Genomic DNA, 71,463 nt, shown 5'->3' on the forward strand with positions numbered 1-71,463 from the left:
TGGTGTCAGCACTACCTTTCACCTGGCTGGGTCACCGCACCTCTGTGGGCCTATGCCCCCCTTTTCTGGGAGCTGAGTGTGAGTCCTGGATTTACGGCTGCCAAGCCACGTGACCTCGTGAGCTTGCTGACCTGCCAGGGCCTCCCTCTGTCCACCTGTAAGACCAAGGTCGTGGTCGTCCCCATCTCACCTGGTGGTTGTTATGGTAAACAAAGTAATATGCAATTCCGGAAACATGAACTAAATGGGAGTCATTTGTCATTGGTGAGGTTAAGGCATTGGAGGAGACCGTCGTTAGGACCCCTCTCCAGGCCAGAGGCAGTGGCTTCCTTCTCGGCCCGGGACAGCCTGCTCATGAGAAACCAGAGCTCTTCAGGCCAGCCATGGCTCCCCAAGGTGGGGCAGGTGGGGGAGGTGGGGGAGGGAGAGGAGGCACCCGACCTCTCCCCGGGGGGACAGGGTGGATGGGAAATCCACGCAGGGAGGGTCTCCCATGAAAGGCTCTTTACAGGAATCAGACCCACCACGGGAAGAAGGAGAGACTTGAGAACCCAGTGTTTCTGGGACGATTTTGTAACCGATTAGGAAACTTGGGACCCAAGAGCGCTGAGCGTCTTCACGTGGAGCCCTGGAGCAGGTGAGGGCTGCGCTGGGGCTCCTCGGCCCTCCACGTGGCCCACGGTGACCTCACTTTGCGTATAATGGTCCCAAACGCATTATCCACAGTGCCTCCCCTTTCATGAAAACCTTTTATTGTGAAATGTAAGACATGCAGAGGTGCACAGTCATTAACGGACAGGGTAGCAAATAATTGTAAATAATAGTATGATCCCCAGTAAACACAAGAAGCAGAACACAGCTATCTCCCCAGAGGCTCCCTTCCTTCCTGCTCACCTGGCTCGGCACCTTCAACAGTGTACACCTTCTTATTGCCACAGAACATTCTGGCAGCGAGAATGAACACACTAGAACTACATACAACAACACAGATTATTCTTGAAAACATTCCGTTGAGCAAATGAAACAACATTCGGAAGAGCCAACGCTGGCATCCCGCTGGTATCACGTTCAAAACGGGCAGCCTTTGGGCCCCATGGAGGGCAGAGGAGCCCCAGCGCAGCCCTCACCTGCTCCAGGGCTCCAGGTGAAGACGCTCAGTGCTCTTGGGTCCCAAGTTTCCTAATTCGTAACAAAATTGTCCCAGGAAAACTGGGTTTAAAGTCTCTCCCCTCTTCTTATGGTGGAGCAACACGGTGTAGCAAACATGCCGCTTGTTCGGAGAGGGCTCTAAGTGACCTTAAAGAACCTTCCACTTAGAGAATCGACCCTCACACGGAGACGTCCTGACGTAGTGACACTTCATGGTGCCGAGCGCTCACGGCTGGAGTGAGTTGAGGCCGCCGGGCTGAGTGGCGGCCGCGGGTGGGAGGGCAGCGGGCCGTTCAGAGGGCCCCGGGGTGCGGTCCTGGCAGCAGGCAGAATTCTCTTGGGATGGATTCAGTCCTGCACTAACTACCTGGGCTTAAGAAGCTGGGTCAGACCCTGGCTCTTGGGGGGGCAAACGTCACGGTGCAGGAGCCTGGCTGGACGTTGCAGTGTCCTGCGGTGGCGTAGATGCAGGGCTGGCACCAGTGCCCACCCACCATCCGGGAGGCAGGATGGGCATCTGCCCTCCCTGAGCTTGTGGGGGAGCAGCTGTCAGAGGCTGCACCCCTCTACGAGTCCTGAGAGATCCCAGAGACAGGGGGCACCAACCTAGCGAGATGCCCGGCAGTTCTGGGGGCAGCGCCCGAGGCTCTGGGAGAGAAAGGGGAGCCGGGATGGACGCGGAGCCCAGGCTCCGCTGGAGTCTTGACCACAGGATTGAGGGGGAGCCTGGCGTCGGGTCCTCTCCCACCTGGCCCACCGCTCAGCGCCCGCCCTCCCCGGTGCAGGGCTGTCCTCCTCATTTGCGCCCCGTCTGCTGCGCCTCGCACTTGCCTTTTGGGAGACCTTAGATGAGTCTGCACTTCCGGGTGGTGCCGGCCCACGCTTCGTGGGTTTTCTTTCTTTCCTGAGTGTTCCCTCCCCAGCTCTGCCCTCTGTTTGGTACTGCTCCACAGAATCTCTTTGTTCTGCATGGAGCCCATTCTCTGTCCCACCACTGTGGACGGGGGACAAAGAGGCCTGAGTCACTGCTGACCGCACGGCCCTGCCCTCCCCTTCCGGAAGCTCTGAGCTCATTCCCCCCGCCTCGCCCTGGGTCCGTCTTCGGGGACTCTGGGTTGTGAGTTTCCCTTTTGACTTCCCCCCCTCCCCTCCCCTCCCCTCCCCTCCCCTCCCCTATTCCCCCTTCTTTTTTTCTCTTCCCCACTTTTCCTTCTCTTTGGTGTTGGGGGAGGTGACTAAGCAGGTGAGGAGGGAGACTTGTCTTATGAACACCCCTGAAAAAGTACCCTGAGCCCAAAGAGAAAAAGTGGGGCCGGCGAGGGCACACAGGGTGGGAGAGGTGGAAACTAGGAAGATGGGTGCTCAGGTCAGCGACCAGACCCTGCTCCCTGCTGGGCAGGGCCCCAAGAGGAAGTGGGGTGGGTGCGCCACTGGTTAGGGTGGGAACTGGATGACTGGTGAGGGGCTTTCGATCATGGGGAGGAGGCTAGATTGAGGGGCCGCTAAACTTCCTTCCCCTGCTTAGGTGCCAAGAATCTTGTTTCGCAGCGAAGACTCTCTGAGGAGGAGTAACATCGAATTCTCTTTTATTTTATTTTATTTTATTGGAGTACAGTTGACTTACAATGTTGTGTTAGTTTCAGGTGTATAGCACAGCGATTCAGTTATACAGACACATATATTCATTCTTCTTTTAGATTCTTTTCTCATATAATTATCACAGAATGTTGAGTAGAGTTCTGGTTCCCTGTGCTGTACAGTAGGTCCTTGATGATGATCTAGTTTATACATAGTAGCGTGCATGGAGTCACATCGCATTCTCTTTTTTAAAAAATTAAATTAAATTATTATTTATACAGCATGTTCTTATTAGTTATCTATTTTATACATATTAGTGTATATATATCAATACCAGACATCGAATTCTTGAAGGAAGGAAGGAAGGAGTCAGGAATTCTATATAAATTCTGGCTACTAGACCCTTATTAGATATGTGGTTGGTGAATATTTTCTTTCATTCTCCCACTTCCACCTGAAGGAAGGTGGGCTCTCTTTCTCTGCCAGCACTGTCAGCTCACTCTCTTCTGTCCCTCTGTGTCCCCAAGTTCTAGCTCATGGGCCACCACCTCTGTGCAGCCTTCCTCAGCTGTCATGAGCCTGTGCCCCTCCTCGTCCCCAGAAATCCGTGTGCATCACTGATATACCGAGTGATGGGGGTCTGGTCTCCCTCTGCTGACGATGAATAGCGCTCACTGTGCCTAATGTGTGTCGCCCTTTGTCTGCAAGTCTAATAATAATACAGTTGTCGAATGTTTGTGCAGCATGAAAACCACCAGTTCCCACTGTTCAGGGCTGTCACGAGGAGCTGGAAGGGCAGAGGGGGCCGGGATAGGAGACTGGGCTGAGGGTCTGCAGACTCTGGGCAGATTGAGTGACCTTCTTAAGGTCCCGTAGCTAGCAAATAGCATGTCTAGACGCTGTGACCACACGTGAGGCCAGGCTGGGCTCATCACACCCAGGCGGGTTCAGCTTAGAGAAGACCCTCTCACCACGAAGGTTTCTGGACTCTGCCGGCCACTGAGGGGTTTAGCGGGGGGATGGGGCAGAGTCTGATGACTGATGGATCCAGCAGCAGCGAGAAGGAAGGGTGTAGAAGAAGACTGAGGGGCCCCGTGGTAGCGGGGGTCAGGGGGGCTACAGCTGAGAGGTGGCGGGGCTGAGCCAGGCGCTGGCCTGGGAAAGCCAGGAGGGGAGGCAGGTGCGACAGGCACAGCGCCCAGGTGGACCTGCCTCGCCTGTTAGATGCAAGCACCTGGGGGAAGGTGGGCGTCCGCCTTCTCCGCAGGGCCCTGAGTCTGGGTCTGCCTGTGAGTCCTGGAGATGCGCTGGAGTTTGTGACCCATGCCCAGGAGATGTCAGCCCTGGGCGTGTCTCCCACACCCTGACGGTGTTCGGGGTGCAGACCGGTGGCCGTGCACCCCACTTCGGGTCTTGCTCACCTCGGTTGGGCCCCATCGGTCAGATCTGTGTCCCAACCTTAGGAGTGCGGAGTTTTGCTTTAAAGTCAGCTCTGCTGTTCACTTAACTGAGTGAAGCTGGCGGTGTAAGAACTCTCCTTTTGCCGGAGTTCGTCATGAGGCTCGCTCGTTTTGCTTCTCCTGGGGGACAGCTTTTAAAATATGTGAAACTGTTTCCATGTACGTCGTATAAGCAATGTTGCATTTTTGGTGATTGGTTCTTATTTGTTACCACCCACAAGCTCATATCCTGTCACTCTTCTATTTGGGGCCCCCACAGTGCCAGCATGGGGGTGACTTTTCCTAGCAGATCATGGAGGAATGAAGTTCACATAAAAGTGATGGTGGGGCCCTGCTTGCCCCAGGGCCTCATAGCGGAAGGCCCTGGCAGCCAGCGGGCCTCATTCTCTGGAGGCCCCATTTACCACACAGGAGAAGGGCAACATGCCTCTTCATCAGGGAAGCTCTTGGTGGACAAGAAAGAGGCTTGATGCTCTGAACCAGGTGGCATCACCTCCACGCTACAGGGATGAAATGGACGCTGGGAAGTTAATTGGGGTGACAAACTAGTCCCAGTTTACCCAATGTTCCCAGTTTTAGCACTGAAAGTCCTGTATCTAGGGAAACCCTTCCATCCAGGGATGACCAGACACAGACCATTAAAGGACAGGTTGGGGCTTGAACTTGAATTCCTGAGCTTGAAGCCTATTCATGACACAGCCTCTGTCCTTGAGGCCGCTCTGTGCTGACCGCTTTTTGTAAACTGTCATCACGTTTTTCATCCTACGAGAGGTAGGCAGTGCCCTTTCCATTTAACAGAAGAGGACTCCAGGTGCAGAATCAATGGTCTGACTAAGTCCAGGTGGGACCCTGAGCCCGCCTTAAATGCATGCTAGCGAGTCCTGGCCACACCGTGTGTGTGTGCCCTGTGCTCCCCGTGTGAGGGCAGAGGCAGGTGATAGCACCCAGAGACTCACTCTTGCCCTGAGCCCAGCAAGGGTGACGGGGAGGAGGGTGGAAGGAAAGTGCCCGCCACCTTCACCAGACATCCCGTGTCACTCGGCCTGGTTAGCCCCTTTCCCAGGAGCGGGTCTGAATGGACCCGATGCCTTCACGAATTCCAACACTCATCTGGACCCTGGGGGCATAAGGTGGGGCTGGCCCAGGGCCGGCCTCTCCCTCGGGGGACGGGAGGGACCGCAGCATCCCCCTTGGCCACACGGTATCAGCACCTATCGCCCAGCGTCGGGCAGCTGAACCAGCAGAGGGTAGACAGACGCTTCCTGGCCTAACGTTCTCTGCTCTTGGTTTTCGTCCTGCAGGCCTGAGGGGCACAGCGCCTGTCTGCCTGCACACACCCGCGCCCTCCCCTCCCTCTTTGGACAAAAGAGAGAAATAAATCTATGCCCTAAAAAATTTCTGCAGCCTGGCCGCTCACTACTGGCTGATTTTGGGGGCCGAGGAGCATTTTCCCAGCTTTCCTACAGCACTGCCCCGCAATAACGTGGCCGTGTGGAGCCCCTGAGACAGAGGGACCTGCGCAGCAGGAAACACGGGCATCCCAGTTGGGACCTCAGTCACCTCGACCCCCCTTCTCATGAGGTCCCTCCTCAGGGCATCTCTACCCGAGAGTCTGCTCATCTAGCTGCGTTTGGGTGGAGAAACCCTCGCGTTATTTGCTCCGGGAGCTGTTTAATGTGGAAGTGCTGCTTTACCAACATTTGCGTCTCTGTAAACGGACGTTTCCCTTTTACCTTCCGCCTGTTTTCTGTGACAACCGCGGGAGGGGCGGAGGGAGCGGGCAGGCTGGTGGGAAGTTGACCTCATAAGGACCCTTCAGACAAAGCTGACGGGGGAGGGAGAGAGGCCTCGAGGAGACGCAAACACAGAGCACAAGTACAAGAATCTGAGGGAGCTCAGAGGCTGGTACAGGAGCCGATGGTCCCCCGAGCGCCCCTGGAAAAGGGTGGCTCTCCAGATAGGGCTTTTTGGTGTGTTCTGATACCAGCTTCTTGGGATAGAGTTGCCCAGGGCCCGCAAGGCCTGAGTGGCGTCGCGTGGCCAGGCACATCACTGGGTTCTTCTAGAAGGTTCCTTCAAAAGAGCTGATCCAGACCCTTCCCTGAGGAGGCATCTACAGGCAAAGAGGCCACCTGTGCCGCCAAGGGGAACGTTAGGGGTTGTTTATCCTCCCCCAGCCCTGCAGCTTTCTCCCGAGAGGCCCCCAGAACAGATGTGTTTAGCAGCGCCCTCTGCCCTCCATGCCGGGAACAGTTGAAAATCTCAGTTCCTGAGAGGATCTCAGTTTGGGCACCGGCATTTTCTCAAGATGCCAGAAAGCGCGCAGGGTCCGTGACGACAGCTGCGTTTCTCCTTTTCTCCTTAACAGCACTTGTAGAGATTTTGCTTCTACCAGACCTGAGAGGAAGAGCAGGTTCCTGCCACCCAGGGACTGTCGTGATTCTCGGCGGGTGGCAGTTGAGTTGAGTTTCCGTTGGGACAGCTACCACATTTCCCTCCAGAAAGGAAGGAAGTTCAACCATACTTGGGGTTGGCAGAGAGAATCAACCTCAAACTCATTGGCAAACAGCACAGATATTGCCCATATGGGACGGGTCTAGGGTTTCGTGACTTCCGACGCCTCTCTGAGTGGACTCTCCAGGTGATGTTGACCGCCCACGGTGCACAGAACTCTGCTGAAATGCTGGGCACCTTGGTCTGTCCTAAGAACCGTGTGCAGCTGGTAAAACATGCCTTTGGCCAATTTCTTTCTTCCCTGCTGAACCCAGTCTCCTTCCCGACACCCAGCACCACTGCCGAGTCCCTTGCCTCCTGGGGTCTTGCCCTTGTCTCGTTTTCGCTGTTGCCTGCAAAGGTGTTAACGGACCGTGAAGATAAAGTAGCAGGTAACGCACTTGGCTTCCAGCGTTTTCCTTCTTTAGGCAGCCGGTGGAAGATCTCCCCCAACTCCCCGCCCCGGTGTAGGGCACTGACCAGGTCTCCACCTTCTGAGAGCTAGAGGGGGAGCCGGTGTGCCTGAGGACCCACCGGCTGCTCTAACTTTTGGCCTCTCTCTCCTCCACTTCGTCCCCCCAAAGTAGGAGGCTACAATGAATATATATATAATGAGAATTAGGGAGAAAAGGAATATAAGGATAGAAGGAAAGGGATGAGGCCAGAGTTGAGACTTTCTTGTGGAACCAGGTGACAGGGTCCTGGCAGTTGGCAGGAGGTGGATCGCAGAGGTCACGCTGAGACGTCAATAGGTCACAGAAAGAGGATGACACCACCAAGGATATGCACCTTGAAACATTTACAAGAAAAACAATACTGTTTCGCCAGTGAGGCCCCCCTCCAGGGAGCTGTCTTCCTGGGCTTGCTCTGGTCCGGTCGCCACTGGGGTGCCAGCGCTGCAGCCCCGAGCAGAGCCGGGGACGGGCAGCAGGGCAGCCTGCTCTCAGGCGGTGGCTGTCGGCGGACAGGACCGTCCCAAGACATGTTAGGGCAGGAGAGGCTGCCTGTAAGCTTTGCCTTCTTGCTGAGCGGTGGCGAGTTGGGGTGACTGGCCCTGAGAACCGAGGTTCAGGTTGAGCAAAGGTTTTTACATGATCGACGCTTGCCATCCATGTCTGGTGTTTGCAGCTCGCCTACTCGCAACATTTCTGCGTCACTGCAAGTCAGCATTCCTGAGCTTCCACCGTCCTGTCAGGGTGCCTGACATGCGCGTTCACGGCTGGGGTGACGTTGGTTGGTGCTTCCCTTGTTTCTGCCTGTTCTGCAAACACGTGTCCTTCTCGTGGTCTGTCCAGTGCCCTTTCTCCACGTCTTTGCATGTTTTGCTGGTGTTTCCTTGTTTGCAACGGCTGCTAGACCTAGTGAAGTGCGGGTCAGAGCTCCCGGGCGCAGGACGCAGCACTGACCACGGGGAGGGCACCTTGCTGAGTCAAGTTCACGCAGGCGCGAGTTACAGGGCTGTTGGCTGGAGCTCACTGTGCATGAACCAACAGTATGTACTCAGCGTGGTGTCTGAAACAGAAGCACACGGAACAAGGGCACGTGCTGATCAGTTGACGAAAACGTGTAGCCTGAGGCTCTCAGGAGCCCAGCCCTGTGTTTCCTCGGGAGCCATGGTCCAGTTCCCGACAATTCAGTGTTTGTGGTGACTGTCTAGGACACAGCTGCCACGATAAGAGAGCTGGCTAGGTTGTGCCCTGTGCAGGTGCCAGGTGGCCTTGCGGGCTCCCCTGAAGCCCCTCGCCTGGCACCCGCCTGCGGCCACCTCTCCTCCCAGGCCCAGCCAAGTCGGTGGCCTTTCAAACAAGCACCTCTTTATTGCCACCGTTCCCGGGCCACGGTGGCATTTGCTTGTGATGGGATAATGGGCCTTTGCGCCGCGTGGCGATGCTGACTCCTGCCCCCCGAGGCTGTCACCTTTACGGGGGAGGACTTCCTGCTGCTGAGGCGATCTCAAAGGGCAACATGTGACCTTCCAGGCCGGACAACAAAAGGATTTTCATTTTGCCGAGAATTGCTCACCCCATGGCTGCCCGGCGTGGTCACGTTGTCGGTGACCTTCAGGAGAGGACCACTTGGAAGTCCAGGCACGGGAGCCCACTTTCTCCCGGGACAATGGAACCCCGAATGCCAGCTATTCTCAGTTCCCGGCTTTGCCATCTGTCCCATTCAAAACCTGTAGGCGTCTGAAATAGACGGCATCGCAACAAGCAGGCCTTCAAACCACGGCTCACGGTGGGGCCTGGGCTGGAGGCCGAGCTCCGGCTCTGCTGACGCTGTAGGGCCGCCCTCCGGCTCCCCCTGGACGCGTCGGAGAGTGTGGAGGACAGCAAGGCCCCTCCCCCAGTGGCTCTCCCCCCAGTTTCTGGAAGCCCCAGTGGGTCTTAGATCTGGCCTGTCTGACCTCTCCTGGCTGCAGTGGATAAACGGCAAGGCAGTGCGTAAAGTCTCACCCCCATGCGACATGACACGCAGAGGGACAGCTGGAATGTCACGCGGTGGAGAAGAATGCGGCAGGTCTCGGCTCCCAGACACACACAGACGGGGCCTTGTGGGGCCGAGGCGGAGCAGCTGGCCTCCTAGAGGACGGCGGCGGCCGGGGCGTGGGGAGCAGGGCGACAGCAAGGGCTCTCTTCCCTCCAGAAGAAAGAATGGCCGTCTCTCCTTCCCAGGTATCTTCCCAGCTGCATCTCCCGCTGCCTCCTGAGCGAGCCCAGGAAGGGCGGGCTTCACTCATAAGTTGCCTCGGTGGCCGCTCTGTGGCAATGAGGTGCTGGTAGGACAGGTCAGCCAACTGGAGTGGCGGTGACCTCGCCTGCTCCCTCAGCATCGCCCTGCTGGCCACCCAGAGGGGAACCCAGAGGATGGAACCTTCTAGACAGCTCGTTAGTGGCAGGGCTGGGCGAAGCCCCAGCGGCCCCAAGGCTCAGTCCAGGGCTCCTGTGGGGGGCTCTGTGCTGAGGGCGCCTGCTCACAGGCCCTGGAGGAAGCACTGAGCGCTCTGGGAGGTGGGCACCGGGCAGGCTGGGGGGCACCTGAAGGCTGATGTGGCCAGACTGATGCTCGTGACCGACCGGCAGTGGCTGGGGACAGGACCAGCTGGGAGACCCATAACTGGCTGCACCCTCTTCAGAGCAGACCAGAGTCTGGCTGGGCCGGGGTGAGCCGGCAGGTAGCAGGTGAGGAAGGAAGGTGACTGCTTCAGCCGGGCCCCCGGGGTCGCTCCAAAAGCCTCGTGCTCCAAACAGAGTGAGGCGGAAGGGGCTGTGAAGGGTCTTTGATTGGTCGATTGGCTCGTTCATTCATGCCTGAAATATTTATGGGCATCTGTGTTCCAGGCATGGCGGGAGGTAACGGAGGTGCAGGAAGTGAACAGAGTAGATAAAAATCCTTTCCCATGTAAATGAGAACGCGTGGCCTATTCATGGTGGTGCCTGCTGTGGAGGAAAAGCAAGCAGGCGGCAGGACGTGGGACGGGGGAGTGGGGTAGGCGTCGCCAAAGCAGCCAGAATCCCAGGGCACCCCCGGGGCTGGCGGGGGGCAGGGGCCGTGAAGGAGCCTCCGCGGCTCTGAGTGGAGGGGGCCACGAGCGCGCCATCACTCAGGCAGGCAGCCGGGCCACGGACCAGAGGCCCCCAAAACCACCTTGCTGCTCATGATGGATTGGTGGGTCACACAGTGGTGGGGTGCTGTTTGAGGGAGGGCACCTGTGTGGCTGGGCCCTCGGCGACGTGGGGCTCATGGGGCCAGCCCTCCTCCCGCCTGGACTCGACGGGCGGTGACAATGACCTGGCAGTAAGAACTCGAACCCGCCGGACCCTCAGCGCAGCAGAACGCGGCTCAGCACCGCCCGCCCACCGCGGCTCCCCTGATGCCGGGAGTGGGCTTGCTTATGTCGGCCCTGCAGACGGGGTGACAGAGCCTCAGGGCAGCAGGAATGACCAAGTCACACAAGCAATGACTGCTAGGCTGGGGAGAGAGGCGGGTCCACCTGTCGGTGGAGTCCAGGCTCTTCGGCTCCAGCCGCCGGCCACCTCGGTCCCTTGCAGCCAGGGTCTTGGGGGCCCAGTCCTCTCCCCGTCTGAGCCTCGAGGGGGCATCCCGATGTGCGTGCGCCCTACTCTGTGGACAGGGGCCCCGTCCTAGAGAGTCTGTCCGGGGAGGGAGGGCACAGCCCCTCCGCCCAGGATTCGGTCAGCTATAAAAGCACCCAGCATCGGCGTGGGGCATCAGGCACAGAGGCTTCTTCTCGTCCTGTCCTTGCAGTGCTGGATTGCACGATTATCGCGCTTCAGACGTTCCTGATGGGCCACAAGATGCCAAGCAGCGACAGCAAGATTAATACTTTCTTTAATGACCATTCGGGCTTTGACCTTGCAGTGGAGCAAGTTTTCTGAGAGCACATTTTCCCCTGTTGGTTTTTTTGCTCAGCCAGAAGTTTGAAAAAAATTAACACTTATTCTCATCCAGATAGTTTGCCAGCGGCATTTTACTTGTCGTTTTTACCTTGAGCCAAAGTGCTTTGAAGAGGGGGAAGGAGGGAGTGAGGGAGGGGTTCCCTGCTCTGTTCCCAGATCTCCAGCCAACTCTGGGGGACAAGTGACACCCCGTCTTGGAGCACAAACTCGGTGTGCCCTGCAGGGTCCCCTCTGAAGCTGCTCTCCCTTCTGTGGATTCTGAAGCTTAGTTTTCTTCCTCTCCTCAGTCCTGCGTGTCTCTTTATTTTGACTGCATTGGGTCTCTGTTGCTGCATTCGGGCTTTCTCTAGTTGTGGCGAGCGGGGGCTACTCTTCGTTGCGGTGCGCGGGCTTCTCACTGTAGTGGCTTCTCTTGTTGTGGAGCATGGGCTCTAGGCGCACGGGCTTCAGTAGTTGCAGCACGCAGGCTCAGTAGTTGTGGCGCACGGGCTTAGTTGCTCGGCGGCATGTGGGATCTTCCCGGACCAGGGATTGAACCCGAGTCCCCTGCATTGGCAGACGGATTCTTAACCACTGCACCACCAGGGGAGTCCAGTCCTGCACGTCTTGAGTGTTTCTTCCTGTTCTCGCATCTGCTCTTCCTCTCCCTCCCCTTCCCTCCCCTCTCCGACCTTCTTTTCCTTTTCCTCCCTCTGGTTTCCGTTGTTTCCCCCAGGCCCCGGGGGGTTCAGCCTGCTCTGTCGAGGTGCCCAGACATCCCGCGGTAGTTCCAGCCGCGTGGAGAGGACAATTTATGGGAAGGGCCTGAGGGGGGAAGGGGCCCAGGGGCAGGGCGAGCAGTGGGACCGCACTTGGAGGGCATTTTGCTATCAGTGCCAGTCGGTGGCTGCCCTTCCAGCAGCCTCTATCTGCCCACGGTGTTGGTATCCGGGCTCCAGGGACGACAGCTGGAGGGTGCGGGGGCTCTGGGGGGGGCAGGATGCTGGCTGGAGGCTGTGCTGTCCCCTCGGGCTGCCGCAGAGGCCTTGTGGTTGACGAAGAGCCGGTGGGTGTTGGGGGGCAGCTCCTTGGTGAGGGTCCCGCTATCTAGCTTGTTCCAGACTCTGCCTCTCGCAGAAGGCATGTGTCGGAGAGCTGAGTATTGGGCTTTAGGGAACATGGGGTCCCATCCCTTTTGGACTCAGGTGACACCTGGAGTGGCCATCCTGCATCCCAGCAGCTAGCAGAGCTGCTCCCCACTGGCCACCCCCCTGCAGAGGAGAGGGAATGGGAACCCAGGGACGCCGCAGGCAGGGGTCAACCTCGGGGCCCAGGGCAGGACAGAGAAGGCCAGAGAGGGGTGGTGTAGGGCACAGGAGGCGGTCCCAGTCCCTGCCCCACCCCGCGTTTAAAAAATCATGGCGACTCCCAGGCACGAGCTCGCCAGCACGGGAAAGCCGGTGGGGGTGAGGGGTGCTTCGGGGTTCAACGCAGTGCTGTTGGAAAAGGCCCCACTGGCCCGAGGAAAGTGTTCCCCAAGCCCCCTGCCCTCCCGTGCGATCACGGGCACTGGGGTTTGTGTCATTTTCTGCTTGGTGGTGGCTTTCCAGGGAGGACTTGCGATAAAATGAACCAGAAGGTGGCAAGGACCACAGAGCCAGCCGAAGGTAAGCGGCAGAGGCCCCCAGCCTGAACCTCACGCGTGTACTTCCATCCGAGGCTCATTCCTCCTGGGCTGTGGGTCAGAACACACTTACTTTCTCTCGAAAATCGCTCTCTGTCCTGTGGAGGACGTACTGTGGCCTTTCAGTGATTCTCCTGAGAGAAGGCAAATGCCCAGACAGACACTTTGTTTGTCCTGGGCTGCAGGGCCAGACCGAAGTCCAGCCCCTGGCGTTAACAGGGGGGTGGGTGCCGTTGGTGGGACCCCGTATGCCCACCTGGCCTGCTGGTCCTGCTTCGGGGGTGCGGGGAAACTTCCCGGCCCTCAGGCGGAAGGTGGGTGCCTCAGGGGCTTGATTTCTATGGGTGTCCTCGTTGTCAAAAGGTATCTTGGGTCAAACCATTCCCGGGGTCCCCTCAGCCTTGAAAATTCCAGAAGATTTTCTACTTTCATGAGGGAAGCCAAGCACCTAAATTGATCATCATTTTATTTTTAATTTTTGTTTGGTTGTTTGTTTGTTTGCGGTACGAGAGCCTCTCACTGCTGTGACCTCTCCCGTTGCGGAGCACAGGCTCCGGACGCGCAGGCTCAGCGGCCATGGCTCACGGGCCCAGCCGCTCCACGGCATGTGGGATCTTCCCGGACTGGGGCACGAACCCGCGTCCCCTGCATTGGCAGGTGGACTCTCAACCACTGCGCCACCAGGGAAGCCCCTATTTTTAATTTTTTTAAGTGAAGTAGAGTTGATTTACAATTTTGTGCCGATCTCTGTATAGTAAGGTGACTCAGTTCTATACATATATACATTCTTTTCTTATATTTTTTTCCATTATGGTTTATCCCAGGATATTGAATCTAGCTCCCTGTGCTCTGCAGTAGGACCTTGCTGTTTATCCATATTCTATATATAACAGTTTGCATCTATAATTCCCTCGACTGGATGCAATGGACTGCCCTACAGCTTGTGTATCCGTCCCATGTCGACCACTGGCCCCGCGCACAATAGGTCCTTAGCGATTGGGCTAGAAGCCAAGACGAGCTGAGATGTGAGGGAAGCGGGGAGATGAGGGAAAGCTGGGAAAGAGGGAGAAAAGGTCAGGTTTCACTTCCTGCCATTTCTGCGTCTGGGGCACAACGCAGGTCACAGCAAGTCAAAGGGGACCAGTCCTCTAGGGAACAGGTACTTCCTTCTGAAATGTGAAGCCACGGCATCCCCGGCCCAGGTTGGACCTGTGGCTCCCGAGGCACCTTGTGTAAACCTTGGTGTGAACAGAGTAGATAACGTGTCTTACAAACTGGGAGGAAGAAGCTGGAAGACAGCCCTGGGTGATGGGAGGCGTGGTGTTTCAGGGTCCAGGGACCGGCGAGCCGCCAACGGAAGCACCGGTGGGAGCCTGCCTCCCTTCCCGCCACGGAGCTCCACGTTCAATTCTGCACCTGTCAAGGCGACTAGAACTCAGGCTGCAGAGCAGGAGGGGCCTCTGGAGACTTGTGCGCAGGGTCTCCGAACTGGCTGACCGCATCCATTTCGGGAAACACCATCTCCGATTCCAGGCCCCGCCACCCGCATCAGCATTTGAAACAAGAGTCTCAGATGATGCTGACACACCTGGTTCATGGACCAGGATGGGGCCACTGAACTAGTCCAGTAATCTCACCCTGTGGCTTGCGGGACTGAGGCTGGGGGCATTTCGGTGATGTCGCCACAGTTTCCCACAGACCCTTGCCCCGTTTGCGTCTCACGCTCGTTCTTGACTCCCATGACAGCTTGTTTATGGCGAGCTCCAGGTGCCTGTGGGCACTGTGGGGGTCAGAGCGGAGGTGAGGCAGGTGCTCGTGCTTCCATCTGACTCCCGAGGTCCACGGTGGGCAGGGCCAGATGCACGGTGACGTGCCAGGTCCTCAGGCACCATCACCTGTCGGATTCGCCAGCTGTCCGCGGGAGGCTGTGCCTGAGGCCGATGGAAACCCTCAGAAACCCCACGGCCTGTTTGCCTACGCCGGGCACGTTCTGCACTGGATCTGCCCCTGGACCGTCTCTTTTGTGGGGACTCGCGGCCCGCCGCCGCCGCATCTGGGAGCACCGACACCCCACAGGGCTCCATGTGGAAGCCTTTGTGTGTCCTGGCCTGTGACCTTGCATCTGTGTGTGTCGGCCTTCCGGAGCCAGGGAAGCAGCAGATATGGTAATACCAGGTTTCCAGGAAGTTTTGGTCTTTCTTGAGTCTGAAATTTGGAACCAAAGAACTTTCAGAGGAGGGACAGCTAAGACCCATCAGACCCTAAGGCCCCCATGATCAGCCTCCATCAGCCTTCACGTCCCCCGGCCGGTGTCTGAAGCGTCACAGTATTACTCCAAGACGTACCCCACTGAGGTGCTTTGGGCCTGCTGGCCGGATGTGCTGTCAACTCCCACCCTCCTCAGGGCCTGGCTCCAGCCCCTTCTCCATGAGACATTTTCGGGTTTATCTGGGCCTCATTCATTCATTCACTAGCTTATTCATTCAGGAATGTTCACAGGACCCTTACTACGCCCTGGCACCTTGGAGGTTCCGGGTGACAGGAGCAGAGCTTAAGTCTCTGACCTCCTCAAGCCACTTCCAAAGATCCTCTGGTCCCAACTCGGAAGGCTTCAGCTCTGCTACTTTGCAGTTAACTGTGCTCTGTCCCTTGTCGTTTGCCATCTTTCACACGAGCTCGTTTGCCATCTTTCACACGAGCTCGTTTGTCATCTTTCACACGAGCTAGCCGCGTCTGCCCCTGAAGACAGAGATGTCCCGACAGGTGGGCGTAGGGGATGGGTGGAGAGAGGTGAGTAAGCCTCGTATAAAAACTCTCTCTCTTTAAATAAATCGATATGACTTCATACCTTACCACAGGCAACATATTAGTAATTATTGGGAAAGAGTAAAAACAGAAATCTTTATTTTTTAATGGGACATGATTAAACTTTAATGACCAGTGACCTCATGGAACGAATGCCATACAATGCAATTTACTCATCTCTGCCTGTGTATACCTTCTGGGTATTAGAAAATTACATAATTAAGTATAGATTACCACAGGCATGTCATTACACATTTTATTATTCCTTAGAGACTTAGTAGTAATGCTCTATTTATATGTGCTTTTCATCAGATTATCTCCAATCACTTTACAAATATTATCTCATTAATCCTTTGCAACAGTTCCATGAATTTCTCTATTTAATGGATTACAAAACCACAGCCTGCAGCAATTAGGTGACAAGTTGAACATCGCACACCCCACTCTTCTACCAGGGAAAAAGCAGCTTCATCTGCCACTTCCACCTGGCAAGGGTGTGTTATTATGTGAGAACTGAAGTTAGAAGAATTATTTCCAAGTGCTCCGGAAAATAAGTAGAAATAAAAGTGTGCATCGTAGAACAATCATGGTTGCTGATTCTTCAACGTCCTCAGTTGGACTTCTAGAAGAAAACTGGATGGTGCTTTAAAAGAGGAGGCTTAAAAATGTATATATATACACACACACACATACATCTGAATCAGGGGACGGGAGCGGGAGCCCATTTGTTTTAGAGCCACTTACCAATACTTCTGTTACTTGTAGTTGTGGATAATAGCTGTAGAAAGTGGAGTCATGGAGCAAGATGTTACCCAAGGGCATCAGGTGGTACCCAAGGGCATCAGGTGGTACCCAGGGACATCAGGTGGTACCCAAGGGCATCAGGTGGTACCCAAGGACATCAGATGGTACCCAAGGGCATCAGGTGGTACCCAAGGGCGTCAGGTGGTACCCAAGGGCATCAGGTGGTACCCAGGGACATCAGGTGGTACCCAAGGGCATCAGGTGGTACCCAAGGACATCAGATGGTACCCAAGGGCATCAGGTGGTACCCAAGGGCGTCAGGTGGTACCCAAGGGCATCAGGTGGTACCCAGGGACATCAGGTGGTACCCAAGGGCATCAGGTGGTACCCAAGGACATCAGATGGTACCCAAGGGCATCAGGTGGTACCCAAGGGCGTCAGGTGGTACCCAAGGGCATCAGGTGGTACCCAGGGACATCAGGTGGTACCCAAGGGCATCAGGTGGTACCCAAGGACATCAGATGGTACCCAAGGGCATCAGGTGGTACCCAAGGGCGTCAGGTGGTACCCAAGGGCATCAGGTGGTACCCAGGGACATCAGGTGGTACCCAAGGGCATCAGGTGGTACCCAAGGGCATCAGGTGGTACCCAAGGGCGTCAGGTGGTACCCAAGGGCATCAGGTGGTACCCAGGGACATCAGGTGGTACCCAAGGGCATCAGGTGGTACCCAAGGACATCAGATGGTACCCAAGGGCATCAGGTGGTACCCAAGGGCGTCAGGTGGTACCCAAGGGCATCAGGTGGTACCCAGGGACATCAGGTGGTACCCAAGGGCATCAGGTGGTACCCAAGGACATCAGATGGTACCCAAGGGCATCAGGTGGTACCCAAGGGCGTCAGGTGGTACCCAAGGGCATCAGGTGGTACCCAGGGACATCAGGTGGTACCCAAGGGCATCAGGTGGTACCCAAGGACATCAGATGGTACCCAAGGGCATCAGGTGGTACCCAAGGGCGTCAGGTGGTACCCAAGGGCATCAGGTGGTACCCAGGGACATCAGGTGGTACCCAAGGGCATCAGGTGGTACCCAAGGACATCAGATGGTACCCAAGGGCATCAGGTGGTACCCAAGGGCGTCAGGTGGTACCCAAGGGCATCAGGTGGTACCCAGGGACATCAGGTGGTACCCAAGGGCATCAGGTGGTACCCAAGGACATCAGATGGTACCCAAGGGCATCAGGTGGTACCCAAGGGCGTCAGGTGGTACCCAAGGGCATCAGGTGGTACCCAGGGACATCAGGTGGTACCCAAGGGCATCAGGTGGTACCCAAGGACATCAGATGGTACCCAAGGGCATCAGGTGGTACCCAAGGGCGTCAGGTGGTACCCAAGGGCATCAGGTGGTACCCAAGGGCGTCAGGTGGTACCCAAGGGCATCAGGTGGTACCCAGGGACATCAGGTGGTACCCAAGGGCATCAGGTGGTACCCAAGGACGTCAGATGGTACCCAAGGGCATCAGGTGGTACCCAAGGGCGTCAGGTGGTACCCAAGGGCATCAGGTGGTACCCAGGGACATCAGGTGGTACCCAAGGGCATCAGGTGGTACCCAAGGACATCAGATGGTACCCAAGGGCATCAGGTGGTACCCAAGGGCGTCAGGTGGTACCCAAGGGCATCAGGTGGTACCCAGGGACATCAGGTGGTACCCAAGGGCATCAGGTGGTACCCAAGGGAATCAGGTGGTACCCAAGGACATCCGAGCCAATTTCTGGAGGTGAGTTGGAGATGAATTTAATCGGACAGGTTTGAGCATCATTTCCTGGGGTTTACGTGCATTCTGTTCATCACCTCTATCCCTTATGACACGCCCGTAGTGTGCCTGCTCGTGTACCCACTTCACAGGTTAAATAACAGTCTGGAAGTATTAGGTAATTTGCGGGAAATCACATCAGCCGTGGGACGGTGAGTGTCAAGGCACATCTGGCTGACTCCAAATCCAAGGTAGGCTCGGAGAGGAGAATGATCCTAAAAATCTACATTAATTAGAAAAAAGCACATGGAACCGCTATTGAATATAGTTTTTCTGAAAGAATAAAACATTTTCTGACAGCTTAAATAGATGGGATAAGATGCAGAATAAAGATTTTTTTCTTGAAATATCCCAGCTTGCTTTAAAAAATGATTCCATATGCTCCGATAAAGCTGTTAAAAAAAATGAATCCAGTCGTTGTTCTCTGTAATACTCCTGAATTTCTCGCCACATCTGAAAATGGCTCTTGGTGAAGGCTCGTCATGGAAGTTGAGAGAGGCCATTGGTATCCAAGCAAGACGTTCCCCCAAGGTATTTCAATCTGAATAGCCTCCTCTTCTAGTAACCAAATAAACAAGGATGGATGAAATGAAAGCCCTGGGCTTTGAAGGACAAACACCGTGCCTACCTCTCTGGTCACTGTCACTTTAGCACTTAGTACGCCCGCATCAAGGAGATCTCTATACATAAACAAAATATTGGGGGATTATTCGTGGTCCAAAAGGACTGTTTCTCACTCAGATAATTCTTGTTTGTTTTTCTCGGCTTTACTATCAGGAAAATGGGTGGTAGTCTGTGTGACTGAGCTCATCTCAGTGGAGTTTGTAAACTGTCAGACCCTGGGAATAAGCGTACTGTGGAACTGTAGTGTGTTTATGTATAATTACCACTAAGCTACCAGTTCAGCTTGATGGTGCAGGAGAACATTGAATGCATCAGATCTTTACTTCATAGGTAATTCATGGTGAGGGCTCTTGAAGAAACAAATTACCTAATTAATTTGTGGAAACTTGACCTCTTGTATTTTCAAAATTATTATAGTCACCTTTGATAACATTGACAAGGCAATCACCTATAATTTGACCTTCCTCTTGAGTAGGTTGAAAGAAGGCCTACGTAGTCAGGAAGAGCGGCTGCCCTGCACCCAGATGACCTCCGTGTGGAATTTGGGGTCTGTTCTCTTCTGACCGAGGCCCAGAGCATGTGGTGGCCAGAGGAGGGCCCTGCGTTTGTGAGTTTCAGGTCAAGGATGGACCATAGGGTGACAGCAAGCAGGTGGAGGGAGTCACACTGGGGAAAAGAATCGGGCGCCTGTGTGGGGAGCTTGTGTGATCTTGGGGGCAACTCTTAGCCTCTCTGGGCTTTGATTCCCTCATCTGTACAATAAGTAATTGGATTATATTAGTGCCACCCAGACTTGGATGCTTTATACTGGAAAATTCAAAGCCAATGAACACATAACCTCAGGGACTGGCTTCTCTCTCTGCATTTCTGTTCCTGTCGCTGTCTCTGTGTGTGTGTATGTGTGTGTGTGTGTGTGTGTGTGTGTGTGTGTGTGTGTGTGTGTGTGTCTCTCTCTCTCTCTCTTTTTACGCATTTATTTATTGTCAGGGACTTTAAAAAGCCCTACTATTATTAGTACCATCCTTTTATGAATGACAGAACATTTTCATACCGAAAAGACCAACTTCATAATGAAGGCAGGTCCTTTAAACTGAGTAAATTCACATTTTTATGGAAAACTTCACTGCTATTGTCCTTATCGTCCTTGTTTCATCAGTGGGCCCTTCTCATGACCAAGGACCAGTACTTGGGAAGCCCTGGTCCCAGTGCTCAGCAACCCCACTGATCAACTTTCTGTTCCATGAGCCAACTCAAATCCTTCCCCAGGGCCTTTGCACATGCTCTTCCCTCTGTCTAGAACACTCTTCCTCAGCTCTTTTCTGAACAGACCTCATTTTATCATCCAAGTCTTGCCTCAAGTGTCACCCCCCAGCTCAGCTGTCACCAGGCCATCTTATTTAAAATACCCAGAGCAGTGCCTGACTTCAACAAACACCTGGTAAACGCAGACTAAAGGGAGGAAGAGATGAAGGCCTGACGTCCAAGGCCACCTCCTGAGGGCTCGGATTTGCTGGGGTTCTGTCTGTTCACTACTCTGGCACTGTGACCTTCTCTGACTGGCTCAAGTGACCCTCAGCTGGATGCGACCTTCCTAAGAGCAGAGACACGTTGGCCCTTACCTGTGTCCTCCATCTGCAAGACTCAGTGGCTTGAAGTAGATGCTCGGTGAGCTTTTGTTCCATGAATGAGTGAATGGACACAATGAGATTCATGCTTTACCTTCGAGAAGCTAACACTAATTGGTGTAAAAGTTTTCATCTGTAAAGTGAAGAATAAATGGGGCAACACTCGTGAATGCACCAAGCTCAGTGGTTGGCTCGCCCGGGCGCAGATTTACTTTCTGCAAAATGATTTGGAACTCATATTTTCATAGTTTTTATCTTTCGTGATGTTGGGTACTATAAGAAATGCAGACATGGCAGGAGCAGGGTCTGCTGGAAGAGGCAATGGTGTGGGCTGAGAGCAGGACCGCCCAACCTCAGGGTTCCAAGACGGAACTGCAGTGCAGCATGGAGGGCCTGATTGAAATGTTTTAGTTTTTAATTAAATTTAAATCAGAAAATTCAGAGTCACAAAAAGAAGAAATCAGAGAACACCCATAACTGGACCTGCCTAAGGAGTCATCACTAACATTTGATTTAATCATCACTATGAAAATATTTCTAGGACCAACCTTTTGCAAAACCTCTGCACGTGGACTTCCCTGGTGGCACAGTGGTTAAGAATCCTCCTTCCAATGCAAGAGACGCAGGTTCGAGCCCTGGTCCGGGAAGATCCCACATGTCGCGGAGCAACTAAGCCTGTGCGCCACAACTACTGAGCCTGAGCTCTAGAGCCCGCGAGCCACAACTACTGAAGCCCACATGCCTAGAACCCATGCTCTGCAACAAGAGAAGCCACCACAATGAGAAGCCCACGCACTGCAACAAAGAGTAGCCCCCGATCGCCACAACTAGAGAAAGCCTGCACGCAACAACGAAGACCCAACGCAGCCAAAAAAAAAAAAAAAAAAAATCTCTGCATGTGTTTACAATGACTTCCCGAGTTTCCATCCCTGTGTACTGAGTCAGCAGATGCCTGGGTTTCACACCCAGGGAGCATGGTATCTACGTCACGCTTTCCAACTTTTGAGGATCGGAGCAAATCTTGGTCACAATCTCCACAATCTCTGAAAGTCCCTTTGCTGAGAGCTGGTTTCCTCCGGGCCCTGCTTTGTGTGGTACACGTCCGTCGCTGACCATATGAGTCAATTTCCACCACAGGTAAAATTGCTATTTTTGGCAAATAAAAATACTGGATGCTCAGTTAAATTCAAGTTTCAGATACACAATGATTTTTTTTTTTTTTTTTTTTTTGCCGTACACGGGCCTCTCACTGTTGTGGCCTCTCCCGTTGTGGAGCACAGGCTCCGGACGCGCAGGCTCAGCGGCCATGGCTCACGGGCCCAGCCGCTCTGCGGCATGTGGGATCCTCCCGGACCGGGGCACGAACCCGCGTCCCCTGCATCGGCAGGCGGACTCTCAACCACTGCGCCACCAGGGAAGCCCCACAATGATTTTTTAGAAGTATAAGTACGTCCCCAATATTGTGTGGGACATACTTATACCCCACGTATTTGTTTGTTTCAATGAAATTACTCGGCATCCTGGATTTTATATGGCCGCCCTAATCACAGGGAAGATTTAGTTCAAAACAGACGTGCAAAGCGTTTTTGAGTAACGAGAAGAACAGGTACACGGGGCACGCGCACTCCTACCCCACCCCCCACCTTCTGAGATGCTCCGTCCTCTCCGCATGCTTCTCAGCCCTTCATGCAGCCTAGCCCCTTTGCTCCCCACAGAGGAGGGAGCTGCTGCCCTGCTCCCCTGCTGAGAGTGGCTAAGCAAGACTGGCCTCCACAGGCCAGCTGCCCTCAGAGCTCTGGATGCCCTGACTGCCTGCCACTCCCTGTTCCCACCCACCCGCCTCTGCACGGACCCCCATGCCCGGCATCACTCCAGCTCACACCTGATTTCTTGCCGTCCTTCTGTTAGAACATAACTATGTTCATCTCTGGAAGGAAAACTCAAAATTCCTCCGTCCGTACTATGCACCCATTCCTAGACCAGAAGCCATGAGATGGGAAGATGGGCAGGTTTAAGGCTGATCATTATTGAAATACTCACAGTAGCCGGCATAGAGGGGGCATCTTCCCTTTGCCGACGGCCGTGTGGCACATGTACACACCTTATTCCATTTAATCTTTATAAAAACCCTGGGCTGTGGGGACTAATAACAGCCCCATTTTGCGTATGAGCAAACTGAGGCCGTGAACCACTAAGTGTCACGCCCTAACTGTGGCCGAAGCTACCGGCAGGTGCCGGTCGCCTGCCTCCACAGCCGGGTTTTCCTCTCTCACAGGCCACTTGCTCTGCCCCTCCTTCCACATTCTGACCCAGCAACTTGCTGGTCCCTGGGAGAATCTGCTGGACACATGGCAGCCTGGACACCGTGCAGACAGGTCTTGTTAGTCTGACCCGTCTGTCAGCTTGGAGGATGGCCACGTGTCCCGTGCCAGCCAGGCGGGGCGTCTGCGCTCACCTCTCCCACACAGCTCTGCCGGGGACAGCCGTGTAGGAGGCTCACCTGACCTGGGCTCCAGCGGCCACTGGCTGAGCATGGGGGACTGGCCTCACCCCAAAGAGCAGCAAGGAGGGAGAGAAGGAAGGAGGGTTATGCTGTCAGCTGCCTTTGTCTGGAGCAGTTTCTTAAATTCTGCTCTAGTGAAAATGGGCGCTGGAAAGGAAACTCAGCTTGGTCCATCTGCCTGCCGGCTTTGCAAAGCCTGGGTCTTTTATTAGCAGGGCGAGCACTTGGTCCGTCTGTGAAGGCATAAGGGTTGAGTGGAGTTCCTGGACCCCTTTTCTGTGCCCCTGCCTGAGGGGCCCCTCCTGTCTGCAATGTGCTCTTCCCACTCTCAAGCTGCTCCTGGGGGGCCTGGGGCTTCAGGTGCAGAATATTCAAGAAGAATGTGCGTGTGTGTGCACGTGTGTGTGTGCATGTGTGCGTGTGTGTGTGTGTGTGTGTGTGTGTGTGTGTGTGTGTGTGTGCATGGGGGCTTCTGGAGTTTGTATTTGAGCGGCTCCTCCTCGGGGTTGGTACAAGGCTTTGTCCTTCCTCAGGCACTTCAGGCACTGGGAAGTCCTCCAGCCAAGCACCCGTTTGACCTTCCTGACACCATGGCAGTGACTTGTTAAGGGAAGAGAGAAAAAAGAAGCAAGATTTCCATGCAGAGGACTTTTTCTTTCTGTGGATTTCGAGATCATTTGGATTTAGGGACAGCTTGCTTTGCCCTTTCAGATCAATTGGTTGGAGCCAAGGCTATGAAATCCAGTGTCTATTTCAGGACATGAAACCAAGTGAATGACCGGTGATGGAATCTGTCTAAGGCCTTGGAATAATCACCTTTAATATTTTCAGCCTATTAAAAAGGCAACAAACCAAGAAGCAGTTTCCTTTTATCAGACTGCCCTGATGCTCTTCCTATGAGGTAATGGAAAGAGTTTTGGACGAGGAACCAGAGGGGTGAGTTAAATCTTCTGATTCTACTGTGACCTGGGCAAATGATGGTGAGGATGCTCATGAGGGCTGCTTGTGCGATGCTCACCATCACCACCTCACCATCACCACCATCATCATCACCACCACCATCATCATCACCATCATCACCATCACCATCATCACCATCATCACCATCATCACCATCACCACCATCATCACCATCATCACCATCATCACCATCACCACCACCATCACCACCATCATGGCCGTCATCATCACCATCATCACCACCATCACCACCACCACCACCACCATCACCATCACCACCATCACCACCATCACCAACACCATCACCACCATCATCACCATCATCACCATCACCACCACCATCACCATCACCACCATCACCAACACCATCACCACCATCATCACCATCATCACCATCACCACCACCATCACCACCATCACCAACACCATCACCACCATCATCGCCGTCATCATCACCATCATCACCACCATCACCACCATCATCATCTCCATCGCCACCATCATCATCACCATCATCACCACCATCACCACCATCATCATCTCCATCACCACCATCATCATCACCATCATCATCACTACAGTCACCACCACCATCACCATCATCACCATCATCATCACCATCATCACCATCATCACCATCACCACCATCATCACCATCATCATCACCATCATCATCACCACAGTCACCACCACCATCACCACCATCATCACCATCATCATCACCATCATCACCATCATCATCACTACAGTCACCACCACTATCCATTATCACCATCATCACCATCACCATCATCATCACCATCACCACCATCATCACCATCATCATCACCATCATGATCACCACAGTCACCACCACCATCACCACCATCATCACCATCATCATCACCATCATCACCATCATCATCACTACAGTCACCACCACTATCCATTATCACCATCATCACCATCACCATCATCATCACCATCACCACCATCATCACCACCATCACCACCACCATCACCATCACCACCATCATCATCACCAGCATCATCACCACAGTCACCACCACCATCACCACCATCATCACCATCCTCATCACCATCACCACCATCATCGCCATCATCACCACTTGTATACTGTCACCATCATCACTGTTACAATCAGCATTATCACTTGTGCAGTGTCACCTGTGCCAGCCACTGTCCTAAACACTTAACATGTATTCATTCATTGAATCCTCATAGCAACCTAGGAAGTAAGGTACTGTTATCATTATTCTCATGTTATAGGTGAGGATGAAGGGCTCAGAGGTTATCTAACTTTCCCAGGCTCCCCACCTGGGAGCTGTGGAGCTGGGATTCATTCCTGGCGTTCCTGCCCTTGACTGTTAGGCTGCCGCTCAGCCGTTTAAGGCTCTGGTCCTCTATTTTCTCATCAGTAAGATAGGGTAATATTTATGTCTAGAGGTGTAGTATGAGGGCTGAAGGACTAGGACAAATAATAGATGAGAGGCTGCCAGACACCCACTCTGAGACTAAAGTACGGAGGGGGAAAAGGGGGTTACAGGAGGGACGAGGCAGCTGGGCTTGGGGTGAGGGACCCATTGCCCCGGGGGGACAATCTCACAGATGGGGCTCTGTGGGGCCAGGTCAGTGAAGCGCTCAAAGCCCCCTGGTTCCAAAGTCTCCCTGCCTGGCTGAGGTCCTGAAACACTGCCCACAGCGAGTTGCAGATGTCAGCTCTCCACCCTCTCATGGCAGCCGGGTGCTGTGGCCCTGGCTTTGGGAAGCTTAGCTTGCCCCTCTGCCACTTGTGGTCGTTCCGGGTCTGCTTGGGCATCACCACCTCCAGGCTGCCCAGTGGGCTGCTGGCTACTTCCACTCTGAAAAACACAATACAGCATCCTGTAATTTTTACCCTTTTGTCCTGGCCGCTCCTTCTGGAGCAGCAGAACTAGATTCAGGGAGACTGAAGCCTGGAGAAGATGGGAGGTTTGCTGAAGGTGCAAAGATGGGGCGTAGCCTTTGAGTGTGGACCTCCCAGCCGATCCGCTGCAGGGCATTGCTTTGTAGCCCTTTTAAATGTTGGCTTGTTGCCCAGCAAGGTGGACATCCTCACTCAGGGCAAAGACCATGACATACACTCTACTGAGAGAGCCCAGCCTTTATGTCCTACAGAGCCGGGTTCAAATCCCAGGTCCCCCACTTACTAGCTGGATGACTACTCCTCAAAGACTCTTCTTCCTTATTTATTCAATGAGGTTAACAAAAGGACCATAACTGTTATGTTCTGAGTGTAGTTCCTGGTGTATAATAGATGTTCATTCCATCCCCCCAGGCTGCTGTGTGAGGAACACGTCATTCGATGATGAGCTGATTGGCTGAAAAAGCTGCTGGCCCAGGTGCAGGAGCAGAAAAAGATCTGAAAATGGGTCCATGTGCAGCTAATTGCACAGTCTTCTGAGGCCTGAGTTTTGAGCTGTCAAGAAAATACTGTAAGTGGACGAATCTGGTGTAGGCTGTGTTCGCTCCCACACGGAGTCAGAGTGTACTGCTGGATTTCCATTTGTCTTCATTTTTGAAATTTTATTTAGAGTGAATCCTAAGAAGGCATAAAGCAGGGATATTTTAAGACCAGGGACAATGGGGGTCTGGCTTTGAATGCTCATCACATAGTTACCAGAGATTAAGGCAAAGCTGAGAGGTGACAAATCAGTAGTTGAAAGGCAGGATAACCCCAAGGAAAGGAAGTTCAAGGGTAGGGGAAGTGGGTGGGAGATCTATTGTGGTTATTTCTAGTTTCCTAGATAAGTGGTTATAAAACTTGGAAAAATATTGATTAAAACCAGCCTGGAGCAAAAATACCTTGAAAAGAATCACGTAGAGCTCGGCTCCTCTAGAAAGTCTTGACGGGAAAAGCTTCTCAGAAGCAAAGTTTTCGCGACATAAAATGTTGTGTCACAGCAGGACAGGACTGTTCCCCAGGAGCCAGGGCTGAGAATTCAATGGCAGGAGGTCCATGCCAGCACCAAGGGCCGGAGCTCTGGGGACAAACAGGCACGAAGGACAACTCTGGGGAGCAGGCGTGTGACACGTAGAGTCAATACAGAGGCGCAACCACTGGGCAGTTTTCCACAACAGTCTGTTCTCACTTAACAGTTTCACCTCTTCTTCCCAGGCCTTTCTTCTCTGAGCTGCAAACTAGGATTTATGGGAGTCCTAGAAATTAAAGCAGGGCCGAGAGCCTACATGTAGGTTGAATGAATCTGCAAACCAAAATTTCAACCTCCCTCATGAACATAGATGCAGAAATCCAGTATCAAATATTAATAAAATAAGGCTAAAAGTTTATATAAAATAATAAGACTGCAATCAAAAGTAGAATTTATTTTTGGAAGACAAGCATGGTTCAGCATCAGAAAGTCTATTCATGTGACATCATTACAGAGTAAGGGGAAAATATGACCATATCACTAAATGAAGAAAAGCATTTATTACAACTCAATAATAACTCATAATAGAAAATTTTCAGCAAACCAAGAATAGAAGGAACTTCCTCAACCTGAAAGCTATGGCAAACATAATTACTGAGTATATTCCCATAAAATATCCCCAGTAATATGTAGTAAAAGGCATTGGCTCTCCTAGCCAACGCAACAAGATAAGAAAAAGAAATTAGAGGCATACTTTGTTCACGGATGAGCAGACACAATGTACTAGTGTTAACTTCTTTAGAATTAATTTGTAAATGAAGGTAACTTTTATCAAAATAGATAAATGGAGTATAACAGAAATCTGTATTCAAATATTCTTCCTTTTCGTCTGTTAGAAAGGATAAACACCTCCTCTATCTAAAGTCAATCCTTACACAGCAAAGGCAATAGATCACTTCCCTTCTCATCTACCCATGGATTTTATTCCCACAGTGATTTCCTTTTCTCCTTCGTTATCAAATTCTCTCTTTTGATTAGATTTTCTTATCAGCATACAAACATCACAGGTGGGCAAACCCGAAGAAATCAGGTAGAGTGATAAAATTATAGTAATTAAAACAATGTGGTTTTTTGGCACATGGATAAACACTAGATAGATAAAATGGAATTAAGCCCGGAAATGTATCAACAACTTGCCCACTGTAGTCTATTCGTGAGGCCAGTGCTCTTCCTCATGCTTTCTCCTCTTCTTTAACTGCACTCGTGTGCTTGGAGACCTCATCAAATCCCACAACTTTAATAACCGCCCATAGGCTGCTGACACCACATTTATGTGGACAGACCTAACTTCCTTCCTGAGCTCCTGGCACATATACCCAACTGCCCGCCAGACATCTCCATGTCCAAGAAGATCTTCAAATTTAATATCTTAGAAACAGAACTCTTGTCCTCATTCTCTCCTCCTGCCTTCAGATGTGCTTCCCCTGCAGGATTCCCATTTCAGTAAAATACCATCACCATTTACAGAGTTGCTCCAAGAAAAACCCTTCTTTCCTCCCATGTACACACAGATTTGTCACCTGGACCTTCCAAATGGGTCTAGAATCCAGCCACTCCTCCCGCTACGCTACATGCCTGTAGGTCACACCATCATCTGCTGCCTCAACTGTGCTAACAGCTTCCTTACTGGCAGCCCTGCTGCCACCCTTGGCGGTTTTCCTTCACTTATGAAAAATCCCAACTTTTTTTTCTTTGCGGTACGCGGGCCTTTCACTGTTGTGGCCTCTCCCGTTGCGGAGCACAGGCTCCGGACGCGCAGGCTCAGCGGCCATGGCTCACGGGCCCAGCCGCTCCGCGGCACGTGAGATCCTCCCGGATCGGGGCACGAACCCATGTCCCCTGCATCGGCAGGCGGACTCTCAACCACGGCGCCACCAGGGAAGCCCAAAATCCCAACTTTTTAACCTTTGTCTAGAGGCCCTGCCTTTGTCACCTTGCCATCTACCATCTTCCCACCTTACTGACTTTGCCGAGACACACTGTCTTCTTGAGTTTGTCTCAACCACAAACGGTGAGCTGCTTTTGCGTCTCGGCTTTGTACTTGCTCCTTTCTCTGCCTGGAAAATGCTCCAGGTCCCTTATAGTCTGCACTCTGTGAGAACAAGGCTGCCGTCTGTCTGTTTGTCTCATTCACTGCTGTACGGCCAATATTTAGAACAGTGCCTGGCACACAAGAGGCACCCAATAACATCTATTTAAAGAATAAATGCTTACATGAAATAGTAACCATTAAATAGTACTAAGGGAATGGAGAAGAAGCTGGAATAGCCAACAAATTGAGCAGGGACAGTTTGCTTCCCATATAAAAATAAAATTAGACACCTACCCCGCTTTGAATATAAAAACTTCCAGGGCATTTAAGGTCTCATTGTGAAAAGCAAAACCACAAAACTTGAAAAAGAAAAACCGCCTGTATCCCCTTTATGGTACCTGGTAGAGAGGGATTTGTGAAACGACACTGGAACACAAACCACGAAGGACCGGCATGGCTTGTCACGCAGAAAGCCTCAGCCTGGCCCCGTCACTCCGGGAAGGGCTGCAGTGGAGGAGGGCTTGGTCGGAGACAGCAGGTGAGCAAGGCTAAAACCTCTGATACCTGAAGAATGGAGGAGGTGAGGATGTGAGTGTGTTTACCCAAATCTTGGAGTTCTCAAAAGAGAAGACATTTGAGAGGAAGGGGACTTAGGATAAATAAAAAGACTTACTTTATGGGAGGCAATACATATACCCCTCCAAAGTGGTTGTACATTTGTAAGAACCTTCAAGAACAGGTGGCTTTACTTTGTGGATGACACATCCGACAGGACGCTCGGTGCCTCCCCTGGGCTCTGAGGACAGCGTCCTGGGGAGAGGCCATTCCCGCTCTCCCGTCACGGGACACGGGCCCCGGGTGAGCAAGGTGATGGGATGTTGAGGTCCTTTGATCCCCGGCAGGCTTTGGGGCCTGGCTCTGCGGCCTGGCTCTGCCCGGTAACATCCACTAATGTGGTGACAATAGAACCTGTCCCATGGGGTTGTTGGCAGCATAATGAGCTGACAGTAGTAAAGTCTAAGCACCTTGAAAAGTAGTAATTACTGGGCCAGCTGATCTCGCAGGAAGAGTAAGGTCTCAGTGTCAGCAGAAGCCTCCCTTGACAAACCCACGGGCGCATGGCTGGGAACAGGCCCAGAGGCTCACTCAGGAACCTCCGCGGAGGCCTGTCCCACACGCCATTCGTGCTCAGGGTCATCCCACAGCCCCCGAGTCACAAGAAGATGGGCTCACGAGCGTGCTGACGTCACGCAACCTGTGGTGGGCGAGACCCACCTCTCAGCCGATTGTGTCAGGAAGGGCGGTGAAGCCAGTGGGCTTCCTCAGCCTCCCTGCCTGAAGCAAAGCCCAACGAGGTTTAAGATTTTGATTTAAAACATGTGTAAATTTGAATTTATTTAAAATTATTTAAAAACGTGCATAGCTCTTGATCTGGAAACGCCAGCTTCAGGAAAAGTCCTCGACTCTGGGCTCCTTTGACCTGGCAGAGCTTGGGTCCGATCCTGCTTCACGTTCCAGGTGGAGTTGCCTTGCAAGGTTCTGATGGAGACGGCCGTCCAGTTGGGCTCGTCTCTGGGCTTTGGGTAGATGGGGCAAGACCCTTCCATTATTGGGGTCTTGCTTTTCTCACCCACAAAGGAGAAGCTTGGCTAAGATCAGCCCCAGCTCCGATTTCTAGAGGAGTTCTGTCATTCGATGGTAGCACCTGGTTCTGGGGACTGAATCACTAATTAGCCTCAAATCCATGTAAAGAGTATTTCATTCTCTTTCCAGAAGACAAATATAAGGCAGCCACGAAAAACGACAGGAAGAGGCGTTTTTTTTGATACAAATATTCTGTAAGATGCATATTATATTTTCTTTGTCAGTTGCTTTGGAAAAAATAAATGTTCACCGATCTCCTTCATAAGAAGAGCCAGGTATCGCTTAATGACACTGGTTAAGTGGTCACGACTCTGCCAGTGCCCATAAAGGCCATTACCTCAGGCCACTGAAATGGACCTGTTGATGTATTAAATGGTGATGGGCGGGGCACCTGGAGCAATTTCTTTTATGGGTTAACACAGAATTAATATACCTAAATGGTTAAATCTGTTACTAGCATGGGTTCTTCCGTAAGGAAAAATGGAAAAAGGGTCGCAGAAATCTTCCACTGTGATGCTAGAATTAGTGTGCGTGTAGCGTCTTCATCCTAACTGAAATGCCGGAATGGTTATGATACACTCAGGATGCAGTGGTCCGTTTGGGCTGTCTCCCCACCTCCCTTTTACTTTGAGCCCAGAAATGTTTTAGGTATTTTCCTTTTATAAGCATAAACCCATAGTTCAAAATATTGCCTAGGTAGCCTGCTAATTTGCAAGACACCGTATTTATGTGCTCAACATATATTTGCTAAGAACCCGCTGTGTGCCAGACGCCCCCCTAAATTCTGAGATGCAGTGGTAGAAAATGAACATCCCTTCCGTCACAGAGCTGACATTTTGGAGGGCAGTAATATCGCTGTTTTGTTATGAAATTGGTTGTACTTTTACGGGCTTGCGGGAGCGTAAGATGGGGCCTCCCTCGCTCCCTGCAGGCTGTGCCCATGAGGCTGAGCTCTGCCTACAGCCCTCTCTTTCTCCTTCCTGTGGGTGGGCCCTGGGAGGGCAGGGGCCGTGGGAGTTCACTGTGGCATCCAGCACCTGGCACAATTCAGGGCACACAGTAGGTGTTTCGTGACTATGCAGGTATCATAGGACTAGCTTTTTCCTAAAAACATTCTGGGTTCTAGTTACTGGCAAATTCCGGAGGGCAGGAGCGTGTCTGTTGTTTTCTTTTCTTGCCTTCTCATAGAAGCAGCTAGTTCAAGTGGGACGAGTAGGATCACACCTGCTCGTTGGTGTTATTCTTCCTTTACCAGAGCAGCATTACCTGCTTTTATTTACATAAAGTCACCCGGAAATTGTCCTTAAAGCACGGAAGTAATCAGATCACGTTCCTCAGAGCATCTGCAAAACGATTTTCCTAAGAATCCTAAGAAGTCTTCAGGAATTATCAAAGGGAGAAAATGTGGACGTTCCCTCATCTTTCCCGAGCCGGCTTTTCTCAGCGCTTAGCAGTACGTGCCAGCGCTATTTTTGGGAACTCGAACCAGGAAGTTCAGGAAACTCGCAGGTAGAGTGGGTGTCGCTTCCACTCTGCGCTGTGCTTCTCTGATTCTCCGTTTAGAGGCTCGGACTTACCCAGAATCCGCCCGACTTGGCATTTCCTGACTTTTGGCTTTGGACCCGGATGGTGTTTAAACAAAGGGTGTGTGGGATCCAGCGGGGTTGGGGACCGGGCATTGTTTGACTATCACCCGGGATAAGGAATTAGATGGTGATGTAAAAGCGAGCTTAGTGTCAGGCCCCCGAGCCCTTGTTTATTATGTGACAACAATGCAAGTCCCTTTTATGACAGTGAAAGAAATCAGTGGGGCTACATACTCTGATTGAAGACATGAGCTGAGTTACTTCCTCTTAAACAGATACCTTCACTTGGCTGTCCCTTAGCCACCAAAACACCAGGCTGCAGTGTACAGGGTCGTACTTGACGCTGCTGAGAAAAATGCACCTCCTGGGATGGCAACAAGGTGCAAATAATCTAGTCTTACCTTATTTCTGCGGAGGGTGACAAGATTTTTGTGAATTTAACTATTTACAGAAAAAAACCTGCCTGTTGCTTGTACCTTTCCTCGATCTAACAACCAAGGAAATGAACTTCCTTGTTTATTTCTTGCTTTCTAAATTTTATGGGGGATACGAATTTAATAATCATGGTCTTGGTTTTACTAGAATAGACTCGATTCAAAATATTATCATCAGACTGTGTGTCTAAATTTCTTTTCATGGTGGGGGGAATGGGCCCTCTGTGAAGAGCTCGTCATGTAAGGCAGTAGTGGGTGTCTGGGTCTGGGCGCTGGAGCTCCCAGCTGCCGTGGTCCCAGGACCTCGCTCCTGCCCTAAGAGCATGTTTCTAAACCAGCCTGTGGAGCAGCCTGAGGGCCGGGCAGGAGGGGACGCCAGAGGTTTCATCGCCCCAGGGAGGTGGGGACCCAGATGCTTTGGGAGTTTACTCTGATTCTCACTTCCTTGCTGGAATGAAGCAGATCCTGTGGTGGGATGAGGGGCAGGCCACCGCCCCAGAAGCCGGCGTGTGGGGTAAAGAGGGAGGTGTCCCCCCTACCCACGAGGTTGCTGCTGGAAGTGCTGTCCAGTCGCTGGGCGTGTGGCAGCGAGCCCTGAGAGCCACAGTCCCCTGCCAGCTCCCTTCTCGTCCTCACGGTCTCGCTCACGTTCAGTCAACGGGAAATCACGTCGTGTCTGCGACGTGCAGTGCGTCCATTGAGCACCTGCCCACTGAGTGTTTGCTACATTCCAGGGACCACGCGAGGGGCTGGATGCACAGCCACAGGTCACGCCTGCACCCTCACAGAGTCCGGTAGAGGGAGAGGTGCAAATGGGTTAGTGCCTCCTGTGCTTCCAGAGGGCGAGAGGGCCAGGGTGGGCAGGTGCCGCCGGGCATGGAGGGCAGAGCTGGACTGGGGGTCTTCCTGTGTCTCTGGGGTGTCCCTGGTGCCAAGTCTGGAGGACCACCCACTCCTCTCGGGATGCTACCCAACACCAGCGCCTAGGAGACTGAGGGTTAATGCCTAATAGCAGAGCTTTCAAAAAGAATGTTAATTATTGTAAAAATACTGTGTGTGGATTAGAGAATATTTTGAAAACGTCATAAAATTTTTAAAATGAGACAAAGGAAAAAAACCAAAGACACAGTAACAACCACTCTGATCACCCGTGTTTCTTTCCGGTTTTCCGCTCAGATATATTTTAAAGTGGCTACGCGTATAGCCTATTAAAACACAGTATTCTTCCTTTTTTTTACTTCAGGTGTTATCCACTGAATTCCCTATACTCTTAGAGATTCTTTTTTTAAAAATTTTTATTGGAGTATAGTTGAGTTACCATGTTGTGTTAGTTTTAGGTGTTCAGCAAAGTGCATCAGCAATACGTATACATTCCTCCACTCTTTTTTAGATTCTTTTCCCACGTAGGTCATTAAGGAGTCTTGGCAACAGGATTCTGTAATGGCTGAATAATATTCTATGTCTTGGACTTGCTCCTCTGGTTTAAATTTTTCTCTATTTACAAACAGGTTTTTGATGCCCATCTTTGTCAACAGAATATTATGTTTTTATGAGCATTTTTTTTAGTTGATCCCTTGGGATAGATTTCTAGAAGTGGAACTGTTGGACCAAAGTACATAAATGTTTTCAAAGGTCTTTGGCGAATGCCATCCAATTATTTTGCAGAAAGTTTATGGGAATTTTGTTCCTGGGCACCCATAGTGCTGTGGGCACAGGCCTTGGGTCCGTCAGGCAAACACTGCCTTTCTGTCTTAATGGCATTTCTTTTAAACTAAGAAAGTTAACTTTTATTAGCCACCTGTATTTCTTTTTTCCTTTTTTTTTTGGTCAATTCTCTTTCCTGTCCTAATTTTCTATCATCTTAGTTGTTATTTCCATCGATTTTCTTTTAGTGAGTATTCACCTTCCTTTATTACCTGTGTTGCAAATATTTTCTCAAGACATTTAATTTTTAGATGTTTATTTGATAGACATTTTATATTTGTATGTTGAGTCTATTCATTTTTTTCTTTATTTCTAGGAAGGAACTGAACTTTTGATATAAAACGACACCACCTCAGTGTGTCGGCTTCGAGATGCTAATATTTAGTGGTAAAAGTACAAGTTGTCCTAGTATTTAATGAATGGAACCAGGTTCTGTCCCATTTGGGTATAAAATGATGGGTTCAAAAAAAAAAGCTTCTCAGAATAAAATGGAAGCTCCCTTACAGTGACTATTTCACTTTTATTCGGTCTGATAGCCACAGTTAGAAGATTTTCTATTCATCCGGTCCCTTAAGCAGACAAAAGCGGTCCTTCAGGATTCTTTCTCTTGGGTTTTCCCCCAAATACATTCATTCAAATGTCATTTCGTTTGGAAGTTGGTGGCAGTCTGACTTCGGAAGAATCAGGACGAGCTTGAACTCTCCTGGTTGTAAGGAAAGACAATAATAATAAAGCCTTTGTCGTAGGGGCGGAGGAGGGTGGGTGGATTTGCTCAGGGTTAAGGACGGGGCGTGCGCTGCCGAGCCTGTCCGTCCTGACTCAGGGGCCCTGAGGGTCTGACCGGGCCTTGCAGGGGACACAGAGAAAACCATTTTGCAGTCCTGCCGGGGCTCAGAGCTGGAACCCACTCTGTGAGGAGCCCCAGGCACCTGGAACTGGTGATGAGTTACCTCTTAGCCCTACAAATCGAACGCGGCAGTATTCTGGCTATAGGTGACCCCCCTTTGTCCTGTCCAAATAACCGAGGTTTGGCTGTGTCATTACCGTGAAACAAAGGCTCCAGCGACGGCCAGGCAGGGGCTGGAGGCGGACCAGAGGAAGGCGCGTTCTGATGGCTTTGCGACTCTTTCCCTAAATAACGTGGCCATGAATCATGACCTCTTGGAGGATGCCGGTGGTGACTCAAACCAAATGAACCAGAGAGCCCTGATTCTTCTCTGCAGGCAGGACTGGACTTGACCTGGAATTTTCCTTGTTTTCATGACAAGGGGCAAGACCTGAACCCTGCCACACCGTGCAAACGCCGTTCAATACAGGTGCTGTGTGGCCGGGGACGTTTCCGGCTGCCACACTGGAAAAATACTGCCTGAGTCACCCTATGCTGGGTGTCACAGGGCCTTCTCCTCCAGGCGCGGACCCCGCGGGCCCTGGTCTCTCCCTTCGCCTCTGATTGTTCTCTGGCTTCCCCGGAAGCCCCGCTGACGAACCACTGGGGCTGGAGTGACTCATGGGAAGGCCGAGCATCAGGGTCAGAGGGGCCCTCGTGAGCCCCACACTCCACCGCACTCCGATGCGGAGAGGCCTGGAGACCCGACTGGTCACTGTCCCACCGGCACGAGGGACTGAGTTTTCTGGTTGCTAGTTTAGTGCTCTTCTCATGCCAAGAGTGCTCAGATCTTGGACATAAGCTTCCAGACACAGTCCTTTGTTCAGCAAGTATCCGCCAAACGCCTCCTTCGGGGCAGGGCTGTGGTCCTTTCCATTGTCCCGGGATCCCTGTCACCTGCTGCCTCTTCCCTCCGACCCTCTGCGACCATCAGGCCCTTCATCGTCCTCCCACGAACACCCTCCATCTCCTGAGCGCATGGATGGTTCCCAGGCGCCGGGCGATCCTCCTTGCCTTTGAACCCTCCCTCCCCCTCCCTCCTCCAGCATCTAAGGGCTTCTCCTGTGGCCTTGCTGGGAGGCTGCACGCTAACTGCCCATGAATTACATACATGTTAGAATGGAAGTGACGGGAGAAGAGAACTAATGTGTGTCCCTCTCTCAGGCTGATCTTTGTAGAAATGGGGAACTTGGGAGAAATGGTGCCTCGGCCCACAATTTGCTCCATACATTTTTATGGACAGCCAGCACTGGCCGTGGTCAAAGGTGTGGGCTCTGCAACGCAGCTGTCAGGGTTCACATCCCCGAGCCCCACAAACTAGAGGGGGACCTTGGTTTCCTCATCTGTAAAGTGGGGAAGTGTTAACACCTACCTTGCTGAGTTCTCTTGAAGGTTAGTGCATTAATATTCCCACGGTTACTTAAAGGTAGGGCTTGGTAGCGGGCAGCTGGAGCACGTGTGCAGCTGGGCCCTGATGGGGATGTGCCAGCGTCTGGGCTCCAAGAGGATGGTCTGATGGGGCGGCCCCTTAGGTGGCAGCTCTCAGGCCACCGTGCGGGAGCTCCCCACGCGACCTGCCTATTTATCCCTCCGCCCGTCTGATTTCCAGCCTGGCTCCTGGTTCCAGCTCAGGGAGGAGCCCCTCCACCCCACACACCAGCCGCCTCTTTCTTCCTTTGTGGCCTGACTGTTCCAGAGGCTTCTCTTTCCGGGTGGGGAGGGAGGCACACGCTGGTGACATTGATGGTGCAGCCGGCCAGTGTCACCTCCACCCAAGACCACATGGGGAGGGCTCACCACTGCTTGGAGTCCTTCCCAGGGCTGGTGATGGGCAGTGTGTTTCTGGATGCAACCAGATGTGCGTCCTCAGAGAGCGGACGCCACAGGGCCGGGCAGGGCGGACGCCTTCGAGGTCCTGTGTCTACCGGTTGTCACTGCAGGCAGAGGCTTCCATGCTCCGTCTCAGCTTCCAGAAGAGTGTGGGGCCTTTAGGACTTTGTTTTTTGAATCTTAAGACCGCGGAGTGCGTCTGACTTTGCATCCCTAAGTGCACAGCTGCGTCTCCTTTGTTTATGACGGAAAAACGTCCACACACAGTATTTATCACCTTCACCATTTGCAGTGCACAACGCAGCAGCATGGAACACATCACAATATTGTGTGACCATCACCTCTGTCTGTACCCAAACCTTTCATCATCAGTATCAACTCCATCCCAGCGCATGCTAGCCCCGGGCCCCTCCCCGGATGAATTCGTCAATGGTTTTCCTTTTTTAAAAAAATTGAAGTATAACTGACATACATGCAGCATTACATTAATTTCAGCGTAATGATTCGACATTTATATATGTTGCAAAGTGATCACTGAAATAAGTCCTGTGTCTTGAAAGGACTTTTAAAAGAAGAGAATACTTCAGACACGACAATACAACTAAAATAGAAAGGGCATCCTTCCCAGCCGAAGAAGGTGAATTTTGCAGATACAATGGAAGTGCCAAGGTATCCCTTTCTGAGCGGAGAACAAATTCTGAATTTGGGTTTGTCATTCCTATGGCTGCCTTTATCATTTTACTATGTCCAAACGTGTTTATAAATAATGGGCAGTAGTGTTTTGCGTGTTTTTAAAAAACTTCTATGTAAGCGGTATCATTCTGTTCCTGCCCAGATCTCTTCTCCCTGCTTTCTCCCCTCAGCACTGTGGTTTTAACAGGTGCCCATTTCGGGTCAGGAAGTTCTAGTTCTTCTTCTTTTGGTTCCTGCTGGAGTGGGATCCCTGGGGCAAGGACACCAACCTTTGTGGGTCCATCCTTCTCTAAAGGAAAATGTAGATTCCCAGACAATGCTGGGAAGAACATTTTTGCCAACAACTTTTGTGCACATTGATAATTTTTCTAGGATATCAGTTGAGGGATGGGATTGCGGGGGGGAAAGCCACGGACGTTTTCTACACACAGGTCTTCCCAATTTCCACTCCAAGTCTGTGAGCTTTTCAGGCTCCTCTTATACCAGCCACTCGTGGGGTTTTCTTTTTCAGATAATGTATATGAAATAATATCGATGTAATTTGGGGGGGCACAAAATTCGTTTTATTGATGACAAAATACCAAAGAAGTACATTCTCATAGTATAGAACCAAGGCCCCTGCAGAAGTACAGGGGATAGCTGGCCTGGCCGGGGCGTCGCCATTGAAGGCCACCTTGGCTTCCCGGGGAAAGGCGGCGGGAGGGGAAGAAGTTGTAGGGCGGGGACAGGAGTGAGGAGCGGGGAGAGAGCGGGGAGGAGGCCGCGGGGGGCAGCACGGGGACTGCCTGCCAGGCTTGAGGACGTGGTAGCGGCTGACGGAGGCTGCTGCTCTCTCACTACTGCTTTGTCTTCCCGGCTCCCCCGCCCCCGACGGAGTGGGCAGCCCGGCCGAGGCTGGTCAGGTAGCGTCTACCTCTCGCCGCCCATCCCTGGCCCCAGCTGGCACGGAGCAGACGGTGGCAGCCGCAGGCAAAGAGGAAGATGGCCGGACGGCTGGCGGCCCGTGGGGTGGACCGTGGCACGGGGTGTACAAAACTAGGATATGCCGGAAATAGGGAGCCACAGGTTATCATCCCTTCCTGTATCGCTATTAAGGAGTCAGCAGAAGTGGGTGATCGAGCTCAGAGGAGGGTGATGAAAGGTGTTGATGACCTAGACTTCCTCACTGGTGATGAGGCAACAGGACAACCTACATATGCAACAAAGCGGCCAGTCCTCCATGGCGTCGTTGAAGATTGGGACTTGATGGAAAGGTTTACGGGGCAAGTGATCTTGCAACATTTAAGGGCGGAGCCTGAAGGCCATTATCTTCTTTTGACTGAACCTCCACTGAGTGCTCCAGAAAACAGGGAGGATACTGTGAAATACCGTTTGAGTCCTTCAATGTTCCAGGCTAGTACATTGCCGTATAGGCTGTTCTTGCCGTAGCTGCATCCGGGACCTCCAGACAAGTAGGAGAACGGACGTTGACCGGTACGGTGATAGACAGTGGAGACGGTGTCACTCATGTCATCCCTGTGGCTGAAGGGTATGTGATTGGCAGCTATGTTAAGCACATTCCAATCGCAGGACGAGATCTAGCCTATTTTATTCAGCAATTGCTGAGAGATCGAGAAGTAGGAATTCCTTCAGAGCAATCCTTGGAAACTGCTAAGGCAGTAGAGAAGCGCTATAGTTATGTCTGACCAGATTTAGTAAGAGAATTTAAGCATGATACAGATGGATCAAAGTGGATTAAACAGTATACTGGAATCAAGGCTATCTCCAAGAGAGAATTTTCCATTGATGTTGGATATGAGAGGTTCTTGGGACCTGAAATTTCTTTTCGTCCAGAGTTTGCGAATCCAGACTTTACTCAGCCTATCTCAGAAGCTGTAGATGAAGTAATTCAGAATTATCCTATTGATGTCAGACGTCCTTTCTACAAGAATATTGTCCTCTCTGGAGGTTCAGCGATGTTCAGGGACTTCGGACGTCGCTTGCAAAGAGATTTGAAAAGAACTGTAGATGCCAGGCTAAAATTAAGTGAGGAATTGAGTGGTGGTAGATTGAAGCCAAAACCTATTGACGTACAAGTCATTACACACCACATGCAGCGATATGCAGTTTGGTTTGGAGGATCCATGCTGGCTTCCACACCTGAGTTCTACCAAGTATGCCACACCGAAAAGGATTAGCAAGAAATTAGACCTAGCATTTGTCATCACAATCCAGTGTTTGGAGTCATGTCGTGGAATTGGCTTCCTAGTTATTGGGGTTAGGGAGGTGGGGAAGAAGTAATCTTTCTGATTCCCTGTTTTGTCTGGATGGCTGGTTTGAGGTTATAAACCTAACTTGAAATAGTAAGACGAAACATAATTAGACAGGAATATTTTAATAAGCATATCGACATGCGAATGTAGAGGAGAGGCAAAATGATTAAGTGTTTTTCTTTAGATTGAATATTTGAATCTTCTGTGTATCAAAAAGAAGTGGGTTTTAGTTCTTTCTGTGCCCTGGTATTTTGTATATTGTTGAATTACCCAAGATTTGATGGGATTTATCGGTATGTCGATAGCTCTGTAATGCTTGAATTGTACGCTCTGAAGTGTGCAGTGCAAGAGCTTGTTTATAGTTCATACTTTTTATACTATGAGGAAAAAAAGTCAAAGAAAAACTAGTATTTGTGGGGAAAAAAGTGACCAAGTAAAGGATAAATACAAAAAGTAGCCTATGAGGGTTGGCGTGCACACACACTCACGGGACTCCAGTCATTGGAAGTGCTCCCATACCCTGTGTCCCGCAATGGTTTTCTCTGCAAGTGCCTTCGGAACTAAGAAGCTAGTATCTTGGATTAACTGATGCTTGCTAGTGCTTTCTGATCACTCACATTCTGTTTCTCGCTTTAAAGGAAAAGTAAAGACAAGACTGTTTGACCAGTATTGCAGTTCTGTAGTGTCATTTCTTATTAAAAAATGAATAATTTCATTACCCAAATTGGTATATTGAAAGCCTAACACCATTCTAATAAAGGCACAAATTTCTTTTTAATACTTGTTTTCAGCTCTTTAATCTCTTTATAAGTTAACTAGTAAATCTATTTTCTTCAAAAAAAAAAAAAAGTACGGGGCATAAAAGTGGAAACTTTCCCTCGCTCCGCTCCCATCTCACAGAGCTCGGACCTCTCCATCCTGGAACTTCCAGTGGATTCACAAAGACATGCACGTACGTACCACACGTGCACGTACATACACATGTATGTATATGTATATATACATATATAACATTTAATTGTATATTTATATATAAATAAACTATTATTTAGCATAAGTAACAAAATCTACAACGTACATTGTCCTGCAATCCCCCCTTCAGATTTCACGTAAAATGACAGGGTTTGGTTATTCCCTGGTATTATGTTACGTGGATGTACCACTATCAACAATTGTGTCTTTTAAAGACCTTTAGCTAGTTAAAATATTAAAGCACTTCTTTTTTAAAAAAGTAAGCAATCAGAGCTGGCTGAGCAGGGGAGGAGAGTGGCTAGCCAGAGGGCCCTCTGGGTGCCCACTGTGATGCCAGGCTGAGTCCGCCCGTCTCCTCCCCTCTTCCCCCCAGGGCTGCACCCAGCTTCCCGGCTCTTTCCCCTGTATGTTCCCCTCTGATCTTCCTCAGCAGCCAGCTGTTGGGGGGAGCTGCAGAGGGTTTCAGGCCCGCATGGGGGTTCCAGCTGGGAGGCCAGGGGAGGGGGCAGATGGGCTCCGCCTGCAGCCTGGGGCAGCAGGGCCTGTGTGTGGACAGGGTCTAGGGCGACAGGTGACACGTGACTGCATTTATCTGCAGCGTGTCACACTAGTCTTATCCGCACTGTAGGCCAGTGGCAGGTGTTACTGGATTAAACACTTGCTTCCAGTGCGATTGTATAGCCCACAGTCCCCGGCACGCAGGTGCCACCTCCCCGTTCACGGTGCCATGTAGGGAAGACTCCACATGTGTGGTCCGAGACCTCCGCCTGGACGAGGGGCCGAGGGCTGACCGCTGCGCTCCTCTCTGGCGGAGACCGCAGACCCACGCACGTCTCAGAGCCAGGACATTTTCACCATCACTGAGCCCCCTCGCTGCTCCGACGGGGACGGAGAGGGTGGAGGTTCAGCTCCCTATTTGGCCCCCTGGCCCCCTATCTGGCCCTGGGCTGGACCTCCCACCTCTGAGCAGCAGCCCCCAACTTTTCTCCTCGGGTGCGCCCGCAGGGTGTGCCGGCCGAAGGGCCCGCATCTCGCTGACGGCTTGCTTCAAAGGCGCCAGGTGCCCCCGTGGCCTTCCATCCAGCTGACCGGCCTCATGAGGGTCCTTAGTCGCGGAAGAGTTACTTCAGTTTGAGAACAGGATGCTTCCACGTTAGGACTTGGCTGTGTAACCAGCACATTTCTAGATGTGCACACGAAGAACCGCGGCCAGGGAAGAGGCCAGACTCTTCCCACACATTTCCTTTGCCTCCGTCTGCCCTGCTCGAGCCAGCAGGTGGTACTCAGGGACCCTTACTAGCCCCGGGCCCAGGCCCTGTGCCGGGAGGTGTACGTCCCCCTGCAGGCCCACGTGGGCATCGGACGCCACGCTCCATGCCCACTCGGGAACTGTCAGGCCAGGGATGGCATGACTTCCCCTGTAAGAAGCTGTACACACAAAACTCAGGTTGTCAGTCAGGGTATATTTTCTTTTCAGTGAGACCAGCCTCCGGGCCGTGGAATGTGCTGGAACCCTGTCCGAGAAGTGTTGGACCTTTGGGTGGGGAGCCCTGGGCGGGGGGCAGTGGGACACGGCCTTTCCCACTCTCCTCCCCACGTCCACATCTGGCCACAGCTGCAAGGACACCGGCCGGGTCCCTCCGACCAGCCCCTCACAAGTTACTGACCTGGAGTTTTGTGCTTCCTTTTCCAGAATTACTTCGTTTGCTTCTCATCATCCCTCTGTCGTTTACAGGGGAAAACACATGGGGGACAAATGAGGAAACCGAGCCCCTGGACGAGCTGCTGTCACCGCTGCTTCCTCCTGCTTGGAGCGAAGCAAGGGGACCACTTGTCCCTCCCCCAGAGCTGCCGTTTCCCGTGATGGGGCTGCAGGGTGGGAACCCAGGTGCCCCCAGAGCCATTCCTCGGTGTAGTGGGTTGAGCTGTGTCCTCCCAAAGCTATGTTGACGTCCTAACCCCCGGTTCCCGTGAACGTGACCTTGTTTGGAAACAGGGTGTTTGCAGATGTCATCAGGAGGTTAGGATGACGCCTCGTAGGGAGAGGAGAAGGCCGTGTGACACCAGGGCGGAGCTCCGGGAAGGCACAGGCTGGCGGCACCCCAGGAGCTGCAAGAGGTGAGGAAATTCTGCCCAGAGTCTTGCAGGGAGCTCGGCCCTGCATCTCTACTGCTCAGGCCCCAGGTGTGGTGCCCACTGCCCGCGGCAACCACGGGGACGGGAACCTGCCGCGGGGATGCAGCTGTGTGGAGGGTTTACAAATGGGATTCAAACCTTTGCAGACGCGGTCAAACGTGTTCCAGGAGGGAGAGGAAGAGAGAGAGGGGGTCAGGTGCGCAGTCATCCCGCAGCTGATGGCGCCTAGGGCTGCCGTGGACCAGCCCACACCTAGCCTGGCTGGCGGCCCTCACGCATCTGCATACAGCTGGCCTCCTCTGGGCATCCTGGGGACTCTGCACAGACGTGGGCGAAGGGGCGGGGACGCCTGGTCACACAGGGTGAGGACCCCGACCCCGGGCCCAGTTCTTCTCCTTTCATTGCAGACAGTCTCTTGAGAGAAGAGGGACAGAGTGTGGTCAGTGTGACACGAGTGGTCAGAATTGCACAGCGCAGAGCAGAGGGTGGGGTGACACGGCCAGAGCAGTGCAGCGTGTCTGGTCCTGGCTTGGAAGGAGGGCAGCCACCACGTTTATTCAAAGCCGAGGGTTCCCTACGTGGCCGGCTTATCTTCCAATACAACTGATGATTTCCACTCATCCACCTTCAAACAGGGGAATCACGGGCACTTTCTAAACACAAACAATCTTCGCCTGGAGGTGACCCAGGCGGTGAATACCAACTGAGTTACAGCACCACGCAGCATGTAAACACTGGCATCTCAGTGGGAGTAATTGCACTGGACCTTGGGCACACAGCAAACCTCCTTCCTGCTATTAAGGGGGTGGGGCTCTCGGGGCCTCAGCCATGCCTGGCAGAGCTCTGGTGACGTCGACCTCAGGGACGGGGGTGCAGGCTGGCCGGGCTGGGTGGTGAATTTCCTCACCTCTTCCAGGTCCTGGTGGCCAGCCAGTAGCCCCGGCTCCTACCACAGCCTCTGCGTCTCACACCCAGAGCTGGCCACCAGCCCCGCTGGCCTCAGAGAGGTGCCACTGATCGGTGGGAGATCCGTGCTTGGGAGATCAGTGCTCTCGGGCTGAACAAGGCCGTCCCTGTAGGAGGGCAGTTCTGGTGGAACTGAAAGGACAGCGTCTCACCGGAAGGGACCTGACGGGATGGGCTCTGCCTCATCTGGGGGACCCTGTTTTTTTGGGTTTTTTTTTAGACGTTGGGGGTAGGAGTTTATTAATTAATTAATTTATTTTTGCTGTGTTGGGTCTTTGTTTCTGTGCGAGGGCTTTCTCTAGTTGTGGCAAGCGGGGGCCACTCTTCATCGCGGTGCGCGGGCCTCTCACTATCGCGGCTTCTCTTGTTGCGGAGCACAGGCTCCAGACACGCAGGCTCAGTAGTTGTGGCTCACGGACCCAGTTGCTCTGCGGCATGTGGGATCCTCCCAGACCAGGGCTCGAACCCGTGTCCCCTGCATTGGCAGGCAGACTCCCAACCACTGCGCCACCAGGGAAGCCCTGGGGGCCCCTGTTTTCACCCCTTCCATCTCAGCAGCCCTACCCCTAAGCACACCCCTTGTCTTCCCGAGGGCTCTCCCATTTCAAACGCCTCAGGGCATCACCCAGACCCAGGGCATTCCCTGAAATCACCCAGGGACTGTATTATTCTCCCCATCCCCCCAAGAAAGCCACACAGATCGTTATGGCTCATCCGTAGACGGCCATTTCTGTAAAAGAGGGAGCTTGTCTTGTTAAGCAAATAAGATAATTGGCAGAGGTTCATTTATCTGCTGTGCGAATTTTAATTTCCAGGGACTTATTTCCCCATAACTGGGGAGGGGTTAAATGTGCCAAGTAGTGTTTTCATGTCAGGGGACAGTCACCAAGGGGCGGTGTGAAGAGACTGCCCGCGTGTGTGTGCACGTGTGCGCCTGCGTTAGAATCCTTTCCTAACCCGGCTTTGAGAAAAATACATTCCAGCGTCTGTGACTTCCCCCATTGTGACATCTCTGCTTTATTAGACTCTATTGTACCTTCCATAGCCTCCTTCTCTTTCCCCCTCATCAGAAGTTTCACTGGACTTGACTGATTTTGACCAGATTGAATACTATGCAACATTCAGATCTATCGTAATTCTGGTTTATTAGAAACAATTTTAAGTAGCACAGTTGTCTGCAGTTTAGTGCATTTTGATGAACTTTATTACGTGAATAGAGGTAAACAAAGTATGATTTTGCCAAGTGACCGCCACACCTCGCAGACGGCCTCACGGCATCTGACTGTCCTGTTCAACGACGTGTCATCTGTATCCGTCTGTCCTGGCATCCCGCGGTTGTAGAATTCCAGCTCACAGAGGGACAGCCCAGCTTCCAAGAACAACGCTCTTAGCGCCATCTCCATGCCGTCCCCCAGACTCTAGAACACTGGGCTCCCGGGAGCACCTGACTATTTGGGGGAAGGCCTCTTAGGGCGGGGAGGCAGGGCACACGGATGCTGCGGTGGGGTCTGTGAGGAGGTGGGGACAGACGCCTGGGGAGCGGGGACCGGCAGGAGGGAAGATGGTGCTGCAAGGACGGAGGGAAGACGACCAGAAAGAGCCTCGTGCCCAGAGCTGTGAAGCGAGGAAGGAGCAGGGCGCCTCCTGGGCTGGCCTTTGGGCAGCAGAGCCTGAGTCGGGGTTGGCGGGGGCTGGGGGGGGTGCTGGCCGGCGAGCTCTGGGCACAGGCCCTGCCTCCAGGTGGACAGGACTGGACAGCAAGGAAACAAACCACTCCTGAGGGTCTGGAGCCCAGGGCTTGAGGTCTGCCCAGCGTGAGGAGGGGGACAGGCTGATTTCTTCCTGTCCTGTCACCACAGGAGGGATCGAGGCTGTGACCTCCCAGGCAGGTCCCCATCCTTCCGGGGAGAGCAGCACAGGCTCAGCCTCTGAGTTGTACTTTCATGCTCACAGCAATCAGAATGGTTTAAGAAGATGGTCCTGTAAGTTCACTGCTCTTTGTGAATTAGTCTGCGTGAATTGCCAGGGTCACCGGGTGCCACTGTCCCGGGAGGCCGGTCCAAGCAGCAGTGAGAATCTCCCCGACACATCTGGGCTTCTGTACGTAGACAGTCTGACTTCTCAAGCTGCCCAGCTTCCCCACCCGCTCCGCAAGTGTCCATAATCCCCTGCACTGACTGAGCTGTTGGGGCGCCAGAATGAAGCTGGCCTCGCCGTCCCTCTCTGGGTGGGGCTGCTCCCTGCTCGCCGCTCGCACGCCACCCCGGGGGTTTCCCCCTCTTCCCCCGTATCAGGAGCGTTTCTCAGGAAAGGATGGGTATCAGTCATTTACATGCTAGTATGAATGAGCTCCAGCTCACATTCCCCCTGATTCATCCAGTAAATATCAACCGAGGGCTGCTAGGCTGTACGAACTGGGATATGGAAACCTCGGCCCTGACCTCTGAGTCGTAGGACTAGAAGGGCCGTGGAGGGAGACACGTGAACAGAAGTCGAGGTGGTAAGTGTGGTGTTTTTCCCAGGTCACTCCTAGGAGCAGGGTGTCACTTAATGTGGACGAGGTTTGGTTGAGAAAGGGTTTCTGAGTCTCGAGGTTGAGGGGGAGAAGAGAGAAGGTGTGTGGGTGGGCAGAGGGCTAACACCGCGAGCCCCACCCAAGATTCCCAGCCTGGAGGGTTCTGGGGGTTGGGTGTTGCTGGGAGGGTGGCCGTACAGGCTGGAGCCCGACCCTCTGCTTGCCCGGTAACCTGACCGCTGGGAACTCGGGACGGTGTGAGTGGGAAACCCACATAGTCTTCTCTGCTTTTTCTGGGCTTGGGACAAATGCCAGTTTTGTGTGGGCTAAGCCAACAGGAAAAGGGTTCTTGGGGGTCTCTGATGAGAGGGGACACCCTGGGTCCAGGTGGGGGTGAGACTGGCTGAGCTGGATGGATTGGGGGCAGGAGGCAGCGGGGAAAGAGCTTCCAGCTGGACCACAGGGCGGGTGGTGGTGTGTCCAAGCAGGGTAAGGGACCAGGGGCAGGTGGGAGGCCAGGGGCTTGGGGGGCTGTGCTGGGTTCAATGTTGGATGCATTTAGGGATGTTTAGGCAACCTGACAAATTGTTCAGGTGGGTCTAAAGGAATAAAGCTATAATGGTGGGATTTTAAAGATAGAGAGGATGGGCTTCCCTGGTGGCGCAGTGGTTGAGAGTCTGCCTGCCGATGCAGGGGACGCGGGTTTGTGCCCCGGTCTGGGAAGATCCCACGTGCCGCGGAGCAGCTGGGCCCATGAGCCATGGCCACTGAGCCTGCGCATCCGGAGGCTGTGCTCCGCAACGGGAGAGGCCACAACAGTGAGAGGCCCGCGTACCGCAAAAAAAAAAAAAAGATAGAGAGGATGAAGGGGATGAAGGGCCCAGCGGGCCGCTAGTTGCTCTCAAATCACAGCTTGGGGTGGCCTCGTGTGGGCGGGCTGTGCATCCTGCCAGCACTGAGCTTGGAGGGACCAGAGGCCTCCCTGACGCCCGGGCAGCTGGGGGGCAGAGCTGTGATGGCCAGGCCTTCTCGGGGACACCAGGACTCAGAGAAGTTCGGGGCCTGCTCACGGTGGCACCCTCGGGAGAGGAGGAGCTGGGGGCCCTGGAGGCACCCTCACCGTGGCCCCTGTGGGCTCCCACCCTGGACTGCGTCTCCTTCCAGGGGTCCTCCTGCCTTGCTACTTTCCGGGGTCCCACTCCCGCTGCAGGCAACACCCTCGGCTCTCTGCTGTTCCGAAGCCTCCCTCCCGTGTCCCCTGATGCCACGGCCACCGCCACCTCCACCCAGTCTCTGCGGGCTTCTTCCTGAGTGACGGCTAATGACAATAATGACAGCAGAGACGCTGGCACGGCAGGAGTGGTGCCTGCCGCGCTCTCTCCTACGTGGTCTACGCACGTTCGCTCATCTAACCTCAAGCGCACTTCCGGGTGGGCGGGTCCCATTCTCAACGCCCAGTTTACGGGTGAGATGACTGAGGCTCGGCTGAGTCAGGGGGGGAGCCAAGGGAGCAAGCGGGAGGCTGCGGTGGCTGCCCCGTCCCTTCTCTTTTTGGGAAGCACAGGCAGTCGGGGCGGGACCCTCGGCGGCTCGGGCACGTGTCGTGTTGTAGGGTCAGCAGGAGTGACTGTGTCCTGGGGCCGGTGAGGAGACGGCTGAAGGCAGCCGGGGCTCCAGGGTCCTTGCCCGACGCCACCCGGTGGGCGCCCACTTCCTGGGCCTTGCAGCTATGGGCCAGGACAGTCCTGGGGCTGGCCCCGTGCAGGTTGGCTTGGGGATAGGTGGGCCAGGATGGGCACCTGGCCGGGTGCAGGATGGAGGCTGGGAGGAAAGCTCTGTGTCTGGCCCGGGACTGGCCCCAGTGCACAGGTGACCTGGGGAGCCTCCCACTGACCAAGAAGAGTGGAGTTCCTGCCTTGCTCACGTCTGGACGCCCCGCTGGTGTCTGAGGGTACCCGCACATCAGAGGCGGCTGGAGCCTGTGTCAGGTCACACAGCAAAGCCACAGGGAGGGGGACCTGCAGATCCCGGAGCAGGAGGTGGGCAGCTCTCTTCACACACACTCACACACACACACACACGTGCACTCACACAGGCATGCACACGCTCACGTCTGACTGGGGTCCCAGGTGCTCCAGGGCTTGGTGTTTCACCCCTGGAACCTCAATCGCTGCCTTGTCCCCATGGGCCTCTCCCCGTGCAGGGTGAGTGCAGGAGACTGAGGCCCTCAGGTGTCACCCATCACGCCCTCCTGCTGAGGAGGGACTGTTGGTAGCAACAGCTGTAAGATCTAGGAGGCTAAGGGGCCTTGGCAGTGATCTTGACGGACAAAGTGCCCCAGGTGAGGAAGTGCCCCTTGCAGGCTCTCCCAGCACAGCCACCAGAGTGATCCTGTTACAACCCCAGTCCCAGGTCTCTCCCAGCCCCAGAACCCTCCAGAGGCTCCCATCTCACTCAGGGTCAACGCCGAAGTCCCCACAGTGACCTTCAGACCCTGCATGGCCCACCCCCTTCTCTGTCCACACCCGTTCCATCCTCTTCCCTCCATCCAGCCACAATGTCCTTCTCAGTATCTTGGCCAAACTGGCACGTTCTGGCCCCGGGGCCTTTGCACGTGCTGTGTCCTCCTCCTGGGAAGCGGGTCTCAGGTGTTGTCTGGCTTGCTTCCTGACCTCCTAGCCTCCTTCCTCGAGACTCTGTGCAGCCTCGCAGTGAGAGGCCAGCCCTTCACCTCCCGTCCTACCTCCTCTGCGCTCCTGGCGTCCCCCATGGACCACACGGCCTCTTCGTCAGTGTTTATCTTCCACCTCTCACTAGCATGGACACTCCAGACTGGCAAGGATTTTATCTGTTTTGGTCACGGTTGTATCCCAGTACCCAGAACAGTGCTCTGTTCACAAATATTTACTGGATAATTTCTCTTCAGACATCTTAGAGAGAGACTGGGGAGAGAAGGGGAAATGGGTGAACCGAGGTGGGAAGAGTTTGGACCAGAGCAGCTGTGGCAGGCAGCCCAGGGACCTGTGGGACAGCGGGAGGGGGCAGAAAGGGCCGGTCACCCGGGGATCCGTCCTGCCAGCAGTGCATCTGTGAGCGGCCTTGCCGAGAAGGGCCCCTGCAGCCAGAGCTGGTTAACAGGCAGCCGGGGCTCCTGCGCCCATGCTGGTGCCCGGTTTCCTGGTGTCCGGCCTGTCCCAGGGCCTCCGTTCCCATAGGTGAGGTCTGTGCAGCTGCTGGGCCTCCCGCTGACCAGGGGCTTGGACCTGACTTGACCTGGGGCTTTACCTTCCCAGAGGCTTGGGCTACAGTGGACCCAGGTCTGCATCTCACACTCCCGGCTGTGGCCCCGCGTGGCTGGCCGCCCCCGTCAGCCCCTGTGGACACTGGGAGGGGCTGCAGTCCACACAGACTTACTTAGTGGCCTGGGGACTCCAGCCTGCCTGAACCCGTGGGTCTGGTTGCAACCCTCTTCATGCCACAGGACAGGTGACCTTGGTAGTGACCAAAGGCAGCTGAGCGACAGGTGGCTAGCTGTGGTGCGGTCAGTTGAGGTGTTGGTGAATGTGGACTTGTCCAGGCAAGTACATGCACGTCACAGCCGTGAAAGTCCTTAAACATACCTCGACTCCCCTCTTCTCCACGCGGACCCGTGGGTGCCTTATCTGGGCCACATACTTATGAACTACCCGGATCGTGGGTGATTTAGACGAGCAACTTCTACGTTAGAGTTGAGCGCTGATATCCTTAATCACCTGGCAGACAGGTGCGGGGCGCCTTAGTCTGCTGGCCCTCTGCTTATGACTTTGCCCTGACTTTGCCCTTTGCTCCCATAAGCTGTCCTTGGAAACTCAGAAGCCCGCTGCACCAGCGCCTGGGCGCTCCCCTGGGGAGGGGGTCCTGAGCTCCGGCCATCCCTCCGGGTGCCCGCCTCCCCCCGCCCACCAGTGATGTCCTCCCGTGCGGCGTGCTGGGCCTCTGCTCCTCTGAGGGTCGCTCCACCTGGGCGGGGGGGCTCTCAGAGGGGGTGGCTCTCTGCGTCGGAGCTTTGGGTTGGGAGGGGCCGAGCAGGCCTTCCTGTCGGTGCTGCCCGCTGTGTCCAGAGACAGAGCAGCCCCTCGGCCGGCAGGCGGGAGGGGCTGCTGGGGAACAGGGAACACAGGCAGCACGGTGCCTGGGTGTCCTGAGTGGTCCTGAGTGGTCCTGAGCCGCTCGCAGGTTGGCGTCTCGTCACCAAGAGCAGCGGGGCCAAGGGGAGACAGTTAAAGGTTCCCCTCGGCTTCCCTGCCCTCGGCTGCTGGGGGTGGGGGGCGTGGCTGTGATGGACCCACTTAGCAGCTCAGGTGAAGGCTGGGCACCAGGTACACCTGTCTGAAAGGTGAGTCCGTGGAATGGCGGTGCTTTCATCTAGGCCTCCGTCCCGGCGGTGGGGTGCAGGTTTCAAACCGTTCAGGGCTTAGATGTCAAGAAGCTGTCCGTCCGCCACTGGGTCAGTCTGGGTTCCCACTTCTTTTGATATTCTGACCCGGGAACCCTGACCCAAAGCCAGCTACACAATATCAAAAATTCAAGACAGTGAAAACGGCACGAAACATCTTAGATTTATTAGAAAAAAGGTTTTACACCATTGACCCCCTAAAGGGGACCTGGGGACCCTCCTGGATCCATGGGCCACGTTTTGAGAACCACTATATTCGTCAAAGCACGTCCTGATGCTGATGTCAGACTCGAGAGATGGGGAGATAGACTCAACCCCTTTAGTGACAGGAGTTCAAGGTGACATGGCAGAAGGCGGGGATGTGGGCGGGGAGGACGGAGGGGAGTCAGGAAGGCCATCCACCCACAGAACTCTGGCCGAGGACCAGGTATCGCGTGAGAACTTGATCCTGGGGTTGAGGCCGCTGGTGGGACCCTTTCATCCCCCACATTCACGTATTGTTACCTGTGACCTTCTATTACTGTTTAGCCTGGCTGGTCATCACACCTGAAAGCTATAGAGGGGCCTGACACCCTCTTCCCAGGCCCAGCTTGACCCTCGGGCGTCCAGTCTCTCTGGTGGGACGTCCTCCACCCGGGAGCTGCCTGGGTTCAAAGCCCAGCTCCACGTCTCAGAACTGTGTGACAGTGGGCAGGTTAACGTGCCGAAAACTCGGATACCATCTGTAAAGTGGCGCCCCTCGTATTTGCTGTGACAGTTCAACGAGACAATGCTGGCAGGACTCCGGGCACCTGGGACGTAGTAACCACGGTGGATTCAGCTACTGACTTTCTACCCAGGACCCTGGTTTCTCTGGGACTTGGAGGCGGTGGGGGGTGGATGTCTTCTTCTCTGCAGGGCCAGTGTTGAGTCCCCTGCTCTTTCTAAGCAAGGGGGAGCTGGTTTCAAGTTACAGGTGGTATCTTTCTCTGACCTCTTTGCACATCATCTTGTGAAATACTCTGTAAAGCCCTTTCTTCCCTATTCGAAGGACAGCTCGAGCTTAGTTTGTTTCTATGCTCTTTCTCTGTCTTATAAAACATGTCTAAAATCTTTCTAGAAAGACCTTTGGGTCTGGATCCTGGTCCATCCTGTAGGTCTGCTTTTGCTGAGCCTGGTGACCTAGGTCAGGCTGTCCTCAGTTACCAAATGGAGAGTAGATGTCTGGCCTCCCTCTGGGGCTCCGACGACACAATGGCGTGGTCCACGTGAAAGAGCTGCGACAAAGCATTTAAGTCATATTAAAATGGTTACTTTTGACGGTCCCCTTTATTTTTTCATGAAAACCTCAAAGGACTTAATTCTGGTTTCTCTTTTTGCATTTTAGTCCATTTTCCCTCCCTTTTGGGACTAATTTCTCAAGAAGAAATTCTGGTTTTCCTTTTCCTTTTCAGATGGTGCTGCAACTGGTTCTGTGAGGCCGTGTGTCTTTTGGGGTTCCCTACCTCATTCAAAGCGGAACCGATGTCATGGGTGCTCTGTTATGCCTCGGCCCTTGGTGGGTGACCCAGACTTGTCCCCGGTGACAGTCATCTGTGCTTACTCAGCTCTGGAAGCAGGCTCGTCTCATCTTAATGTAACAGGAGACCAAACGGGGGCCGCCTGACACGTCTGCTTGTCCAGTCTCGCCTGGAACACTCAGCCCCTTGGACACTCACAGTATTGAGTCTGCTTAGAAAAAATTGGAAGAAACAATTTTTTGATCACCACCCCTTGGCCGGGTCTTGGACTACACTTACCCTACTCTCAAATCTGGTCTTTCCCTACATCCCTTATCAGTTGTGTGCGACCATCATACCCAAACGTAAATCAAACGTGATATTTAATTTGTCTCACTGCCCCGGCTGTGAGTTCTGCAAAGACAGGACGGGATCCATCATTTCCAGCGCTGTCGAGGATGCTGGCCAGCGGCACGAAGCAGGAGCTGCGGTTTCCACGCCTGGCTCTTCTGCTAGGATGGGCTGGCCTCAGATATTCTAGATGTGGGACAGAGCAGGTGCCTTTAGGCTTTCTGGGTGAGTAGTATAGATCTGTGTGAGCTTCATTTCTGCAAGTCATTGCTGGAAAGTATCCAAGCTCCCGAGCTGAGATTTCACCTCTTTTTTTTCTTTCCTCAGCCTAAGCTGGGGACACAAGCCTGTTTCCTCAGCCACCCAGGGCGTCCCCTCCAAGGCTGAGGTCAGATGCACAATTCCCGCCAGGATGTTGAGTGGAATGTCTCTCTCAGGTGAGAAAACCAACGACTAGGGACGAAATTCTGCAAAGCAGAATGAGGAAGAGGCTTGTCCCAGCCCCCGAGGCTTTCTAAGTCCCGTAGTCATTCAGGCAGCCCCAAGGAGAGGGCCCCTCCGTCAGTGGCCGAGCGGCTGCGTGCAGACCACACAGGTCAGCAGGGAAGCCACAGCCCAAGCATCTCCTGAGCCCTGAAGTCCCTGTTTGTCCTCCTCAGCCTTTGAAAGCTCTGGTTTTCTCTCTCTCTCCCTTCCTTCCTTCCTTCCTTCCTTCCTTCCTTCCTTCCTTGCTTCTTTCCTTATTCTATCTAAGAAGCAGTCTTTATTTCTCTCTATTTTTTCCCACGACTGATGCCCAGAATATTCTAGAACCTGACCTCAGAAGCGCAGGCTCATAGCCACTTGTCTGATGTGATTTATAGGAAAATGTATTTTATCATAAAACCTGGGGCCATTTGTACCTGGCAAGGGCATAGCTATCATAATCTCTGTACCTATATTTAGTAGAAAATTAAGCTATTCTTCTGGACACAATAGTTTTCCATTTCACATCATATATATAGGTTAAACTTGGTGTTTGTTAGGCCAGATTTCCATCACAAGTGTAAAAGTAATTATCTAATCAACTACTCAATCTACCTAGTGATTTTTAGAAAAGGATTATTTGATCAGGTTAAGACTGTGGACATACTGTACCTAGATTTTTCTCACATTCTTTTAAAAAACAAATTCGAACAAACACATATATTTATGGAGAAAATAGATACACGTGGTTTGTAGGATAGCCCAGATCAGTGCACTGGATAAGGTGGGCAGTTTCTCAAGAATGACCGATGTGTCTTTACCAGTTGTTATGGGCTGAGCTGTGTCCCCCTAAATTCAGTCACTGAAGCCCTAATAGGCAGGACTTCAGAATGTGACTATGTTTTGGAGCTGGGGCCTCACAAGAGGTAATTAAGGTACAATGAGGCCTACGGGTGGGCCCTGATCCAGGGTGACTGGTGTCCTTATAAGAGGAGGTGATCAGGACACAGACACAGAGGGACCCCCATGTGAGGACACGGGGAGAAGATGGCTGTCTACACGCCAAGGAGAGAGGCCTCAGGAGGAGCCAGCCCTGCCTACACCTTGATCTCGAGACTCCAGGACTGGGAGAGAGAAATTTCTGTTGTTCAAGCCCCCATCTGTGGTGAGGGTCCCGGCTGGAGCCGGCGCCTGACCCGTGTGTGAGTCTGCTCTGTTGGCATCACAGAGCACCACATGGACGCGCCATGGACGGCTGGAGCATGGGGGATGGAAAACCTCACCTGTCCCAGGCTTCTTCTCATGAGACACATAGCAGTCCATTGGTTGAAGTCCATGGAGACCCGATTCTCGGTATTTGTACCCAAATCCAGCACCTGGGGAGTCAGGACCTGTTACTCCCTAAATGTGGAGTAACACAGAGCTAGGAGAGGACAGATTCAGGATGCCACCATCACAAAGGGAAAGATGAGAACTCATGAGGTTGGGACAAAGGAACAAACCTCTTGAGGGGTGCATGAAGGGATGCAGGGGAAATTCTGAAAAATTGGAATTTGGGAAATTCCCGGAGTTCCGACTCTACGAGTACTGGAGCTAAATAGCAAGGGTGGCAAAGCGGTGAGAGTGTTAGGTGATGGAGATCACGGACCCAGCCGTGTGGTACCACCTCCAGAAAGATAATTCGCTCTTAGGCTGCAGGATGGCACATGGTGGTCAATAACCCGCTCTGTTCTGACGAGTCAGGCCACAGGCGACAAAGTGCTCCAGGACGAGCATCTTCATTTGAGCCACGTGGACAGCGGTGCTCACCTAGCCAGGTGAGGGCAGGGGGGCCAGGCATGTAAACGTTTACACTGAAGCAAGGAGAGCTGTGGGGCTGGAAGTCCTCTCCAGGAAGTTGGGGTGAGCTCCTACTGTGTGGCCTTCAAGGGCAGAGCTGCCCAGCAGGCGGAGGTTAGGAGCAAAGTGGGCTCGAGGTCGGGGAGAACTTTCTCTCGGCAGGAGCGCTCCAAAATCTGCAGGGGCTGCTCCACATGTAGCAAGTTTCACACCCGTGGAGGTGCTCAGGGCAGGCGAGCCACGTCGAGGGCATCACACAGAGAAGTTCAGGCCGGTGGTGGGGACGGTGGAGTTGACCTCCAGGGTCCAAGCCTTGGGATGAGGATGCCTGCCGACCAAGTGCTGGTCCAAGGGGCTGCCTAGCAACTGTGCCATCAGTTGCTTATTTATTGGGATTCCCTTATTCGCTGGGCCCTCCGCCAGGTGGGGGTGGGAATGCAAAGAAAGACAGAGCACGGTTCGATCCACTGTTGTACGTGAGCACGTGGGACGGAGTCCCGTGAGAAGACTGTTCCCAGAAGCTGGCGGCAGGTGGGTGCTGGGCTGGACACTAAGGAAGGGGTGGCAGGGGTTTCATCTGGGCTTCAGGACACCTGCCTTCACACTGGATGCGGAGAGAAAGCCGGGGCCCGCCTACCTGGGCGGAGCTCTCTGTCACCCAAGACCAGCGTGGGAAGGTCTCCTGGGGTCGAACTCTGGAGGGCCTTGACCCCAGACAAGGGGCCCAGCGAACTGCGATGAAATCAAATACTCAGGTCAGATACCCGGGGTTCTCAAAGGATTTTTTTTTTTTTTTTACATCTTCATTGGAGTATAACTGCTTTACAATTGTGTGTTAGTTTCTGCTTTATAATAAAGTGAATCAGTTATACATATACATAAGTTCCCATATCTCTTCCCTCTTGCGTCTCCCTCCCTCCCACCCTCCCTATCCCACCCCTCCAGGCGGTCACAGAGCACCGAGCTGATCTCCCCGTGCTATGCGGCTGCTTCCCACTAGCTATCTACCTTACGTTTGGTAGTGTATATATGTCCATGCCTCTCTCTCGCTTTGTCACAGCTTACCCTTCCCCCTCCCCATATCCTCAAGCCCGTTCTCTGGTGGGTCTGTGTCTTTACTCCTGTCTTACCCCTAGGTTCTTCAAGACATTTTTTTTTTCTTAAGTTCCATATATATGTGTTAGCATACGGTATTGGGCTGGAAATAAGCTTCTCAAAGCTCGAGGCCAGCACAAATGAGGATAAACTCCACGGCCGTGTCAACAAGGTGTGATCCCTGAGGGCTTCGCGTTCACCGAGGCAGGGTGGCTGCATGGGAAGGAGGATGTGAGCTAAGTTTGAAAACATTTTTAAGCGACTTTATCTAAGTGTAAGTTACACGCATAGAACGCACTCCGAGTGCACAGGTCAACGGCGTGTGACACTTCAGCGTTGTGCGCCGTTACCACAATTCAGTTTTAGAACATTTACTCCATCTGCCCCAAATATCCCCCGTGCCCGTTTGAAGTCACTCCGCATCCCACCCCTGCCCCCCTGCAACCTCTAATCTGCTCTCTGTCTCTCTATCTGCCTTTTCTGGGCGTCCAGTTAAATGGGCTCATTTGGTCTGTGATCTCTGTGCCTGGCTTCTCTCACTCAGCACAGTGCTTCTGAGGTCCCCCCGTGAAGTAGTATCAGCGGTTTATTCTTTTTTATGCTGAATAGGGATGCACTGTATGGAGGTGCTCATTTTACCCATCCGTGCATCAGGGGATGGGCACGTGGATTGTTTCCAACTTGCGGCTGTTGTATCAGATGCTGTGAACATTCATGTACGAGTCTTTGTGTGGACGCATTTCCATTTCTCTTGGGCAGGTACATAGGAGCACATCACCTGGGCTTCGATGAGCATTAGAAGGGGTGAAGAGGATGTGAGAGGATCGAAGGGGGGCACAGAAGCCCCCCAGTGTGGTGTGCAGAGGAGTGTGACGGAGCGAGGACGCTTCTCGGTCAGTTTGGGGGTTTGGGGCTCATTGGCTTGATTACAGCCAAACCCTTGCTGAGCTGGGACACTGAGCCTGGTAGCCTGGGCTTCATGTCAGGGGACCAGAGACCTTGGAGCTTCCAACAAAGGGTGTAGGAGAGTGAGGGCAGCATCCTGTGTAGTGGGGCCGGGGTGGGGACCGCTCAGATGCTCAGGACATGTAATCGCAAACAAGGACTTAAGTCTGGCAAGAAAATGTGCGGAGAAGACCCCATGCGGAACGGCAGCCAGGCTCAGAAAACATCACAACTGGGTTAGTGTTGACTCCGTGGTTCATCCCAACTAAAATTAGTCCTCATGCCTACAGAAAGGCACTTTTTACTTCTTTAAAATATTCTTTTTACACATTCTGCTTGAAGACTGCTCAGAAATAACTCTAAAATGACAAAATATGAATAAACTGCTAAACTGAACAGAATAAAATTCACAAGGGGCCCCGATTCTGACACCACGTAGACAGTAAATGACTAAAAATTCTAAATGAGCACAGAAAACGTCTGTCATGTCACATGTATTAACTCCAACAGTCTAATAGATATGCTTAATTAAAATGGTGAAGCCATCTGTCCAGAGGACTTCTTGCTGAAACTATAATGAGTCGTCTCCGCTTTACTGTGTAGCAGAGAGAAGGGTCTTAGAGCTGGTTTCTTCATAGCAGATTTGGAAACTGGGAAAGTGAGACAAAAATATTTCTTTTGGTGACATTTGAGAAGAGAAGGGAATATTACTGCTTTCTCCTGATCTGCAGTCAGACACATTACCCACAGCCTCCGATCCCTTGTTATCGTGTTTTCTTGTCTCTGCAGTGACCGCAGATAAAATACTGAGTCATGGACTTCGTAACGCCTGTCTGAGCCTGCAGGCCCGTGGCCTGCATTACAGGTTGTGTCATATTGAACTCACATTATAGTTAGTGGTAATATTTAAGGAACATGCTTCTTTTAAAACAATTTTTGAATTGTGGTAAGAATACAATATAAAATTTACAACCTTAACCATTTTACGTGTGGAGTCCGGTAGGGTTAAGGGTATTTAGCACGTTGTTGGACAGATCTCCAGAACTTTTTCATCTTGCAGACATTAAACCATTGTGCCCATCAAACAACACCTCCCCACCCCCCTCCCCCAGCCCTTGGCAACCGCCCTTCTATTTTCCATCTCTATGAGTTTGATGCCTCCAGCGACTTCATATAAGTCGATTCATACAGCATTTGTCGTTTTTGTGTGTCCAGCTTATGGCTCTGAGCATAATGTCCTCAAGGTTTATCCACGTTGTAGCAGGTGTCAGAACTTCTTTCCTTTTTAAGGCTGAATAATACTCCATCGTACCGATGTGTCCCATTTTATTTATCCATTTGTCCATCTATAGACACTGGGGTTGTTTCTACCTCCTGGCTATTCTGAATAACGCTGCTACCAGAAGTGGAATTGCTGGACATATGGTAGTTCTATGTTTAATTTTTTGAGGAACAGAACATTATTTATTTTAGAGTAGATTTAAAACCATGTACTAACCTATGTCATACCAGAGCCCCTCTGAGATTAACCTGTCTTTCAGAAGTTTCTCTAAAGCCATGGAAGAAGGGAACCAAACTCTCTACATCCCTTGCGCTCTAAAGTATAATGAGATAAAGTGGTAAAGTGGAAAAAATAGTACCACAAACTTTGGGAGATGTGGCTCTAGTCTTGACTTTCGTCCTTCCTAGTTGTAGAACTTTGAATAAATCAGTTCACCTTCTTGAGTCTGAGTGTTCTCAAATGTAAAAAGGAAAAGTTTGGAAGAAGTGATATTTAATGCCCTACTCAGCTCTAAACATATTATGAGAATAACTTCCAACCTAAATGAATGAATAAACCATTGAATATGATTGAATATGTAATACTGTATATTGTTGCAAAATATTCAGAACTATTAAAAAAAATGAAATATACAATAGCCAAGACATGGAAGCAGCCTAAATGTCCACTGACAGATGAATGGGTAAAGAAGACGTGGTACATATATACAATGGAATACTACTCAGCCATAAAAAGGAATGAAATAATGCCATTTGCATCAACATGGGCGGACCTGGAAATTATCATACTGAGTGAAGTAAGTCAGACAGAGAAAGACAAATATCATATGATATCTCTTATATGCGGAATATAAAAAAATGATACAAATGAACTTATCTACAAAACAAATCCCAGCAGAAATTCCTGCCTTTCCAGTAGGACCCCTTAGATTATATGCATGCCTATGCCCTAACATCAGGTACAGAAATACTTATCTGGGAGTTAAATGTCCTTATTGTATTCTTTCCAGATGATTTTCTCCACCTACCTCCCACTCTTTCTTTCCCCCTTCTAGGCATTTAGCCAGTGATCAATTTCTGCAACCTTCTAAAAGCTACCTGTTAAGGGTAGGTATTTCCCCTAAAGTATTACTTTTCATATTATCTGCTCTGGGTACAAGAGCATCTTCATTAGAAAGAGAAAATCTGTGGGTCTAATAGCGATAGTTTCCAAATGGTAGAACTCTAGATGCTGTGAAAGTTGAGGTGGAAGGAATACGTTTGGAGTAAGAGGTACTCCCTCAAAGCCTTCCTCTTTGGAAACTCCTGGATCTGCCAGCAAGTCGAGCTTCTCCCCCAGACTTGGAATCAGAAATGCCTTCAGCTGTTTTTCTAGGGGTGGGACTGAGTTTGCGTTGACTCAGCTCCTGTCTCGGTGGTCCAGCTTGTGACCAGTCACGGTCATCCGTGAGACCAAAAGTGTGCTCCTAATTCCATCTCCCTGAGCTCCCTGGATGCACCCACGTCCAAGAAAATTCAAACATTATCTGTCTCTCTGAGAAATATAATTTCCCCACAACTTTGACTTAATCGCAATGTAAATATCTTTGGCCAAAGAAGTTGGGCCACTTGGATTAACTCTGGTACTGCCACATTGTTTATTAGGTAAACTGTCCTCGCACAGCCCTTGCAGGGCACCCAGCATAAGATCAACCGAACAGTAGGAAGCCCAGTAACCTCTATTAAGGAAAAAGTTCAGATTTGTATTTTTTTCATTTATTTTTCTATTCACTAAATTTTATGGAGAAAAAATTTTTTTAAATTAAAAAAAAACGAAACAAAGTCGAAACTAGGCTCTTTAGGGTGAGAAACAGGCAAAAGCAGGATAACACACACACATAGTTCTAACATCTCGGCTCCAGCTGCTGTGTTACAACTGCGACGCCCACCCCCCCGCCATGAGCTCTGACACGGCACGTGGGCAGTGGCAGAAGAAAGCCCGCCAGGATCTGGGGCTGGAAATCTGAGTCCCATGAAACGGGTCGCTGTGAAAGAGTGGAACCAAGTACGGGAGCTCCTCTCGTGGCATTCTATGGGATTCCATTGTTCCAAGCCAAACTGGTGCTCAAGTATTCTTTCCTGCCATAAGCTTGGTACTGGAAAATTCCCCAAGCCATTTCAGTCTCCCATTTGCATAAATAAGCCGTTTGCCTTTTGTCAAAGGCTTTGATGCTTATTTTTTGGTCATTGTGGGAATATTCGTCATCCTTTTGGTTTTGGGACAGTAGCAAGAGCTTGTAACTATTCTTCGTGACTGTTCTCCCGCCAGTGAAGATGCTGTGGTTTTCCAACATCCCAAGCCCAGGACAGCCTGGGAGTGTGTGATGAATGGCAACCGACTTGTGTTGAGTGGGTCAAAGGTTGGGTAACTAACCCCTCACACCGTACTTACATCATATCTGGTTTCTCAAAAACTCTGAACAAAAAAATCTGCGCTAGATTAGCTATTTTGAACAGTCCTTTCATTTTTAATGGATCTAAAATAATCTGTGTTTCCCCATTTTTCTAGAAATGGATTTGCCTTTGACATGAATGCCTGACTAATGACTATAGAAATAAGCTCTGAGGGCGTTCGGTGGAATTAGACTAAAAAGATTAACTTCCTGCATGATATCTGTATCCATATTATTTCTTATTAGAAATTAATTACCGTCGCTTTCTGATTTTTTAGGCAGTAACTGAATATAAATAAGGAAAACAAAAAGGAAAGAAAGCAAAAACAAAGAGAAAAAAAGCAGATGATCATTTAATATGCAGACTGAATTTAAGCAAATTACCGTCTAGTCACAGATTTTCTGTATGGATAAATTTATGGGGAATATAATTAGCTGACTGAACAGACACATAGCATCTTCATTTATTTCACAAATCCCAGACTGAATGTGAAGCGACAATGTACTAACTTACACTTAACATCCAAACAATTTGGAAGTAATTGACTCTTTGGATAATAAGGTCCTTTGGGGTTTTTCTGTTTCCCCAAAGATGTCTTAATAAACATCAATTAGCAATGCATAGGTCTACAGCTGTAGATGCAAATAATCTTTATTAGTTCTTCTGTTTGTTGGAATTTTGGATAAATTGAGTTGACTGCGCCCATGGAGTCGGCAAACACAGGTGTGCCCTCTCCTAACGGGACTCGCTGTATCTTAATTACGTTGGCCTTTCTAGTTAAAAAGTCTCATCACAAATTTTACCCTGTCCAGTAAGACCTTCTAGATAATCCTGGCCCACACCACTGACTTTCCTTCCGGATTTCTCACAACATTTTGTCTCAACACTTTTGGGCACTTTCGTTATTTTCATGGGGGTGTTTGTACCGCCATTGCGTAGGGCCCCAAAGATTCCGTGTAGGACTGACGTCAGGGCAAGGCGTCAGCCCCTTCTCGGAAGTCGTTCTGTCTGGATGTGTGGTAAGAGCTAGGTAGAATGCTGATTGAGTTTTATTAAAACCCCAGCATGGGCTATTCTCATATATGGAGGTGTGCTCTACCAGGACGGTAACAATACCCTTTCTCTATCAGTTAGGAAGTGTGCCTGGGCGTCTGTAACAGAGCCCCTGTTATAGCAGAGCAACCAACCAGGGGAATTTGCCAGGCGGGGGGCAGTTGGGTCTGGGACAGCAGTTCTGTGATGGCATCACATTTGGAGTGCCACCTGTCTACTAACTACTCTGTTCCTCACGGATGCCTCATGGCCACAAAGTGGATGCTGTACTTCCTGCCTCACGTCTACTTCCTCTAGAAGGAGGAGGGGAGAGAGGGGGGAAAGGAGAAAAGCCACGAGGAGGAAAGGGACCCACCTGGGCCAGGAACGTCAAAGCTTCCCAGAAATCCCCGTTACTCTTGCTCTTACCTCCCTGGCTGTGTTGGTGGTACAACGACAATGCCAGCCTCAAGGGAACTGGGAAATGCAGGTTTTAAAGAAAATTCTGTGTACCATGCTGCCCTGAAAAGGGCTGGGATTCTTTTAGCAAGGGAAAAGGGGGGAATGAACACTGCTCGCCTCGGAGGCCCCTCTTCATGAGGGGTTAGGAAGCAAGGTTGGAAAGCTGGCTGCACCGTGCTGCGGAGTCAGATTCCCGCCAGCGACCTTCGGGGAACCGGGTGTTTGGCAGGTGAGAGATGGGGGAATATCAGTGGCACCCACAGCTCTTGGGGCTGGTTCCAGCAGCCATTCTGTGAGCTTGTAACGCAGAGAACCTTATCCGAAACCTGGAGCAGCTCCGAGGTGGCTGTGTCAGCAGATCCCCCCAGAGAGAGGCCCCTCCTGGGACCGGTCCCAGGGGTCACCCCAAGGCGCCTGTGCTCCAGCAGGACCTGCTCCACCCCAGGTCCGTCTCCACTGGCCTCAGTGGGGACACCCCTCTGCTAGGTTTCCCCTCTCATCTTGGTCAGATCAGATGGGAACTTTCCAAGACACCAGCTGGATTTTGGGCAAAGACAATGGCTGTACTTCGGGGACAAAGTCTCTACTGGTTGGCCGCACATTCTTTACGTCGATGAGAGGCCCTCTTCCCATCCGGGGTTTTTCCGGCTTCCGGGTCTTGCACCTCCCGGGAGCCTCAGTTAGGAAAGTCCACCGCTGCCTCGGTCCAGGGTCCCCAACTAAGACAGAAGTCTGTTCCCCGGTGTCAGAGCTGCCTGGCCCAGACTCTGGGAGGTTCTGTGACTGTCCTGCTCTCAGCCACTCCTGAGTCTTGAAGTCCTGTGTCCCCAGGGACCCATTTCTCCAGGCCCTGAAGCGTTCTCAGTGATTGACAACGATGGACCTCCCATGGCTGGGGGAACAGGGCCGAGCCTCAGGGAGGTTGGGAGTGAGGTGGCCAGGCCTCAGGGCCACTGTCCTCTTTCCTCACAGTTCCCAGAGAGAAAAGCCATCATTGCGATGCTGCCCAGATCTACTACCTTCTCTAGCTGTGCGCTGGCGTCCACCTGGGGCGGGGCCCGTCCTAGGTCACCCACAGGGCAGGTGCGGACTCGCTCACTCTCTTCCCGCTCAGCTGGAGCATGAATGTTGATTCATTCATTTTTTAGAAAGTCGTGTTGAGTTGTCAGTCGCTTGCTGGACGTTGGGGAGCCCGGGGAGCTTGTGCTCTGGTGGGAGACATAACCAGCGAACCGTCGAGTGGTTATGAAGTACTCTGAGGGCTTGGAGGAAATGCTCAGGGCCAGGTGGTCATGGAAGGGGGACCCCGACCGGGCTGGGGGCCAGACGTACTTCTCTGAGTAGGAGCACTTGAGCGGCCGCCACAAACACTAAGAAGGTGAAGAGGGTGTGACGTCTCATCCTGTTTCTCACGATGGTCTTGCTGGGGGACCCTTCCTCTTCCCAGGGGGTGTCCAGCCAAAGGGGCTGGGGCTGTGAAACAGCTCTGTAATTTATCCCTCTTGCTGCCCTCTGTCCCTAGCACCTTCCCCAAATCTCTTTGCCTACTGAATTTCTATACAGTGTTGCCCTCTTACAGTTATCTCCTTGAAGAAGGAAAGAGACCAAGAAAGGAACCGTGGAGGCTGAGGGGTTGTGGAGGAAGAGGGTGCCGTGGGCCTGGGCGGCACCCCTGAGTGTCCACGCCGGCTGGGCGCAGAGGTCACCGGCCAAGTCTCCTGCCGTCTCCCAGAGACCCCCGACTCAGAACGTCTGTGAGGAGCTCTTCAGGCGGCTCCAACGTGCCACCTGCCTGCCGACGGAAGCCCCGTGCTGAGCTCGCTGAGCTGCCGGAGCACAGCGTCCTAAGGGTGGCCGTGGACAGTCGAGCCTCTCCCGCAAGCACTTACGCACGTGTGTGTTTAATGATGAAAATAAAAACCAGGGCTGGATACACAAGGAAATCTGTCTCCCCGCCCAGCCATTCGCTCAGTCCCTCACTCACCTTGTTCATCACATCATCAGAATCCTTCCTGACAGAGTCTGAAAACCAGGTCTCCCAGGGAGGCGGCCCCGCAGCCCTGCCCGGCCACAGCCGCTCCTGTTTGCTGAGCGCTTGCTGTGTCGGATGCTGCGTTTGTCAGGTCAGCCCCGGACGCTGCGCTGTTGCGTCTTGTTTCACACAAGGGCAAAGTAAGGCGCCGAGTGACTCAGAACCTTGGCAGACGCTACGCGACAGGTGCAGCCTTCCCTGCTTTTCCGAGGGCTCCTGGGGTGGGCGAGGCCCGGAAAGTTTCCAGCTCGGAGATGTGGGAGGATGTATGCAGCCTTCAGGAAGGATCGGCTCTCTTGACTCTGCTCCCTAAAGCTGCGTCACAGTGTATAGTAAGTTGAACTGGTCACCATTAAAAAATAAAATGAGGGCTTCCCTGGTGGCACAGTGGTTGAGAGTCCGCCTGCCGATGCAGGGGACACGGGTTCGTTCCCCGGTCTGGGAAGATCCCACGTGTCGCGGAGCGGCTGGGCCCGTGAGCCGTGGCCGCTGAGCCTGTGCGTCCGGAGCCTGTGCTCTGCAACGGGAGAGGCCACAACAGTGAGAGGCCCGCGTACCGCAAAAAAAAGAAAAAAATTAATAGAAGTAGAGTTGATTTACAATGTTGTGTTAGTTTCAGGTGTACAGCAAAAGGATTCACTTATACATGCATACATATATATCCTTTTTCAGATTCTTCTCGATTATAGGTTATTACAAGATACTGAATATAGTTCCCTGTGCTGTACAGTAGGTCCTTGTTGTTTATCTCTTTCATGTATAGTCGTGTGTATATGTTAACCCCAATCTCCTAATTTACCCCTCCCCTGCGTTTCCCTTTGGTAACCATAAGTTTGCCTTCTATGTCTATGAGTCTGTTTCTGTTTTGTAAATAGATTGTAAATAGATTCATTTGTGTCATATTTTAGATTCCATCTAGAAGTGATATCATATATTTGTCTTTCTCTCTCTGGCTTACTTCACTTAGTATGATGATCTCTAGGTCCATCCATGTTGCTGCAAATGGCATCATTTCACTTGTCTTTATGCCTGAGTAATGTTCCCTTGTATATATATGTACCACATTTTTTTATCCATGGACACTTAGGTTGCTTCCACGTGTTGGCTACTGTAAATAGTGCTGCTATGAACATTGCGGTGCATATATCTTTTTGAATTAGAGTTTTCTCCACATATGTTCCCAGGAGTGGGATGGCTGGATCACAGGGTCACCATTCTTTCTACTTGATTTCAATTCTTAGAACACAACTCTTAGAACCCAGCACAAGTGTCTTCCTTCCCTTTTGCTCTCTGAAAGGGAATCAAACAATATAAAGGAAAATCTTCCCATCAGGGCCGACCTTATAGTCTAGAGAACGTTTACACGCACAATGTCTAATATGTACACACTTTTCTTTTGATGTTGTGATTGCCCCCCTCTGTCTGGCCTGACAGCCTCATCGCCTGCACTTGGTCAGGACCATCTCTGGGGCACGTGTGGGGTCGCACCACCCTCCTCCTCCCTGGGGTCCCGAGGACGACCTGTCCCCTCCCTGAGGCTTTATTCGTGTGGCTACAAAGAGGAGGCAGCAGGGCAGATGGAACTGGCCCTCAGGCCCCCCTGTGACTCCCGAGGCCGGCCCGTCACCAGGACTCGGGCATGTTTGTCGCAGGCAAATGCTCAGCCCTGGTACCATTTCGCTGCCGACGGCCAAGACAGACTACAGAAAACAGGGAGCGCGGGGACCCGGGAGGCGGCTGTGGGCGCTGAGCAGGGGGCTTCTCAGTTTCAGCTGGAGTTACAGAGAAAGGTCCACGGGGGGCAGGGGACGGGGGTTGAGAGGGGTCTTGAAAGAGGGTGGGAATTTTGTGTCTTTATAGATCTAAACGTTAAGTAAATGTGTTCTAAACCTGCTTTGTGTCTTCAGCAGAGAATTGAGGATGAAGTGTCGAGAACGCAGCCTCCGCCCACCGGACAGAGTGCCCTGCACTTTGTGTTTCTGTGTCTCCTCCCCCTCCTGCCTCAAGGCTCTTGACTGCGCACCTCTTCTGCGCAGGTGAATTGTGGACAGGTGAGCTGCGTCGTCATTGCCACCACGGTCCCCGCGTGCTCGATCTCCACACGTTCTGGGTGTACAAGCTTCTGCCTTGCCCGGCTGGGATGGGCCAGAGGCTTCCTTCAAGGCCACAGGATGGAGGGCTGGGGCGTGGGGAAGAATAGGATTGATTTTCCTTGATTAATTCTGAGTCATGATCTTTTCTCAGAAAGCCACCTTAATTTTAGAGAACTTGGCATGGCCCAAAGCCTGAGCCTTTAAGAGCCTTTCTGCTGAGAAGCTTCAAGTCACCTCCTCCCAAAGCAAATGATTAGGGGGAGGATTTTAACACCCCCACCCCCCCAATCCTGCTTTGCTCCCCTCAGCTCTTCTTTTTAAATGTGGGAAATTCTGTCATTCTGCTCTTTTGTAATGAGCCCAGTTTGTTCACGATTACTCCACAGAAAACAGCTAAGTGGATATTAAAGATTAATCAGTGAGTCAAGCATCCCCAAGACAACCCTAGGCTTTGGGAGCAGCGACCACGGCTCCTTAATCCCCGGGTCCCCGGGGCCGAGCTCAGCACTTCCCACAGGGAGGTGGCCTTAGATGCCAAACCAGTGGAAACAAGAAGCAGAAGAAATGGAGATTTGGAGGTGCTGAGGGAAGCCCCTGGTGAGTTCCCGCTTGTCAGGTTGGCCAGAGTCAGGTTCATTAGGCAGTGAGGCCCCACGGGATGGACACAGTCCTCATAGGAGGGATTCAGTCCCCATGGGGGGATTCAGTCCCCTTAGGAAGCATTCATTCCCCTTAGGGGGGATTCAGTCCCCTTGGGGGGATTCAGCCCCATAGGGGGGATTCAGTCCCCTTAGGAAGGATTCAGTCCCTATAGGGGGATTCAGTCCCCATAGGGGGGATTCAGTCCCCCCAGGAGGGATTCAGTCCCCACAGGAGGGATTCAGTCCCCACAGGAGGAATTCAATCCCCATAGAGGGGATTCAGTCCCTGTAGCATCCCTAAGACGGTGTGAGATGACCAGCTCCACAAGGCAGAGGTGTGAAACAGGCAACCAGTAAAGGGTGTCTCCCCAGGGGGAGTAGTTTTGGCCGGTGGGCTGTGCCGGGTGGTGGGCTGTCTGCACAGGCAGGCAGGGATGAGTGGACATTGGAGAGGGGGTCAGAGGGAAGTGGCCCCTTCCTCGGGTGCACGAAGCTGTTGGCCAGTCTGTGTAGCCCTCCTGACGATGCTCACTGGGGAGGATGGGCTGAGGAGGGAGGCGACCGGGTGGCGTCAGCGGTCCCGGCGCATTGCCCCTCCCTCTGTCATCCTTGGGGAATTTGGGCCCCACCCCAGGCCTGGTCGTGTGACTCACATTGCCCACCAGAGTGCTCTGGTCCCTTGGCTGTCACTGGGGTGCTGCCAGGGTTGGCCTGCTGGAGGGGAGGCGGGTGGCGCAGGGCAAGCCTCTGGGTCCTCCCCTCTGGGGCTTCCTCTGTTAGCCGCTAGCCAGCCATCCCCAGCCCAGGTCAACAGAACCTCCTAGGCCCCTTCCCGCCCCCGCCCCGGCAGATACACCAGAGCCCAACTTGGTCAGCTCAACTTGCGGACTCATGAGCTGAGTCCAGCCCTGAGGTTTTGTGCTGTCGCCTTATTGCAGCAAAGGCTGCCTGATCCCAGGCGGCCTCAGACCCTGCTAGAAGCGCCACCTGCTTCCTCTGGGTGTTGGTTTAGAGTTTCACTGCTGGAGATTGTAAATGTTTTTAAGTATTAAAATCCCAAGTGCCCAGACGGAGCAAAACGTTCTTCCCTTTTTAAGGGAGAACCAATGCCAATAGCTTCTTCATGGTCAGTGTCATTTTCTGATGTCTGCAACCCTTTAGTCGGTGAGTACATTCAAACTGTAAAAAGTGTCCTTTGAAAAGTTAGATTGGGCAGAGATGGTCAGGAGTTCTGAAAAGAGCACTGGATAGGGAGTCTGGGGTCGTCTTGGCCGCAGTTTTTCTTGTTTTGTTTGGGTTTGTTCTGGAAAGTGGGGCCTGATCTATAAAACCTGTCAAATCGTAGAAACGGTGGACAGGGGGCAGGAAAGGTTAATTTTTGGTTCTCTCAAAGGACTGATTCTGATACAGTCAACAAAATCCTACTAAGATGGACGAGAACCACAGGCCTGTCCAGACTGTTTGGACCCTAAAGGGCGTGGCCTGACGCACAGGTGACATCAGACGCCCTGGGGTGGGGGAGGAAGCAGTGAATCCCTGAATCAGGGCTGAGCCTCACGCAGCCCAGGGCCGGGGCTTAACAAGGTGCGAAGTGAAGGCTGATGACACGCCTCCTATCCCACCCTGGTTTCTTCCTTTTTCATCGCCTGGCCTGAAACCCTGCTTGTTGATGCTGTCCATGGTTTGTGTCTTATGGTTCATCAGAATTTTGTCTTGGGCTAAAGTGTGTTTATCTGTTCCAGGCATTTATGGAGTGCCGGTTCTTTGCTTGTCCCTGGGAAGGCCACGGGGGCCAGGGAGGATCCAGTCCTCCAGGAGTGGGTCTGGTGGTGAGAGGGGGACGAACAGAGGCCCACCAGACAACGGGGCTCCGAGGAAAGTGTCAGCCACGTGCCCCCTACACACGTGGGAGCCACTGGCAACCCAGGGACTGGCAACCCAGGGACCCCCAAGGCCTGGCATCTGTGGGGGTCTTGAGCCTGAGGCCAGGTCGGCCGGGCTCAGGGAGATGAGAGGCCGTGCCTCCTGGTGGGGGCATGGGGTGGAGGCTTGGGACGGCCAGCAGAGGTGGTCCAGATCGGGAGGGCCTTGCTGACAAGTCTGGTCTCTCTCCCCTCACAGAGCCAGGGCGTCTGTGCCAGAGAGGGGCCACCGAGAACTTGGCTTTCTGGAGGTCTTGGCCCACAAAAGGACTTTTGTGTTTCCCCGGGCCCAGGGCCTCTGGTCACAGGGTGGGAGGTGCTGATCAAGGCTCGTGGGGAGATGGAGAGGGAGGAAGACCCGGTCAGGCAGGAGGGGTCAGGCTGAAGGACGTGGGCAGCCCCGGAGCTGGAGGAGAGGGGAGGGCCCACAGAGGTCAGCTGGCCAGTCTTTTCTCTGAGAAGCCTCTTCACAGCGACTTTTGTGCCCAAAAACAACTTTTCCAAACATGAAGTGAGGAGAATGGTCATAGATCCTTATTCCTAGAGCTGAAAGAGGCCCTTGGAGGCCACCCCAGACGGAAGGAATGGGGAAGCACTTGCCGTGTCACGCACTCCACGCCCGCATCCCGCCGACTTTCCATTAAACCCACGAGGAGGGAGACAGGGCTGCCGCTGAAGCTCGCGGGGCTCAGCACCCCTAGACGCCCCCCCTCAGGTCTGCGGGACCTTCTTCCCCGGCTGCTAACAATTGCCTCTTAACAAAGTTAATCGCAGGAGCAGCTTCCCTAACCCTCAGCTGATGGGCTGATTCCCTTTAGAGTTTGTCTGTATCATTGAAAGACCTCTTTCGGTTTTCAATGGATTCGATAGGTCTAATAGTCCACGAGCTTCCCTGAACTGGTGGAGACATTATTTGTGACTATCAATAAGTATTTTCTCATTAATGTAATTAAAGATCTCATTCTTTGCTATCTCGGAGCCGAGGAGAAATAAATCTTCCAATTATCTTCACTTTCGAGCTCTTTTTTTTTTTCTTCAAAATATCTCTAATTATCACTCTTGCTACAAGTATAATCAACTTGCATAAATTAGATCTATTCTTAGCTGTGGCTTAGCTCTCCCCCCATCTTGTTTCTAGCACTTTGTATGTTATGGTGATAAATTCTGAGCTAACACATCCACTCGCCACGCAGCCCAAAATGAAAGGACCAAAGTAAAATCATGTCTCTACATAGAATTTGACTCAGAAGAGTCTAAACACACAAAAGAACAAAGATGGATTCTTCGGCCGTACGATGCAGGCCCCCCGCCCCCATCCATCTACTGCTGGAGTCACGCTATGTACCCTGATGCCACTGTATTTCTCTTTCTACTAATTGCTGACCCTAGAGATTGTGATGTCCGAGAAGCTGGGACCCATCTTCCACTCTACATTTACCTGACACCTGGGCTCTGTTTCCAGGGCCACAGGAGCTGAAGGGGAGTGGTAGCATCTCCCCCTCACTCACAGCGGTTCTGAGAAACCCTTGGTCAGCGTACGAGCCAGTGCCAAGTCAGGTTGACTCTGAGGCCAACAGGAATCATAGACGGAAGCTGGGTCTGTGGGCAGGGGGACGAGAGGAGGGCTTCTGAGAAGTCTGGGGGCAAGACCTTAGGACGGGGCCTGGAAGGGTGGAGAGGGCGCCCAAAGTGGGGACCACACCTTTCAGGAAAATGATCTCCGTTCCCGGATGAAGAATCAGCACGCTTGGGCCTGTCCCATCGCTCCCGACCTCTGGTCCACTGTCCGGGTCATCACAAACCGCTGAGAGCTACTCAAGGCTACTCTCGGAGCTCCTGGGTCTGTAGGACACCGGATCCCAATGGAGACGCCCTGGAAATCCTTTGTTCTCAAGTGTCCACAACACTGCTGTTGAAACCACTGCAGCCAGGGCTGGTCCGCGACGGTGGAACCACGATCAGCCTCACGAACAAAACTGATACATCTCAGCGGTGCGGCGCCCACCGTGCGCTGCAGCTTCTTGGCGGCCGGCAAACCCAGTTTCCGTCCTTCTCACCATCCTGCAAGGGGGACGTCTTCACGTCCGTTTTACACTCCAGGCTGCGGAGGCGAGGTCGGAGGGTGGGTCAGACTCGCCCTCCGTGGTGGGCGCCCTCGTCCTGACCCGGGGGCTGCTGCTCCGGCCGCAGGATGCCTAACAAAGAGCGCGGCTCCCTGGGGGAGGGCGTGGCCCCCTGGGGGAGGGCGTGGCCACGTGGCCGCTAATTAGGAGCCGCCCTCTGGATCCACCGGCTGGAGAGGCCTCGGGGCGCGGGGCGGCATCAGTCGCGTCTCTGAAAGGATTCTGTAGCTGGAAGGCGCCCGCTGCCTGTAAGCGGCTGTTCCTAAATTAGGCTTCGCCAGCGGACTGGGCGCTTGGCTTGGCCACCGTGTTGGTCTGCACTCCCTCAAGTCTGCTGTTACACAATGACTCAGCTGCCTCCACCTTAAAAGGCTTTTAAA

The 71,463-nt window shown here is 52.6% G+C and overlaps 1 pseudogene; it reads left to right on the plus strand.

Moving 5' to 3' along the window:
• The first annotated feature begins 13,009 nt into the window (after positions 1-13,009).
• Positions 13,010-39,804, plus strand: LOC132430839 (actin-related protein 3-like; annotated as a pseudogene).
• Positions 39,805-71,463: the final 31,659 nt, after the last annotated feature.

Source organism: Delphinus delphis, chromosome 9 (assembly GCF_949987515.2).
Source record: "Delphinus delphis chromosome 9, mDelDel1.2, whole genome shotgun sequence".
NCBI classification, from domain to species: domain Eukaryota; kingdom Metazoa; phylum Chordata; class Mammalia; order Artiodactyla; family Delphinidae; genus Delphinus; species Delphinus delphis.